This window comes from Phyllobates terribilis, unplaced genomic scaffold (genome assembly GCF_046119375.1).
Source record: "Phyllobates terribilis strain yellow unplaced genomic scaffold, ASM4611937v1 Scaffold_9__5_contigs__length_417890890, whole genome shotgun sequence".
In the NCBI taxonomy this organism is placed as follows: Eukaryota; Metazoa; Chordata; class Amphibia; order Anura; family Dendrobatidae; genus Phyllobates; species Phyllobates terribilis.
In genome coordinates, this window is record NW_027362769.1 from 387,952,813 (window position 1) to 388,013,760 (window position 60,948).

Genomic DNA, 60,948 nt, shown 5'->3' on the forward strand with positions numbered 1-60,948 from the left:
CAAAGGTGGCATCTGGATGATCCAGGGACCACCAATGCACAGTCCTGCTCTCCTCTTGGACAAACTGTTCTTTTAGCATTTTATCTTCATCAGTTATGCTGGTTGGACTAACCTGTTTCAGAGCCCGCAGGGCCCCTTGTAAACGGCAGGTGTGATGAACCTGTAGCCGCCATCTTGGTAATGATAAATCATATCCAGGGATGGCCACACTTCAGCAGCCCCCACCCTTGGGACCTTCTGTTAAAACGTCAACTAGATAGTTTCCCCCCATCCAGGCTCCTGTAAGATATGAAGCCTACTTAACACTTGAATGCTAGGAGCTTCAAAGACTTCGAGAGGAAACACAGCCAGCAGGGGGGGGTGCTTCGTCTATCTGTACCTGACCATTTGTCCCATAGGACTAGTTTCTTTGTCTGTCACAAGCATGGAGGCATAAGATATAGAAACATGAAAAGTACACGCATGTTGCGTGGGATGGGCCAATAAAAAAATATCACGGCGTCCCGGAGCCATTGCGCACACAAGCCTCCGCGGTAGACGTTTGTACGTGCTCTGGAAGCCAAGATATAGCGCTGAGCCATTCCTGAGGACCGTATGGTATCATAATTGATATCAAAAGGTCGGTTACGGCGGCCCGAATCCATGGGAACCCCTGGGGGTATCATGAGACCATCCCAGAAGAAGTTATTGGGTTCCATAGAATTTGGGCTTCTGATCGAAGTTAGACCTGAGGGTGGAGACTGAGCCAGCTGACCTCACCAGCAGTGGGCGGGACGGGGCAGGTAAGATAGCAGGACAGACAAGAGACAAGTCAGTCTTGACCCAAGAGTGGTGTGCTGAACATCTGAGCACCAGCTGAGGCCACCAAGGGGAGGAGCAGTTTGACCATGCGGTGGTAGGCCTCAGCCTGTAACAAAGAACCGTGCCTGCGATCGCAGAATCCTCTCCCTGCGTCACAAGAAAATCAAGAAACCGGTAACTGATATGCTGTGGTGATTCTGTGTGTTGTATTCCATTGTTGTATAGTTTAGCCTGACCTTATACCTGTGTATATTTAGTTGTATATCGTGTATCTAGTGTATTATTATAATCAATTACCTCAAGTAATTGTGGGCCTGCCTTTTATTCTGCATAACGAACGCACGTCCGTGTGAGCTCGGCTCAAGCCAAAAACGCTACCCAGGGTTGGTTCCTGACCCGATATAGGCCCATTCACGGACTGGGCGTATAACTAAAATAGGGACTGGTGGCAGCATACCAACTGGGGATTGGGGAAGGCTGGTAGTGACGGTCGGAGGTTCAGATATATATATTCCTGGCGCGGCCAAGGAAGATATATATACCGCCCTCACTACAGAGGGCCCCGATACCCAGTAGGTTACAGGACAGTCTCCCTGGCGACCGCTTATCCTAGGTGCAGTTCCTTGACTGACCTGAGGCTAAGAGGGCGCTAGCGAGTTGTGCTGTGTAGTGACGTTACGGTTTAGTGACGTTGAAGGGATAACACACTACCGTGTTCCCTGCGCTGGTTGCAGCTTCCTGGCACTACTTTCTCTAGGTGCAGTACCTTGACTGACCTGAGAGGTAAGGGGGCGCCAGAGAGCTGCACCCACCGGCCGGCTTTCATCACAGCAGGCATAGTCCCGAACACTGTCCTCTGGTTTCTGTGAGCAGTGATAGAACCTCATCCGAAGGTCTGTCTCAGTGCGGTCCTCAAAGACAGTCTGTAACTTTTTAAAGATTGCGGACACTGACTCCTGGTCTGCGGCCGACCACGTCTCTACTTCTCTCTCCGCAGCACCAGTCAATTGTCCCAAAACAACAGCGGCTCTTTGTTTGCCCGTCATAGAGTACATGTCCAGTATACTGCATAGTTTCCGCTTGAATCCAGACAGGGTATCTGGTTTGCCGCTGTACTGGGGGAGCCACTTTGCTCCAGGGATATAGAGTAGGGTCATGGGAGCGATGGGGGTTATAGGCCCTACTGATGGAGCGGCTGTTCCGGCCTGCGCAGCGGCGGCCGCGGCTGCATTATCAGGGCTGTCAGCCTGGGCCGCAGCGTCGGGCCGCGTTTCCGACATCCTGGCGCCCCCCTAGCGAACCGTGGCCTACCTTCTTTTCCTTTTCTCTAGTAGGCCGCAGCTCTGCAGGTGACGGTCTTTCGCTAGGACCTCATGTCGCTTTACGTCCTACGTCAGAGCGTGCATTGGGGCTCCTGCCAGAACCTGACACTGCGTCAGTGCATGGGGCGTGTCCGAAACTTCACGCGCTGCTCCCAGTTTTCCCGCGGTTACGCCCTTCTTCCCGCGCGGTGACATAACAATGGCGGCAATCTTCGCCACAGTACAATACACAGTTTTTTAGTAAAGTACCTGGTGGCAATGGGCACAACACTCTGTCGTTGCCTCGGGCACGCAATCCTGTTCGTGACGCCAGTTAAGAGATGACGCGCCCAGGGGATGGGGAACGTACTCGGCGCCCGGGCCTTGTTGCCTGGTCTTGGGGATGTCGCGGTGGTCGGCTCCCAAGCCCTTACCCTGGGGTCACTCTTCAAAGGGGGATAGTTATATGAAAGTTCGTGACGCCACCTGTGGTGTCTGGTGAGGATTACCAGCGCTGCAGCAGTCCTCTGAGGCCGGTGTTCAGGCAGCTTAGATGGTATAGCTCCCCACAGGTGGAGCAGGGCCTCAGGGCAGCGTAGGCGTAGGGATGCAGGACAGAGAAGACCCAGCCGGGTCAGATCAAGAATAGGCACGCACACAACAGTTCACTTCAGTACCTTTACTGGTGGTGTTTAAGGCACGATCCAGGGTGCTTTAGGGTGAAGGGTGCACTTCAGGACTCTCCCCAGTGAGCGGGTGTAGGGCCTCCTGTTTCTTGCCTTTCTTTAGTAAGTCTCTGACCTGCCTGGAGCTAGGCCTAACTTGCTTTCTGTCTTGCACTGGCTGATCTTGTGGTAGGGCCTTTGGTTGGAGATCACTCTCCCTGTTTGCGGGGCCTCCGTGACTCCTGGCTCTGGTGCGTATCAGCTTCTGGGGGACCTGGGACTTGAAGTCTTCCAGGGGTTCCGGTTGTCTCTACAGGGGAATATATGGCCCTGTAGACGCGGACCCGGTGTCCGGTATATGCTTTTGAGGTGAGCTGGTACAGCTCCTCTGCCCCCTATGTTGCTCACTCCACTAGCCTTCGGCCTCGCACGGGGCCCTCACTAGGCTACACACTAGCAGTTGGCACACTGCGCTTCACCGCTCTTATGGCGTCGGCACACCTTAAGCTCACTAACCTGAGCTCTTCTCTAGGCTCTCTCACTAGAGGAACTTAACTGAGAACTCTGTACTCTAGCAGACTAGCAAACTCTGTTCACTGAGATCTGCCAGAACTCTAAAACTCCCTCTGCAGACTGACTCGTGCAGGAAACTGTTCTGAGCTGCCTAACTCCACCATCCGTATTTATATCCCTATCCGGGCTCCCTCTGGTGGTCTGAGGTGGTAGGGTGGAGGTGTGTGTATGCTCTGAGGGCCTCTTGTGGAGAAGTCCATTCATGCACCCCTCGGATCTGTGGCACCAATGCGCAGCAGGGCGCCACAGCACAAAAACAGCAGGTGCTTCAACGGATATCAAGTGCTCCTTCAAGTGGGCTCTCCTCCACCTCAACTTCAACATCATAAATACTCCAGTCCTCAGAGGTGTCACCCCAATCGCACTTGCTTCCTCACAGCTCCCAAGTCTCCAGCTGCCCGTCTGAGTTTGGGGTAACACAGATGGTTGAGTCTGCAGAGCTGTTTACTCATACTATAGCCTGGGAATCAGAGGTCTGCTCCAGAGCTTCTGTGAATCCAGACGAGGAAATGATCTGCACTGATGCCCAGAATGTTTATGAGTCGGATCCAGGCCCAGATGAAGAAGGTTCTGAGCATAATGTAGACCCTCGTTCCCAAACTGTAACTCCTGTTGGTGGAGACAATGAGGAAGACGATGATGAGACTCAGATACCTAATTGGAGCGACAACTTGACTTTTCGGTCAGGGCAGGAAGAGGTTGGCTCTGAGGATGACGGGTGTGAGAACACACAGGGTGATGATGACGAGGTTGGAGATCCCACTTACTGTTGACGTGCGTCCGGGGCAATGGGGTTACTCGGCAGCCGGGCCTTGTAGATGCTGGGGAAGATGTCACAGTGGCTGGCCCGGTCCGTGGCACAGGGCGGTCAATCAAAAAGGGGGATTGTGATTATATAGGGTTTGTAATTTGATCGTGACGCCACCTGTGGTGTCTGGTAATTTGTTCCAGCGCTGCTTGCAGACCTCTGAGGCAGTTATTAGGGCAGCTGGGATGGAACGGCTCCCCACAGGTGGAGCGGGCCTCAGCGCAGTGTAGGATGGATGGGGATGCAGGTGAGAGGCGGCCAGGCCGAACTAGGGGGAATGACGGACACTCACAGAGGGGTTCGCTTCAGTACCTTTACTGGTGGATAACTGGTACGGTCCAGGGTACTTGATGGTAAGGGTGCACTTCCGGACTTTCCCCAGTGAGTGGGTATAAGGCCTCCTAGTCCGTTTCTTCTTCCTGAGCTTCTGACCTGCCTGAAGCTAGGCCTGGCTTCTATGCTAGTTCTCTCCTTCACCTGCTGACTTGGTGGTAGGGCTTTCTTCGGTCCGGTTGGTATTCAGGGGTGAGCCTATGACGCTCCTCTGCCTCCTTAACTCCTCTCCTTGCCTCCGGCCACACTCGGGGCCCTCACTTCAGGCTTCAGCTCGTGCTGTAGGCCTTGGCTCGCCTAAGCACAGCAGGATGTGTGCTGCTTCCTCACTGAGCCCACTCTAAACTCAAAACTAGACTGACTACCTAACGCCACCCTCCAGTTTATATATCCCTAACAGGCTCCCTCTGGTGGTCTGAGGTGGAAGGGTGGAGGTGTTTGTGTGTAGTGAGGGCCTCTTGGGGAGAAGTCCGTCCATGCACCCTTTTGGGTTCTGTGGCACCTGTGAACAGCAGGGCACCACATTCCCCCCTAGTACAACTCAGTACTCCTGGACTGAAGCATTTTAAAACAGGTTACAACAACAATAACAATAATAACAATAACATTTCCTTATATATATATAATACACTCTTCTTTAAAGTATCAGTGAGATCCATAAACTGGTGTCCATCTCACTGGTGAAGGTGCAAATGGAGCAGCATGAGGGACCCGTCCGAAAACCCTCAACGTAGGCCCTGGGCGTGGCTGCAGGGCATAGGTGATCCAGGTGTTGGACCACGTCAAACGGGTTTTTTTTCAGTGGTCATTTTATACAAATCCAATAAAGGGGCACTTCAGGGAGTGCAACTATTTACATGAAAGTTTTTGGGCTGCTCACAGTCCTCAGCCTACGAGTCTTTATACCCTTACGGGTAACTAAATGTTCATATATTGTTCAGTTCACATAAATAATAATGACAGTAGGCAATACCCAACTGGGTAGCTATTTACACTGCAGGCATTTTTAACTTATTCCCTATACCTGGCAGGGATTTGGCCTTGTGTGCTGCGTGTAGACCTACGTAGCACTGGGGTGTTACAGATAGCTGTGCGTGCTAACCTGTCAGATCTACGTGTGGGTAAATCATAGAACTGCCTTAATCTCTCTATGGGACTGGCAAGTACACTGTTTACTGGGCCTTCAGGCTCTGCTTCAACCAGTGCTTCTCCTCTTACCGGGGACTCTTCCTGTTCCTGAGTAGGCTCTTCTTGGGCTCTTACAGGTTTTACTTGCAGTGGAGGTTCTTCTGGTTGCTGGTAAAAGTGCATCACTGGTATGATAACTGCTCCATCAAGTTGAGGCCAATCTGCTGGGAAATCTCCCAGAACGGTATGAAGTACATCTTCTTTGGGTTCTATAAGAGGTACTTCTTCCTCCTGTGGCTTCAGTAGACCTGGGCACAATTCCAGGTGGTCTGTTGAGACTGTTGCAGTTGTCTTACCTTCATCTTTACTTATTAGACAGGTTTTGCTGTTATCAAATTGGGAATTTAACACAGTGTAGGGTTCTCTTTCCCACTGGTCATCAAGCTTGTGACCTCTTCTTTTTCGCTTTAGCACGATTTCTCCAGGTGCTAAGGGTTCTGCTGGTGCATGCTTGTTGTACTGTTCCTCTTGCTTTTCCCTTACTCTGTTTAGACTGTCTTCGACACAGGCCTGTACTCTCCTGTACTGCTCTTGCCGAGTTGTGTCCCAGTCTTCAGTGGACATATCTGCATCAGGTTCTACCACTTCGAGGTCCAGGTCCATGGGCAACTCTCCGGGTCTTGCTCTCATGAGGTACGCTGGAGTACAATTAGTAGAACTCACAGGTATGTGATTGTACAGATCTACCAGGTCAGGTAGTTTGTCTGGCCACTGGTTCCTTTCTTCCAGAGGTAAGGTCTTCAGCAGGTCTATGATGATGTTGTTCATTTTCTCGCACAGACCATTGGTTTGAGGGTGATACAGTGTAGTCCGGATTTTCTTGCACCAATACAGATGACAGAATTCTTTAAACAGCTCGGCTTCAAAGGCAGGGCCTTGATCCATCAGCACCTTGTCCGGGTATCCATGGGGCCTGCAGAAGTATGCTTGGAACGTTCTTGCTGCAGTTTCTGCTGTCAGATCTTTGACAGGGGCTACCACCAGGAACCGGGAATAGTGATCCACCATGGTCAGGGCATAGGAATAGCCTGACCTGCTGGGTGACAGCTTGACGTGATCCAGAGTGACAATCTCCAAGGGTCGAGTTGTTTTGATGGGCTGCAGGGGTGCTTTCTGGCTGCCGTAGTCTTTCCTTCTGAGGCTACAGGGCCCACAATTGCGGCAACACCTCTCTATGGAACTCCGCATTCCACAGTTGCTTAGCTTGTGGAGGAGCATCCTTCTCCAGGTGAGAACCTTCTTGGGTTATCAGTCCTTTGATGAGGCTGATGTGGCGCCCTGCTGCGCACCGGTGCCACAGATCCCAGAGAGCTGCATGGATAGACTTCTCCCCAGTGGCCTCAATACATGCAGACACCTCCACCCAAGTCCACTAGATGGAGCCCTGTCAGGTATATATATACTGGGGGGTGGAGTTCAGAAAGTCAGTCAGTGGGAAGCAGTGAGTTGACACGATGCTGCAGCACCAGACAAGCTGAAGTCTGTGTGGCTGAAGACAGGCTAGGCCCAAGCTGTGGGCTAGTCTGGCCAGTGAGAGCCTGGAGTGGGCTAGAAGGCAAGGAGAGAAGGAGAAACGCATAGGGGGCAGAGGAGCAGACCAGGCTCACCCCGAATTATATACTGGACACCGGGTCTGTGCCTACAGGGTCCCTTCATACCCAGTAGGAACAACCGGAACCCCTGGAGAACTACAGGTCCCAGGTCTAACCAACCGCTGACTACAGCAACAGGGTTAGGTACCGCACAGGCTCCAGTGACTAGGGAGCGTGGAAACCAGGAGAAAACCCTACCGCCAGGTCAGTAGGTACAGGAGGGAAGCAGTCAGTAAGCCAGGCCTAGCTCCAGGCAGGCCCGAAGCTCACCAAGTGGAAGAGACAGATCAGGGGGCCCTATACCCGCTCACTGGGGAGAGTCCAAAAGTGCACCCTTCGCCCTGAGTACCCTGGACCGTGCCTGCATCACCACCAGTAAAGGTATTGAAGTTTACCCCTGTGTGTGTGCCTGTACTTCCTCCGGGACCGTCCTGCCATCTCTCTCCTGCTTCCATCATCCATCTACACTACTACACTGCCCTGAGGCCTGCTCCACCTGCAGGGAGCCGTCCCATCGAAGCTGCCCCTAACATCTGCCTCAGCGGACTGTCAACCCATTACCAGATACCGCAGGTGGCGTCACGAACATTTTATAAAAACCTTTAATCCCAATACCAGTCCCCCTATATTTTTGGACTGACCACCCTGGGTCACGGCTCCGGGCTGCAGCCACTGTGACATCCCCCACCAGCAACTACCAGGCCCGGCTGCTGAGTGCCCCACGGCCCAGGGGGACGCGTCAGCTTAGGAGTTGTCGCGCCCCCGGGGCCGCGGGGTTTTCGGCAGCCGGGCCCTCAGATGCTTGGGGGGATATCACAGTGGCTGGCCCGGCCCGTGGCCCAGGGCGGTGAACTCAAAAATGGGGGGGGGGGAATGATTATAGGGGGATTTGTCGTGACGCCACCTGTGGTGTCTGGTGAGGATCACCAGCGCTGCGACAGTCCTCTGAGGCAGGTGTTAGGGCAGCTTGAGATGGAACGGCTCCCCACAGGTGGAGCAGGCCTCAGGGCAGTGTAAAAATGAATGGAGGTGCGCTGGGCTTTGTAGTGCGGGGAGGGAAATGGCACCGGTGAAAGAAAAGAACGGAGGCAACTCAGTGCAGTCATCCAAGATCTACTCGCAGTCCTTAGACAGTCCACAGGTGCCCTGTACCAGTGCAGGCCTCCCGCGTCGCACTGCGTTCACCGGGCAGGGGTCCAGTCCTTCCTCAGGCAGCTCGGGTGTAGCTGGCGGAACCCCAGTTTCTTATGTACCTCTCTAGACCGACTTCACGCTGGGTCTTACTCCCTCCTGCCCTGCGCTTCCCACTGTGAATCCTGTTCGGGTGCTGCGAGGTCCCCCTTGTCCGTCGGAGTTGCACAGACCTGCTTGACCTTACTAGGATTGGAGTGGGAGTTTGGCTTCTGGCTATAGAAGTCAGAAGCCTCCGGTTTTTCCAGCCGAGGCTTGAAGCTGCACGACTGGGCCAGGGGCCGGTCCCCTTCTTGCGGCCTAGATCCTCCTGACACTTGGCAGGTTCGGGGTGTACGGGTGCCGCCTGCACTCGCCGTACTCCCCTAGGATCCCTTCTGTAGAACGGAGCTTGCTCCCTGCTCCCCTCCTGGGCCTCAGTCCTGGACCCTTGTGGTGGAGCAGAGCTCCTTCAGAGACTTTGCTCCCGGACGGTTCCTCTGAACCACACTCCTCTACGAACTCTCTCCTTTCTCTTTGCCCTATGATGGCCTCCTTTTTATATATCTACTGTATGAGTGCTCCCATAAACTACTTCCTCCACCCACACCCACTACTGGTTCCCCCTACCTTTGGGTTCCCCCCACCCCATCCAGGGACAGGGCTCAGCAGAAACTACATTGCGTCTTACCCCTCCTGCTGGCCTGGGGTAGTGTAGTGTTGGATGTAGGTGTTGGGGTCCCGTGCAGCACTCCCTCCTTACCTGAGAGAAGAGAGACACCACACCTCTGGGTGAGGTGCAGTACCTCTGTGGCGACCGAACCCTCAGGGGTGCCACACTGACAACTGGGTCACTGTCCTGGGTCTCCTTCCAGCTGTGATGAGGTAAAGGGTTTAATGTCTTACCACGATACCTCCTGGAGGTGCGCTGCTCGTGGACCCTCCCATTTCTGTCGAAGGCAGGTAGTTCAATCTCTTCCAGGTCATCCACTTCATTCTCGGTGTCTGACTGGTGGGGCATTCTTGACAGGGCATCAGCGTTGGTGTTCTTGTGACCTGCCCAGTACTTAATCGTGAACTGATAATTTGACAGTCTGGCCACCCAACGCTGTTCCATGGCTCCCAACCTGGCTGTCTCCAGGTGTGTCAAGGGGTTGTTGTCAGTAAAAGCTGTGAATTTAGTGGAGGCTAGGTAATGCTTAAATCATTCAGTAATGGCCCAGACCAAGGCCAGGAACTCCAGCTTGAAGGAGCTGTAATTTTCTGGATTCCTCTCAGTAGGGCGAAGCTTCCTGCTGGCATAGGCAATCACCTTTTCTTTGCCGTTCTGCTTTTGGGATAACACTGCTCCCAGTCCCTCATTGCTGGCGTCGGTGTACAGCAGGAAAGGTTGGCTGTAGTCAGGGTAAGCCAGGATTTCTTCACCAGTCAGGATCTCCTTCATCACTGCAAAGGATTCAGCCTGTTCCTTACTCCACTGGAATGAGGGACTTTTGCCTCTCTTGGACTGTCCTACCTGGAGATCTTGCAAAGGTGCTGCCTTTTTGGTATAGTCCTTTATGAATCTCAGGTAGTACCCGACCAGTCCCAGGAATTGACGTACCTTCTTGATGTTCTTAGGCTCAGGCCACTTCTGGATGGCTGTGACCTTCTCCGGGTCTGGTGCTACTCCCTCTGGGCTGACTATGTGTCTCAGGTACTGAACCTTCTGTTTGAGCAGGTGGCACTTCAAAGGCTTTAGTTTCATTCCATACCGGGACAATGCTTCAAATACCTCCGCCAGGTGCTTCAAATGGTCCTCATACGTCCTTAAGTACACAATAACCTTGTCCAGGTATAGCAGCACTGTCTCGAAGTTACGGTGTCCTAAGCAGCACTCCATCAGCCTCTGGAACGTTCCGGGGGCGTTGCAGAGTCCAAACGGCATACTGTTGAACTCGCAGAGTTCCATCGGGGTAGTGAAGGCGGTCTTCTCCCGATCTTCCTCAGCAACAGAGACTTGCCAGTACCCACTAGTGAGATCCAGTGTAGAGAAGTAATTTGCAGACTTTAGTGCAGCCAGGGATTCCTCTATACGGGGCAGAGGGTATGCATCCTTATGTGTTATTCGATTAATCTGTCTATAATCTACACACATTCTCATGCTACCGTCCTTCTTTCTGACCAGGACCAGGGGAGCTGCCCAGGGGCAACAGTTATCCCTTATCACCCCTGCCCTCTTCATGTCATGCAACATTTCCTTCGCTTTCTGGTAGTGTGCTGGTGGTATGGGTCTGTAACGCTCCTTGATGGGTGGATGGTTACCTGTGGGTATGTGGTGTTGCACCCCTTTAACCCTTCCAATATCAAGTGGGTGCTTACTGAACACCTGTTCATATTCCTGAACCACTCTATGAACACCGTGCTTTTGATGGACAGGAGTAGCGTCAGTCCCAACATGGAGCTGTTGACATCAATCCTCCAGCTGAGCTTCTGAGTCATTGTCCTCCCCTGTATCTGGTGGGGTCAAGGACTCCCCTGTGTGTATAGCACTATTATCCACAGTATACAATCTGGCAACAGTGGCGTATCGTGGCAATTTAACTTCCTCCTCCCCATAGTTTAGGAGGTGTACGGGCACCCTTCCATTGCGCACATCGACTACCCCTCTAGCAGTTAGGAGTGTAGGTCGGTGCTCTGAATTAATGGGTTCTACTACCACCTGGTAGCTCTGTCCCCTGAGACCTATTGCTGCCCTACACCAAATCAGCATTTCACTCATTGGGGGAATCACAATGGGTATCGGGTCTGTCACCCGTACATTACCAATTTCACCACCTGTTAGTTTTACCTGTTGCTGGTACAGGAGGGCTCGAATTTTTTTCTGGAGCACCTTCCTCTGCCCTGGTTTGGCAGTGTCAGCCATCTGTTGGAGCAAGAACAACACTTCTCCCAAACAGTTACCAACAACATTTGTGCCAAGTATTATATATAAGTCTGAATCACCAGGGTTAGACTCCACTACAATCAGTCCTTGGTCCTTTAGTACCGCCCTTCCCACCTTCACTGTCACGTCCTTAACCCCGACTAGTTTAAGGGGAAGGCCATTGGAGGCATACACAGAGAGGTTCGGGTTTGGCGGGTGGAGTTCATCTATGGACCAGTACCTTTTGTAGAGGACATCAGGTATGATGGTTACCTGTGATCCAGTGTCCAGTAGGGCAGGTGTTGCGATGCCATCCAGCACGACGGACAGGAAAGGCCTTCCTCCCACGAACCGGTTGTACCAGCTTGATGGGCCTGGTCGGTCTACTCCTGGGTGTCGGCCCTCGGCCCCAGGGTTTGCCCGTTTAAAGGACAGGTCCACGCGGTGTGGCCTTTCTTGCGGCAACGGTAGCAGATGAATTCTCTTGGAGGGCGACGTTGGTCGTTGGTCCTCCCACGGGGTAGCGTTGTCCTCCTCCTTCTTCTCATCCAGGGGACATTCTCAGGTCTGTCGGCGAGTAGGATCCTTCCATCCAGCTCGGGCTCTGTCTGTAGCTGCAGGGCGCTCAGAACAGTGGTCAGGGTTTTTCTCAGCTGACGTACTTCTGAGGGCAGGCTGTCCAGCTCGCTAGGGGGCGCTGGTTGTGTGGCACCCCAGGGGTCTGGTTTCCACAGTAACAAGCAATGTTATGTCTGAGAGCAGGTGGGAGGTCTCTTGGTCAGGGATCCTGTGCATGCCACACCTCCTGCCCAGTCCTGGGAGGGGAAGAACTTCCCCTATATAAACCTAGGGCTGAGGCAGGGTTAGGAGTAGAGAAGAAGTAGAGACAGAGAAGCAGATATAGGAAAAGAACATCAGGAGCTCTGTGGGAGCAGTACTACAAGGAGTCAGGGGCTGGCAGCTGCAGAGCTCGCCCTGACTGGAAAGTTATCACCGGACCCGGAGTCCGAGGCTGTGGGGACTAACTCCTATCCAGCAGCAGAAACCGACCGGCAGGGGATTGCAGGTCCTCTGGCCCAGAAACCCGAAGGCACGGTCACACGCGTGGGACCAGCACCGCCGTCGTGGAGCGGAAGCTACTAGAAGGCCCCGAGTCACCGGCCATACGGGTGAGCACCACACGGTACACTCAGGGACGTGGGCTACTTATACCCGCCTCTAGCAAGGTAGCCGGAAGAGTATCGTTAGTTTGGGAGGCCTACAACTCCGCCTGGCCAGGGGAGATCCCATCTGCTCAAGGACTGACCAGGCCCCAATCGCTAGCCAGTACTCCGGGAGGGTCTATCTTTGTCACCAGTAAAGACCCTGAACTACACCGTACCATCTCCGAGTGGTTCCTGCTACCCCCATCATCCACGTCGGCTGCCCTGAGGCCATACCCCTCCCGTTGGGGGTTATACTATCACGCTGCACAATCCTACCACCGGCCTCAGCGGTCTGCCCTGCAGCGGCAGCTCCTTAGCTGTACTCAACGGGTGGCGTAGTCGTCCAACATCTACCGCTAATACAGCGCCACTTAGTCTGACTCCCTGGGCACGGACCGGATCACCGCCACGAGACTACAACCCTCAAGAGATCCGGCTCCGGGTAAGCTCCCGCGTGCGCAACGCAGCGCGACACAGGCCCAGGGGCGCGTCAACTTTTGGCGTAGTCGGCAGGATCCCGTGCCCGCAACCACCGGGTACTGCGTGCCTGGAAAAAAAAAAAAAGAGACTTTTAAACTTACCATCGGTGAAGATTCCCGCCATCCGGCGCCATCTTCAGCCTTCTTCCCGCCATCGGTGAAGATTCCCGCCATCCGTCGCCATTTTCAGCCTTCTTCCCGCCTTCCGTGGAGTTTTCCCGCCGTTGGACGCCATCTTGAAGACGCCGCGCGGGAAGAAGAGGGGCGTGGACTCCGAAAGCGCGCGAGAACTGAAGCCCCGCCTCACGTCCGGACGTTGCGTAAGGTCCTGGAAGGAGCCCAGCAGACGCCGACGTCACAGGAGCGCGACGGAAGGTCCTCAACCCTGACGATCCACTGCGGAGCCGCGGCCTACGGAAGAGGATCATCGCAAGGTAGGCCACGGTCCACTAGGGGGGAGAAGGATGTCGGATACGGAGGAGAGCTTCACCGCTTCAACCCCCGCCAGCGCCACCGCTGTTGCGGTCATGCCTTTCACCATGCCCTATATCCCGGGGGCAGCCTGGCTACCCCAGTACTCAGGGGAGTCACATACCCTGCATGATTTTAGAGAAAAGCTGGATAGCCTCTTCCAGGTGTACCCCCTCACAGAGGAGCAAAAAGTGAGCATCCTGGTGGCCCAATTAACCGGGGCAGCCCAAAGGGAGGTAAAGTCCTGGCCACCTGGGGGGAGGACTATCGCAGGGATACTAACCCGGCTGAGGGACACCTTTGATACCCGCACCTCAGCCGAGATCAAGCTTAGATTCTACGGGTGCAAACAGCGGGCACATGAGAGTATAAGGGACTATGCCCTGAACCTACAAGAGGCCCTGAGAGCCATTAAGCAGACCGACCCTGACGGCGTGGGAGACGAGGACAGGCTGTTGACTGAACAATTTATAGAGGGTTTATATTGCAATGCCCACCGAACCCAGTTGCGGGCAATGGCCTTACAGGACCCTCATCTGGGATTTGCACAGTTCAAGGACAGAGCCATCCGGGTGCTTCGAGAACCGGCACCAGGTGGCGTTGTGACCCCCAGACGCCCCACTGCCACTTACCACCAGGAGGCGGCGCCCTTGTCGGCAGGGCCTGTGGGGGCTGATGCGCAGGCTTTGAACAATGACCCGGCTCCAGACCTGCACCATCAGGTCCAAGAGCTAGCTAAAAGCGTTGCTGCGCTAACCCGAACTGTGCAGTCTTTACAGGTTTCCACTCCAGGGAAGATCCAGCTGGCATCCGGATCGGAGGACATCCCGTGGCGTCGACCAAGGAGGACCCCACCGGCCAGAGGAAGACCCAGCGACCGATACAACGAGGACGGACGACCCATCTGCCGCCGCTGCAATCAACCCGGACATATGGCAAGGTACTGTCCTTTAAACTGGCACAACCTGGGGTAGAGGGCCAACTCCCAGGAAAAAGATCACCAGGCCCATCGAACTGGCGCGACAAATATGTGGGAGGACGTCCAGTCTTACCCGTGGTACTGGATGGCATTCCTATGAGTGCCCTACTGGACACCGGGTCACAGGTCACCACCATCCCGTACGTGCTCTTCAAGCAGTACTGGAATGACTCGGATATCACCCGCTACCCTGACGACGACTTGAGTATCATCGCCAGCAATGGTCAGCCCGTGCCACAGATTGGATTTAAAGAGGTGACCATTAAAATCGGTAGAGTCGAACTGGCAGCACAGGGACTGATCATTGTAGACATTGACAAACACGAGAGTCACCCAAAGATAACTCTAGGAACTAATGTAATTGAAAATTGTCTTGCAGAGGTGATTTTCCTTTTACAGCAGGTTGCCAAGAACGCCAGCTCCGGCCAGCAGCGAGTGCTCCAGAAAGAGATCCGGGCACTGATGCGACGGCAACAGCTAGAACTCTCCGGTGGTGAGATTGGTAGCGTGCGAATGTGTGACCCTTTCCCTATTGCCATGCCCCCGAAAAGTGAAATGATGATTTGGTGCCGGGCAGCTATTGGTCTGAGAGGTAGAGATTACCAGGCAATGGTAGAACCAGTTTACTCAGACAGTAGGCCCACCATTTTGACAGCACGGGGGGTGGTCAATGTACGCCATGGGAGGGTGCCCGTTCGCATAATAAATATCGGGAAGAGGGAAGTGTACCTGCCCCGGTATGCCACGCTAGCCAAATTGTATACCATCAATCAAGATTCCATACAGTCCGTAGAACCCTTGCCTCCATCTTCCCCGGAGGAAGGTAACGGCTCTCAGAAAACAATGGAGGACTGGTGTCAGCAACTACATTTGGGTACTGACTCCACTCCCTCACACCAGAAACAGGGAGTCTATCGGGTGGTTCAAGAGTACGAGAGAGTGTTTAGTAAACACCCGTTAGACTTCGGGCGAGTCAAGGGGGTAGAACACCACATCCCCACGGGAGACCATCCTCCCATAAAAGAGAGGTATCGACCCGTACCCCCTGCACACTACCAACACGCCAAGGGGATGCTCAGAGACATGAAGGAGGCTGGGGTGATCAGGGATAGCTGTAGCCCCTGGGCAGCTCCACTAGTCTTAGTCAAAAAGAAAGACAACACCATGAGGATGTGTGTAGATTACCGGAGAATCAACCGTATCACACACAAGGATGCGTACCCCTTACCAAGGATAGAGGAGTCTTTGGCTGCTTTAAGATCTGCTAACTACGGCCTAAAGGTGAAACCCTCCAAGTGTCACCTCCTGAAACCAAAGGTGCAGTACCTGGGACACGTGGTGAGCGCTGATGGAGTGGCTCCCGACCCTGATAAGATCACCGCAATTAAGGAATGGCCAAGTCCCTCCAGTGTAAAGGAAGTGCGGCAGTTCCTCGGGTTGGTAGGCTATTACCGCAGATTCATCCCCGGTTTCACCAAAAAGGCAGCTCCTATGCAGGACCTCCTGATAGGCCAGTCCCGGAAGGCCAAGAACCAGAAGCCGCCCTTCAAATGGGAGAAGTTAGAAGAAGAGTCCTTCCGCCAGCTGAAGATGGCCCTCACAGGGGATGAAATCCTGGCGTACCCTGATTACAGCCAGCCCTTTATCCTCTACACCGACGCAAGTAACATCGGGCTAGGAGCCGTACTGTCCCAGATCCAGCAGGGGAAAGAACGAGTAATAGCTTACGCTAGCCGAAAACTGCGACCCACCGAAAGAAACCCTGAGAATTACAGCTCATTTAAGCTAGAGTTCCTGGCAGTGGTGTGGGCAGTCACCGAACGCTTTAAGCACTACCTCGCTTCTTCCCGGTTCACCGTGTACACGGATAACAACCCGTTGACACACCTGGACACGGCAAGACTCGGTGCCCTAGAGCAGAGATGGATGGCCCGTCTGTCCAACTACGAGTTCACAATCAAATACCGGGCAGGACGCTCCAATACCAACGCGGACGCCCTGTCCAGGATGCCAAACCTACCGGACGAAGGAGAAGATCCAGAGGGACTGGAAGAAGTCGAACTCCCCGCGTTCCACCGTCATGGGACTATCCAGTATTCCCATCGGGTAAGGAGTAAGCAAGCCGCTACGTTTAACCCCTTGCCTCACTACAACTGGGAGGAAACGCAAGACAGTGACCCTGCCGTCCGGCTGGTGAAGGAGATGCTGACTCGGCCAGAGGCTCGCCTTGACCCAGACGCTCCGGAGGAAGCCAAGCAACTGTGGGCTGAGAAGAGTCGACTGTTCCTTTACAAGGGGAAGTTGTGCCGCAGAATGGTTAACTCCCGGACGCATGAACTAATCTGGCAAGTAGTGGTGCCACGGAGAGACGCAGCCATGGTGATGGAAGCATACCACGACGGGGCTGGACACTTCGGATGGAAGAAGCTGGAGTTCCTGCTGCGTTGGCGGTTCCACTGGGTAGGCATGAGGGGAACCATCGAGAGGTGGTGCAGAGACTGTGGCCCGTGCAACCTAAGAAGGAAGGACCGTGCCAGCCAGAAGACTCCCCTGCAGTCCATCGTCACCCGGCAGCCGTTGGAACTGGTAGCCTTGGATCATGTAAAACTGACCCCAAGCAGAAGTGGCTACGTCTACGCATTAACCATTGTGGATCATTACTCCCGGTTCTTGGTTGTCGTCCCCGTTAAGGACTTAACGGCTCAAACAGCAGCTAGAGCCTTCCAGCAGCACTTCTGCCGTCCACACGGATACCCGGACCAAGTGCTGACGGACCAGGGACCTGCCTTTGAAGCGGAGATCTTCCAAGAATTCTGCAATCTGTATGGCTGCCGGAAGATAAGGACGACACCCTATCATCCGCAAACTAATGGACTTTGTGAGAAAATGAACCAGGTGGTAATGGATCTCCTGAAAACGTTGCCCCTGGAAGAACGCAGTCTGTGGCCTGAGAAGCTGCCCGATCTGGTGGACCTATACAACCACATCCCGGTAGGTTCCACCAACTGTACCCCGGCTTACCTAATGAGGGCGAGAACTGGTAAGTTACCTGTTGACCTGGAAATGGGAGTCCTGACACCCGAGGACACTTCACCGGAACCAGACTGGGACACAGAGAGGCAGCAGCAGTACCGGAAAGTACAAGAGAGCGTGGAGCGAAGTCTCTGTCTCGCTAGGGAAAGACAAGAGAAAAATTACAACCAGTATGCTCCCGCTGTTCCCCTGGTACCCGGAGAGCAGGTCTTGAAGAGGAAGAGACGGCTCCACAAGTTGGACGACCAGTGGGAGAAGGACCCGTACACCGTACTGCCCTCAAGCCACGACAACCCAAAGGTTTGTACCATCAGTAAAGACGGAGGGGAAACCACAGCCATTGTATCCCGGGATCACCTGAAGAAGTGTCCCGAACAGCTATGGAACCCAGAAGGAGAGCAAGAAGACCCTCGACCCGTAGAGGAAAGGGAAGATATGGTTAGTACTATGCTCGGAGACTTCCCTCGATCCTGGACTCAAGTCAATGGTGCAGTTGTGGTACCCGTCCTCACGTTCCTCCAACCAGCATCCCAAGTGCCTACGGAGCAACAGGTAGAGCTGGAAGAGCAGCCGGTCCAGGAGGCAGCAGACTCCACACAAGCAGAACAGGAGGATCAACCCTCTGCTCATAGTGAGCCTGCCATACCCCTAGTGAGCCAAAGAGCCCGTAGACAGCTGCCCAGTTTATCCTTGATAGCTCCTACACCCTGTAGTTCAGGGCCAGACAGTCAGCTCCGTAGGTCCACTAGGGCCACTAGAGGCCAGTTACCCGCACGTTGGAGGATTTGAAGTGTTTAAATTGTTTTATTTGTGGTCACCTGTCTGTTACTTGTAAATAATTATGTGTTTCTAGTTATTTTTAGGAGTCCTTGGTGGATTTACCGGGAATCCTTGTACAATTGGTTGGAGCGTAACCCAGGAATGGACTAAAAGACTGTTAAGGACTCGGGGCAGGACAGACCCCTACCTGGTTACGTCTCCCTGTTTTGGTGAAATGGACACCTTTGTTTTCTTCAAAGACTGCACCCGGTTGCGGACACGCCGTAACCATCTTTATGTGTTTTTCTTATTGTATTATTATTGTTTATACCTTGTTATGTTTTTCTAAAAATATGTTTAGTCCCGGAGTACTAAATTTCACTAGGGGGGAATGTGGCACCCCAGGGGTCTGGTTTCCACAGTAACAAGCAATGTTATGTCTGAGAGCAGGTGGGAGGTCTCTTGGTCAGGGATCCTGTGCATGCCACACCTCCTGCCCAGTCCTGGGAGGGGAAGAACTTCCCCTATATAAACCTAGGGCTGAGGCAGGGTTAGGAGTAGAGAAGAAGTAGAGACAGAGAAGCAGATATAGGAAAAGAACATCAGGAGCTCTGTGGGAGCAGTACTACAAGGAGTCAGGGGCTGGCAGCTGCAGAGCTCGCCCTGACTGGAAAGTTATCACCGGACCCGGAGTCCGAGGCTGTGGGGACTAACTCCTATCCAGCAGCAGAAACCGACCGGCAGGGGATTGCAGGTCCTCTGGCCCAGAAACCCGAAGGCACGGTCACACGCGTGGGACCAGCACCGCCGTCGTGGAGCGGAAGCTACTAGAAGGCCCCGAGTCACCGGCCATACGGGTGAGCACCACACGGTACACTCAGGGACGTGGGCTACTTATACCCGCCTCTAGCAAGGTAGCCGGAAGAGTATCGTTAGTTTGGGAGGCCTACAACTCCGCCTGGCCAGGGGAGATCCCATCTGCTCAAGGACTGACCAGGCCCCAATCGCTAGCCAGTACTCCGGGAGGGTCTATCTTTGTCACCAGTAAAGACCCTGAACTACACCGTACCGTCTCCGAGTGGTTCCTGCTACCCCCATCATCCACATCGGCTGCCCTGAGGCCATACCCCTCCCGTTGGGGGTTATACTATCACGCTGCACAATCCTACCACCGGCCTCAGCGGTCTGCCCTGCAGCGGCAGCTCCTTAGCTGTACTCAACGGGTGGCGTAGTCGTCCAACATCTACCGCTAATACAGCGCCACTTAGTCTGACTCCCTGGGCACGGACCGGATCACCGCCACGAGACTACAACCTTCAAGAGATCCGGCTCCGGGTAAGCTCCCGCGTGCGCAACGCAGCGTGACACAGGCCCAGGGGCGCGTCAGTTGCACTTTTGCCTCAGCCGTTGAGGAAGGAGTAGTGAGTGCTGCGGGCACTGGGGTGGCCCCACCCTGGTAACGTTGGATAGCAGTATCTGATGTTTCCAGGGGCTGCAGACCCTTAATAGCCATGTCCTTCAGGGCATCAAAGGTGGCATCTGGATGATCTCAGGCCCACCACTGTACAGTTCTGCTCTCCTCCTGGGACCTCAACCCCCGGACGAATTGCTCTGTCAGCATTTTGTTCTCATCATGTATGCTGGCTGGACTAACCTGTTTCAGGGCCCGCAGGGCCTCTTGTAAGCACCAGGCGTAGTCCCGGACACTGTCCTCAGGTTTCTGGGTACAGTGATAGAACCTCATCCGAAGATCTGTCTCAGTGCGGTTTTCAAACACAGTTTGCAGTTTCTTGAATATAACGGATACTGATTCCTGGTCTGCGGCTGGCCAAGTTTCAACTTCCCGCTCTGCAGCACCAGTCAATTGTCCCAGCACAACAGCGGCTCTCTGTTTACCAGTCATTGAGTACATGTCCAACACACCGCATATTCTCCTTTTGAACCCAGACAGGGTGTCTGGTTTACCATCATACTGGGGAAGCAATTTCGCTCTAGGGATGTACGGCAGGGCCATGGGTATGACTGGAATCACGGCCCCTGCTGGTGGGGCGGCTGCTTCAGCCTGAGCAGCGCCGGGCGCGAGTTGAGCATTGGGAGCATTAACCGATGCTCCGGCATTTTGCTGGTCGTCGGCCATCATTGCCCCCCTAGTAAACTGTAGCCTACCTTCTTTTCCTTTTAATCGGGTAGGCTGCAGCTCCGCGGATGACGGTCTCCTTCCAGGACCTTGCGTGTCCCTCGCGGCTGACGTCAGAGCGTGCGCTTGACGACGGTCTCCTTTCAGGACCTGACGCTTCCTGGTTCGGCGTCGAGGCGCGAGGCGGGGCCTGGGTTTCGCGCGCTTCCAACAGTCACGCATCTCTGTTTCCCGCGGTTACGCCCCTCTTCTTCCCGCGCAGCGGCGTGGTAATGGCAGCGATGTTCACCACAGTTTAAACACAGTTCAAACATGGCACACAGTACCCGGTGGCAACGGGCATGAAATCCTGTTCGTGACGCCAGAAGTTGACGCACCCCCAGGGCCGTGGGGTACTCAGCAACCGGGCCTTGTAAATGCTGGGGGAGATGTCACAGTGGTTGGCCCGGTCCGTGGCCCAGGGCGGTCAACTAAAAAGGGGGATTATGTACAAGGAATTTGTAGTTTGAGTTTGTGACGCCACCTGTGGTTTCCGGTAATCGGTACCGGCGCTGCTGCAGACCTCTGGGGCAGTTGATAGGGCAGCTTGGTTGGAACGGCTCCCCACAGGTGGAGCGGGCCCCAAGGCAGTGTAGAATGGATGGGGATGCAGGTGAGAGGTGGCCAGGTCAGATCAGGGGGAATGACGGACACGCACACAGGGGGTCGCTTCAGTACCTTTACTGGTGTGGATAACTGGTACGGTCCAGGGTACTCGGTAGGAAGGGTGCACTTCTGGACTATCCCCAGTGAGCAGGTATAAGGCCTCCTGGTCCGTTGCTTCCTCTTTCTAAGCTTCTGACCTGCCTGGAGCTAGGCCTGGCTTCTATGCTGTTTTTCTCTCTCTTTCTCTCTCTCTCTCACCTGCTGGCTTTGTAGTAGGACTTTCCTCCGGCAACCACTCTCCCTGGACGCTGGGGCCTTCGTGGTTCCTAGTCCTGTCGATGGGTTTAGCTTCAGGTTGACCGGGGACTTGTAGTCCTCCTGGTATGCCGTGATCCCTACTGGGTGTAGATACCCCCGTAGGCGCGGACCCGGTGTCCGGCTGGTAATCTGGGGTGAGCCTATGATGCTCCTCTGCCCCCTTATCACTTCTCTTCTTTGCTTGCCTCCGGCCACACTCGGGGCCCCTCAGGCTTCTACACATGCTGTAGGCCTTGGCTCGCCTAAGCACAGCAGCCAGCGTGCAGCGTCTTCACTGCTCTTCTAGCGTCAGCACACTCTGACTACCTAACTCCACCCTCCAGTATATATATCCCTAACAGGGCTCTTTCTGGTGGTACGAGGTGGAAGGGTGGAGGTGTCTGTATGTAGTGAGGGACTCTTGTGGAGAAGTCCATCCATGCACCCTTTTGGGTCCTGTGGTACCTGTGAAAAGCAGGGTACCACACTTATCTGCCTGCTTTCATATCCACTCCATACTGGAGGACTACAAGGACGCGTTTTCTCTGTTCTGGTATTAACAAGTGCAATTTAAGCAAAAGTTAGATACTCACACCTCTCTGTCTGGAAGACCCTTTGCCGGCTTGAGTCGACCAAAAGAGGTGTGGCCGCGTTTCCAGCATCTCTCGCAAACTTCTGAACAAGATGGCTGCTAGGTTTAACATGGCTGTCCAGAATATTAGGACTTTTCATTCTCTTACAGGCATCACCCACACATGGGGCACAATAGAGTGATATTACTGGGGACATCAACCACACATGGGACACAATGCTGCGATATCAGTAGGGGCATCAAACACACTGGGGCACAATGGAGCAGTATTAGTAGGGGCATCACACACACATGGGGCACAATGGAGCAGTACTAGTTGGGGCATCACCCACACATGAGGCACAGTGGAGTGGTATTAGTGGGGGCATCACCCATACTGGGGCACAATGGAGCGGTATTAGTGGGGGCATCACCCACACATGGGGCACAATGGAGCGGTATTAGTGGGGGCATCACCCACACATGGGGCACAATAGAGAGGTATTAGTGGGGGCATCACCCACACTGGGGCACAATGGAGCGGTATTAGTGGGGGCATCACTTGCCTTTGGGCATTAGGGAGCTGTACTGATGTGGCATGAGAAGAGGCATTACCTGGGCACTGGGTGGTCACCAGTCACAGAAGCATTCTCTAAGGACAATCACCAGGAATTCCCCATACACTTCACAGTCAGCTGCACTACGGGGGGCTACATACAACAACAGAGCCTGGCTGAGTATGAGGGGCAGCTCACTAATCCCCCCCGGTGGGGTAATAACACTATAATAAGCTAATATTATCATTATCATGAAAACTTCCAGCCAGGAACCCGCCCCGGCCACCATCCCCCTCTTACCGGCGGCTCCTGGGCTCCCTCTCTCCATCTCTGCGCCTCTCGGTAACCACCAGCCCATCACCTCACCGGGAACGCCCACAGACACTGGGCGGAGCCTTTCTGCCTTCTTGATTGGCCAGCTCAGTCTCTCCTCCGACCTCTATCTCCGTTGCACGCGCTGAGAAGGGCCACCGCGGGTAGCTCACACAAGCGCTGACAAAGGCCACCTTATCATCGCATGTAGTGAGGAGAGAGAGCGCAGCGCACACAGGGGCTTATGCAAAAGTTTTAAAGGGCCGATGGCCAAAGTTACGGCCCAGAGCCACCGGTCCACCGGGAAAATGCCCGGTTTGCCAGATTGCCAATCCAGGCCTGTGTGGAGGGACCCATGGGTTGAGTCCACAGACTAGCTGCTGGACGATGGAGCGACGTAGGGGAATACAATGTACAAGCTGCGTCAAAACCAGAATCAAAGGATAGCTGGGTCTAAGTCCAGGAGGATAAGCAGATGCAATAGGCAAATAGTTGTTTGGCAGCCCAAAAGTCAATTGCAGAAGGGCATCCGAGGGTTAAATAATGGAGTAATGTTGGATCTATCCAATATAAAGAGCACCTGAGCCGTATACAAACAATATAACTGGCAATGACAAATTCACTAAGTGACATTTAACTAGAGTGTTTTTTTTGCTCATTTGCCCCTAAACTCGTCTGCATTTTGGTTCGCTGTTCGTCCCCAGTGATTGGCAGGAGAGGACCATGGGTGAAAACATTAATAAAATGTAGCTTTTTGGCCAAAATGAAGATGTAAACTCTCCCTCCAGAGGCACTGTGCCCAGCATGGGAGTAGTCACTGTCCCCAAAACTGTCAGTACATCCAAAAGGAACAGCGCTGCCTAGATAACATTAGTTATTCCTCTGTAAGCAAGGGAACTGGCAGACATCACTTTCCTCCTCCCAAAACACCCTGCTACGGTACCCCTGAGTGTGCGTGATCTTCATGGAGACTTGTTGCTTACCCCTTCCCAGGCCACACGTGTAAGGAGGATGTAATGGGGACCTTGGGTTCACGCGATGAATCAGGGAGGCCAACAATCATTTTAAAAAGTTAAAAAACATCTTTATTGAATTTCTTGATAATGTTCTCCAACATCTGGTAAATGGCATGCATTTCTTTAACGGTTTCCTCCACTTAATGCAGAGGCTCATAACTTTCTTAGCAAGCGGCATAATGATGGTGTTAAGTACAGATAGCAGAGTAACAGATTATTAGCACTAAATAAAAAAATCCATATCTCTGTAATCAAGTGGCAGGGGAGCAGTGTTAATAAAAAAAAAGCTAAATCTGGACACTTTTCACCTAGTGAAAGGTCCTCTTAAAGTCCAGGGACACTCACTGATGTGTAGGGGTCCAGTGCTCCGCTCTATGGGACGCTCCTCGCTGGGATGCTCCACTCTGCAGATGATTTCTGATCCTTGGTCTGAACTTATTAATGGGGTAAAAGTCACTGACGCTTGACAGGAATAAGTGTTATCTGTCTGTTTCTTCTCCTTATTTGAGATTGTATAAGTTTTGTCCATATTTGATGATTTCATGGACAGAGCGGTCTCATTTCCATCCTGTTTTGTAAACCAGTTAACAGATAGAAGATTAGGGAAATATCCAGATATATTACAGGTCATGGTGGCTTTTATCTTATCCTCCAGCTTGGGAAAGCGAATAGGTCCGACACGTGGATGCCAGAGAAGATCTGTAACATAGATGCACTATGATGAGTTATTTACAATGGACAATGGTATAAACGTCACGTGAACTTACATAGTGTAAGGAAAAGAATAAGTGAACCTCATTGTTCAGGATTTGTCAAAGAACCGATTGGCAAAAGATATTTCTATTAAGGAGATGAACTTGGAAGAGGGTTTTTCACCGGAGCTTTGCACATTTAATAAAAGCTCACAAAGCCTGGTTACTGACAGATCTGTTCTTCTCGAGAAACATTGGTTGATGTGACCATGCTGTGAAGCAATCTACTTTCACGAGACCTAGAAAGAAGTGTTTTTGAGCTGCATAAAACCGGAAAAGACTACTAAATAATTGCTGAATACTTGGGTGTATATCAGTCCATGGTTACAAAAATTGTCTAGTTGATGGCTCCGATAATGTGTCCACTGATCATGGAAGGACATCATGTAGGATGCTGCTGCTATCTCCAATCAATGTTGCAGGAGGCATTTTGTTTACTCAGGGCCTGGATGTCTTGTGATTGTCGAGGGAACAATGAATTCAAAGAGTAAGAAGAAAGGAAAATGCGAGGGCAGCGTCTATATGCTCAAACCGATCATATGTTAAGTGATGTAACAAACAATGACCCAAAGAATGGTTGAAAAATGTTTGTGTTTTGAAATGACCTTCACCCCTGAGATGCTGTGACACGACCTGAATAGACCAGTGCATATAAAGGTCTCAGAAAAAGTGAAAGTTTTTTGCAGATTGAACAAAAATGTCCAACAGTAAAACTTATTTCAAAAAGCACGTGGACCAGACCAAAAGGCCCTGATAGGGTAAGTATGGCAAAATTCTTTTCACAATATACTAATGTAAAGGGCTCACCTTGGGAGGTTGTGCTGGGGGCACATATCCAACAAAGGAATGAAAAGTGCAGATAGCCAGAGGGAATCAGTGCCCGTGTCCTGTTTCCTCCGTCAGGACCTCACTGGGAGATCACTAGAACTTCAATGTGGTAGGAGGGGTATAGCTGGCTTCCCCTTCAAAGAGAAGCTCAACACTGTAATTCTATAGGTATATCTGTCACTTGAGAAAGATACCCAGGAGTCTCAAAATGCTTTGTTGCCTCAATAAAGGAATCTTCATTCTAATCTTGCATCGTCAGCTGATTGTCTTAGGCATTTTGAGGGTCCCTTTGGAGAGATAGCCAGCTACACCCCTCCTACCCAACTGAAACCCAACAGTAACTGACTTTGTTGCCTAAAGCCACCACAGTGCGACTTTCATTTCTTAAACTGCTGTGAAAAAAAAAGAAAGCTGCACTGTGTTTGCTATGGGCAACAATAGCAATTTTACTGTTGCCTATTTTTTTTATAAATCTGACCAATATGATTAACAAGACACAAATGCTACAACTGTTAGTCATTAGTTTAGTTACAGTGTGGTTGTCTATCATCACGAAGTAGATAGCAATCAGATCACATATTAGTAATCAGTGTAGACATAAAGGCAACCACAAAGAGTTCACTTACTTTTTCTTGAAAAAATAGATATATAGATAGATAGATAGTAGAGATGAGAAAATCTGATGAAATTTGATTTGAAATTAATTTATTTGATTTGAAATTAATTTGCCATTTAAAAGACATCTGTCAGCAGGATCAACTCTCCTAAGCCGCCTGTAGGTCAGAGGAAGCTGAATAAAATGATACCTTCATATCTGTGATCTGATGTCTTATTCCCAAGAAAATCCACACTATGAGACGAGAGCTACAACCCCTGGCAAAAATTATGGAATCACCGGGCTCGGAGGATGTTCATTCAGTTGTTTAATGTTGTTGAAAAAAAGCAGATCACAGACATGGTACAAAACTAATGTAATTTCAAATGGCAACTTTATGGCTTTAAGAAACACTAAAAGAAATCAAGATAAAAAATGTGGTACTCAGTAAGAGTAATTTTTTTCAGACCAAGCAGAGGGAAAAAATTATGGAATCACTCAATTCTGAGGAAAAAATTATGGAATCACTCTGTAAATTTTCATTTCCAAATCTAACACCTGCATCAAATTAGACCTGCTCGTTAGTCTGCATCTAAAAAGTAGTGATCACACCTTGGAGAGCTGTTGCACCAAGTGGACTGACATGAATCATGGCTCCAACACGAGAGATGTCAATTGAAACAAAGGAGAGGATTATCAAACTCTTAAAAGAAGGTAAATCATCACGCAATGTTGCAAAAGATGTTAGTTGTTCACAGTCAGCTGTGTCTAAAATCTGGACCAAATACAAACAACATGGGAAGGTTGTTAAAAGCAAACATACTGGTAGACCAAGGAAGACATCAAAGCGTCAAGACCGGAAACTTAAAGCAATATGTCTCCAAAGCAGGAAATGCACAACAAAACAAATTAGGAACGAATGGGAGGAAACTGGAGTCAATGTCTGTGACCGAACTGTAAGAAACCGCCTAAAGGAAATGGGATTTACATACAGAAAAGCTAAACAAAAGCCATCATTAACACCTAAACTGAAAAAAACAAGGTTACAATGGGCTAAGAAAAAGAATCGTGGACTGTGGATGACTGGATGAAAGTCATATTCAGTGATGAATCGCGAATCTGCATTGGGCAAGGTGATGATGCTGGAACTTTTGTTTGGTGCCATTCCAATGAGATTTATAAAGATGACTGCATGAAGAGAACATGCAAATTTCCACAGTCATTGATGATATGGGGCTGCATGTCAGGTAAAGGCACTGGGGAGATGGCTGTCATTACATCTTCAATAAATGCCCAAGTTTACACTGATATTTTGGACAGTTTTCTCATCGCATCAATTGAAAGGATGTTTGGGGATGATGACATCATTTTTCAAGACGATAATGCATCCTGCCATAGAGCAAAAACTATGAAAACATTCCTTGAAAGAAGACACATAAGGTCAATGTCATGGCCTGCAAATAATCTGGATCTCAATCCAATTGAAAATCTCTGGTGGAAGTTGAAGAAAATGGTCCATGACAAGGCTCCAACCTACAAAGCTGATCTGGCAACAGCAATCAGAGAAAGTTGGAGCCAGATTAATGAAGAGTACTGTTTGTCACTCATATTAGGTCCATGCCTCAGAGACTGCAGGCTGTTATTAAAGCCAGAGGTGGTGCAACAAAATACTAGTGATGTATTGGAGTGTTCTTCTTTGTGTTTGTTTTTCATGATTCCATAATTTTTTCTCTCTGCTTGGTCTGAAAAAAATTACCCTTACTGAGCACTACATTTTTTATCTTGATTTCTTTTAGTGTTTCTTAAAGCCATAAAGTTGCCATTTGAAATGACTTTAGTTTTGTGCCATGTCTGTGATCTGCTTTTTCTCAACAACATTAAACAACTGAATGAACATCCTCCAAGCCCGGTGATCCCATAACTTTTGCCAGGGGTTGTACAACTGCAGATGTGTTTGCAACAGGAAAGCGCAGCTCTGCTGTACTTTATTAGTTATAATCACACACAGCTCTGCAGTGAGATCAGGAGAGCAAAGTGTCAGTCATTACATTTCACACTGGTAACTCCCCCTTTCATTTAAAATAATCCCTAGAGGAGGTTTCTAGAGGAAATCTATGTCTGGCCCATAGATCTTAAGAGCTCATTTAAACATTAAGTAAAAATATGGATCGATTTCTCTGGAATAAGACATCGGATCACAGATATTAAGGCATCATTTCATTGAACTTTCTATGATCAGCATGCCCAAATAGACAACTGACAGATTCCCTTTAAAGACATTTATTATGCCCTGAGATATAGTACTCACATTTTCCCAGCCTTCACCTATCACGCAGCCCCCTCTGGCTCCAGTCACTGGCTCTTCTGTACTGACTAGGCCTCACAACATCACGATGTTGCGTAAGACCTAATCAGCCCATTAGAGCTGAAGAAGATGAGAGCAGGGGGGCAGGAAAGGCGAGGCACGGTGAGAGGGGCGTATAACAAATATATAGTTTAAGATCTTCCTATCCTGGCCTTAAAATGAATCAGGCAAAATGTTGGCCAGACAACGTTTACTAGACTTGAGAGGAGTAAGTGGAATATTTGAACGATTTGTGAAATTTGAAGTAAATTTGATTCCACTTTGAATTGGTTCTCTCATCTCTAATAGATAGATATCATCTTTACCTCTGACACTCAGTGATCTCGTCTGTGACGTCTCCATACTCTCGTGTTCCCACTCCACAGTGATTTTCATCTCTGGATGAACTCTGAATGTATAATCAGGAATCTGGATGACGCTGGTGGCCTCATATGTGAGATGATCGTCCCTCGTACTGATTGTCTCCGCAGTTGGTGATAATCCATATTTACCACACTTATTTTCCCAGCTCCAGGAGATGTTTATATCTTTAGGGTAAAACTTCTGTAGATTCAGAGAGAACTGAACACGAGATGAATCGGCCATAGTGATCTCTATAGGGGACGACATCTGGGGTTTACCTGGAAGACAAGAAGCAGAAGTTTTGTCCAATATCTCTACTCGGAGTCAAGTAATGTTTTATACACAGTAAGCCTCATTCACACACCAGTATTTTTCACGAATGCAAAAACATGGTACCGGTGTCATCAGTGTTTTGGATCTGTGTGTCATCAGTATTTGGTCCATGTGTCCGTTTTTATCAGTGTTTTTTACAGATGGATGAAGAAATAAAGAAATTACAAAGCTTCTCTTACACTTTACAATGTTAAATACGAACAACACTGTACACATTGAGGCCATCTGTGTACTATGAGCTGTTTTTCACAGACCCATAGACTTGTATTGACTTTGTCATCCGGAAAAAACAAATATCAGTCTGTGAGTTTTGCATGGGCACACGGTCTGTGAAAAACAGCGACATGTGAACAGCTCTATTGACTATAATGGGTACTTGTTCCATCCGTGAAAAAAGCGAATACAACACATACGTGCAACATGGAATTCTGAATGAGGCCTCACAATTCTGTCCTAAAGCTAAAAATTATCCTCTAGTCATTACATCCCTCCAGTATGCAGGAGAACGTTCACCTTGTACAGGAAATTTAATAAATACAAAGAAATAACAACCATTATTATTATTATTCTGCCTCCAATAGCCATGAGTGGAGCAGAGCTCCTGTCACTGCTGCTCCACTTAAATGCCGCTGTCAATTTCTCTCGGCATTACAGATAATGGCTGTTAGATATTTCAGCATTTAGAAAGTTGTGAGAGTGAGGAGACTCCTTCTCTCACCCCATTGGCACCCAAGTGAGGCGGTCGCAGGGAGCCGATGGTGAACAGAGTCATGTAATTTTTAATTTCTTTCTTCCACTTTGCTTTAATTCCTATGAAGCATCTGAAGGGTTAACAAACTTTCTGAATTTTTCTGGCTTTGAATATGTTGAGGGGTGCAGATTTTAAAATAGGGTATAATTTGGGGAATTTCTGATATATGGGCCCATGAATGTCACTTCAAAAGTGAAGTTGTCCCTAAAAATATAGGTTTTGTAAATGTCTTACCCTTCTAATATTCTAATAAAAAAAAGTTCTTTCAAAAATGGCGCAGATGTAAATTGTTACATGTGGTAATTGTTATTTTTGTAACCAATTTGTGTGACATGACTATTTGTTTTATAGGCATAAAAATTCACAGTTCAAAAATTATAATACTTTCAACAATTGTCAAATTTTAGATACTTTTCATTAAAAAAAAAACATAACTAATTTGGACATAAATTTTCTACTATCCTGAAGTTTAATGTGTTACGATAAAATAATCCCCGAATAATCACTGGGAAATTAAAAACTCCACTGTTACTACCACATAAAGTGACACATGTCAGATTTTAAAACTTTCGCCTCATCTGGAAGGTGAAAAATAACTTGTGTTAAGGGCTTAAAATATGAAATATAAAAAATATTAAAATTCAAATCATCAAAATGTAAAAAATACGCATATTTATTATTATTACTGCGTTCATAAAAAGTCTGGTCTATGAAAATACAAATTAACCCGATCAGTAAATTCTGGAAAGAGAAAAATAATCGAAATGCCAGAATTGTAGTTTTCCTTTCACAACAACAACGCAAAAAATCGAATATAAAACAATCAAAATGAAGCAACAACCCCAAATTGTATCAATAAAAATGTCAGCTCGCAAAAAACAAAACACACAGCTCCATCGACCAAAGAATGAAAACGTTACAAGTCTTGGAAAATCTGAACACAAGCCAATGATAATATTATGTAATAGGTCATATAAAGTGCTCAGCATAAATGAGAACATCACAACATATTTGTCTGAAAAGTGAAAACCTTAAATTTCCTTTCGGATTCAACATTTTCTTAGGGATACCATACTACAAACCACTCCCACAAATTTGGGCCATTGATTGCAAACAAGAAGTGGTGCTCAGGAAATGTATATAAAGAGTCCAAAAAATGTACAAACAAAAGACCAAGAAATTGCGGCACTCACCACATGCTATCGCGCTGTACTTTCACACTTTTGGAATAAATTTGGCTGATTTTTTTTTTTGCATGAGTGAGAGTCGCAATTCACTCTTCTTTTGTTTGTAGAAGATTTTTTATTTTTCACACCCAAAAAAAAAATACTTTTCCAAACAAATTAATTTGAAACCATGTTTGCAAAAATGAATACACCTGAATGAAAGCCTTAGAAGCAAAGCTAAAGTTTAGACTACAGAATTATAATTAACAAGAATTCAACCAAAGATAAGTCTAATTATTCATTACACAGGTGTCCAGCAGACAGGTGACTATAAAAGGGCGATACTTAACCAAGAAAATCCCTTCCCATTTCATGCTGTCACCAATGGCACCACATGGAAGAGAAATGTCACAAGACCTGGGAAAGAAAATAATTTGTTTACCCCAGAAAGTTAAAGGCTAGAAGAAGCAAAGCTTTGCTGACCTTATCAGTCAGATACTGGAGCAAACGTAATAAAAAATGAAATAAATATGGAACTGCAACCATCTCACAGGCCAACCACAGAATTTAAAGAGGCTGTTTCACAAATAAAGTATGTTTTAATCAATAGATCTTAGAATAAAAATAAGTTACACAATTGGATGTGTTAAAAAATGTTCCTGTGCTGGTATCATGAATTCACAGATGTACTGCTGTATAGTGACAAAGAAGATGCCACCATCACTCCGTGCCCTTGGTAGATGTGTACTTTTCCAACAATGTTCTAAAACACAGACCTAAGGCCACTGTTATATGTAAGAACGGGGTGAAAGTGATCAGTAGCCAAGTGTCTCTTGATCTGAACCGAACCGAATCGAACACCTATGAGGGAGTGTTATGCACACGCCCGGGCTGAGCGGCGTGTGCGTGTGATTGTAGTGATTCCACTGGACCGTACCGGAGAGTGAATGCCTGGAGGGGCTTAACTAGGTATTCACCCGATCCGACCAGGGTCGCACGACGGCATACGACGCCAGTGCACCAAGGAGGAACCGAGCAAAGGGACCAGGTGCTACTCCAGGACAGACCCCGGACACGGCTGTTGACCCACACAGGGGAATACAGGAACAGACTGGTAGGCTGGCACACAGACTGGTGGGTATAGGCAGGCACGACTGGTATGCAGGCAGGCGGGTAAGCAGGCAGGGGGGTACAGGCAAGCACAGCTAGAGTGCAGACAGGGAGGCACTAGCAGGTAGGAACACAGGCGGGATAGGACCCAGTACACACTGGGACTCAGGAACAATACAGGCAGAGGGGTACAGGCAAGCACAGCTAGAGTGCAGACAGGGAGGCACTAGCAGGTAGGGACACTGGCGGGATAGGACCCAGTACACACTGGGACTCAGGAACAGAGCCACAGATGTGGCGGACAAACACAGCAGAGTGAGGCCGCCCAGAGAGGTGAGCGAGAACAGGGCAGGACAAGGCCGCCTGGAGCGGTGAACAAAGGATCAAAGCTGAGCGAGACTGCAGGAGCAGTGAGCAAGAGTAAAGCAGGACGAGGCCGGCTGGAGCGGTGAGCAAGAGTGGAGCGAGACTGCCGGAGCAGCGAGCAAAAGGGTCAGAGCGGAGCAAGGCTGCCGGAGCAGCGAGCAAAGGAGTCAGAGCAGGCTAGAACCGCCGGAGCGGTAAGCAAAGGAGTCAGAGCAGACTAGAACCGCCGGAGCGGTGAGCAAAGGAGTCAGAGCAGGCTAGAACCGCCGGAGCGGTGAGCAAAGGAGTCAGAGCAGGCTAGAACCGCCGGAGCAGTGAGCAAAGGAGTCAGAGCAGGCAAGGCTGAGTAGGGGGGACAGGGCTCTGTTCACACGGAACAGACAGGAAGGGAAAGGCAGAGCCAGACACCCACAGGGTACTTGCAGTGAAGTAGAGAGTGGACCACAAACTCACAAACGGGAGTACAGAGACAACGGGCAGGAGTTAGGTACGAGTTCAGACTCTGCAGAAAAAGGAAAGGAATGGACATAGAGAAAAGACAGATGAAAGATAGGAGAGAGTACAGACTGGAACTGAGTGTACGGACGAGACCGACACAGGAGCGGGACACAGGAGCGGGACACAGGAGCGGGACACAGGAGCGGGACACAGGAGCGGGACACAGGAGCGGGTCTGGGAATACGGCCCCCAGAGAGGCGGGAGGAACAGGCAAGGAGCGTGTTCAGACAGAACAGACAAGATACAGGAACGGATCTAGGTAATCGGCCCCTAGAAGGCGGGAGGAACAGGCTAGGAGCGTGTTCAGACAGAACAGACAAGATACAGGAGCAGGTCTGGGTAATCGGCCCCCAGAGAGGCGGGACGAACAGGCAAGGAGCGTGTTCAGACAGGACAGACAAGATACAGGAACGGATCTAGGTAATCGGCCCCTAGAAGGCGGGAGGAACAGGCTAGGAGCGTGTTCAGACAGGCCTGGAAATACAGCCTCCAGGAAAGGCAGCAGGCAAGAGTACACAGACAGGACTCAGTTCAGACACGGGAACTGATACCACAAGACAGGAGACAAAGAACGGGACCTGGCATCTTCAGAGTGAAAGCACACACTGAATGAAACACTATGCTCAGGCAGGGATAGATGGGAGCAGCTGAGCTATATACCAGGTGACAGACAGCAATAGGCTGAGGACGCACAAGGCGTGTGACCCACAGCAGGTACAAAAAGCAGGAAGTGATCGGGCGCCGCCCTTAAGCAGCAGAAACAGACACAAACAGACAGCATGGAGGGAAGCCAGAGAGACATTCTGGACTGGAGATCAAGTGCGCGCTCTTGCACAGTGGGAGATGGACCACCATGCAAGGATGCCGCCAGGTATGTTACAGTACCCCCCCCTTACGCCCCCTCTTCTTCAGGCCTGCCAGAATCTTCCGCATGGAATTCGAGGACCAGTCGTTCACTTCAAGGAGATCACTTCCACTGTCCACAGGAAAAACTGATCTCATCTGGTTAGCTAGGATGCTACCTCCTATCCAGCCATCCTCAGCAACAGACGAAACGGGTGGAGTACCAGGAACAGCACACAAGGAAGTCTCTCTCCACATATTTTCAGGTGGCACCCCAGAGGGTACAGGAGACAACTGGAAGTCCTTCACCGGGTTGGAGGGGGACAGAGACTTGGGGGTAATCTCTGCTTCGAGGTACATCTTGTCAAGCTCACAGGAAGAAATAGACGGGTTATCAGGTACATAATGAGGAAAAGTCACTGTCTCTTTGTTATCTGGTGGTACCCCGGAGGATTCAGGAAACAACTGGAGGTCCTCCGCCGGGTCAGAAGAGTGCAGAGGCTCAGAGAAAACATCTGCTTCAGAGTACACTAGGTCGGACTCACTGGACGAAGCAGGCGAGGTATCGGGTACCGAGTATAGGAAAGTCTCTGTCCATTCACCACCAGGTGGCACCCCGAAGGGTTCTGGAGACAACTGGCGGTCCTCCGCCTGGTCAGAGGGGTGTAGAGACTCACGGGTAACCTCTGCTTCAGAGTACACTAGGTCGGACTCACTGGACGAAGCAAGCGAGGTATCAGATCTAGGATATAGGAAAGTCTCTGTCCATTCACCACCAGGTGGCACCCAGAAGGGTTCTGGAGACAACTGGAGGTCCTCCGCCTGGTCGGAGGGGTGTAGAGACTCGGGAGTAACCACTGCTTCGGAGTACACTAGGTTGGACTCAGTGGACGAAGCGAGCGAGGTATCAGGTACAGAGTATAGGAGAGTCTCTGTCCTTTCGCTACCAGGTAGCACCCCGAAGGGTTCAGGAGACAACTGGAGGTCCTCCGCCTGGTCGGAGGGGTGTAGAGACTCGGGGGTAACTACCACTTTGGGGTACCCATTGTCAGGCTCACAGGACGAAGCGGACAAAGTATCGAGTACCGGGTGTAGAGAAGTCTCTCTCCATTTGTCATCGAGTGGTATCCCGGAGGATTCAGGAGGCAACAGGGGGTCCTCCACCAGGTAGTAGAGGTGCACAGACTCTGAGGTAACCACAGCTTTGGAGCATCCTTGGACATGCACACCGATTAAAGAGGGTGAAGCATCTGATGCCGGGTGCAGGAAGTTCTCCTGTGTGGAGTCTGGATGGGCAGAAGTCTCTTCGGGCAGGAGAACTGGTGCACTACCCACGCACATTACCCGTTGGGGCTTCTCCGGGATACAGGGAGATGAAGCTTCAGTAGGGACTTCAAGGTTGGGGTCAGGAGGTCTCAGGGAGGACAGACCCTGGCGTGACGGCTTGCCTCTACGTCTAGCACGTCTGGACTGCCTCTTGAGGTTGGGAGAAGTATTCCGGAAAGCGTAGTCACCCTGTGAGGATTCTGGGTGGGCAGTAGTCTCATTGGGCTGGAGGACTATTGCGCTACCCACACACATTACCCGTCGGGGCTGCTCCGGGATATTGGGAAGTGAAGCTTCAGCAGGGGTTTCAGGGTTAGGGTCCTCGAAGACCATACGAAAGGCCACCAGGAAGGCCTGCAGGTCAAGGACGACAGGATCCCATGCTTCCCATAGGGGGGTGACCCATTTCAAGGCATCACCCGCTAGGTAGTCAATCATAAAGGACACTTTAGCCCAATTGGAAGGAAAATAGAGAGGGTAGGCCTTAAAGTGTAGCATGCATTGCTCCACAAATGCACGACACTGTCTTGGATCCCCATAGTAACGTGGCGGATCCGAAGGAACGAAAGCTGATAGATCCATCTGGACGGTGCGTAATTCGCCTGGAACTCAGCTAAGGAAAAAAAATTTATTTATTTATTTTAATGCATGTATTCGCTGGAAAACTTCTCAGAGAGAGAAGGCCGTGGGGCTCAACGGGAACCATGGCCTGAGCATGCTGTTATGCACACGCCCGGGCTGAGCGGCGTGTGCGTGTGATTGTAGTGATTCCACTGGACCGTGCCGGAGAGTGAATGCCTGGAGGGGCTTAACTAGGTATTCACCCGATCCGACCAGGGTCGCACGACGGCATACGACGCCAGTGCACCAAGGAGGAACCGAGCAAAGGGACCAGGTGCTACTCCAGGACAGACCCCGGACACGGCTGTTGACCCACACAGGGGAATACAGGAACAGACTGGTAGGCTGGCACACAGACTGGTGGGTATAGGCAGGCACGACTGGTATGCAGGCAGGCGGGTAAGCAGGCAGGGGGGTACAGGCAAGCACAGCTAGAGTGCAGACAGGGAGGCACTAGCAGGTAGGAACACAGGCGGGATAGGACCCAGTACACACTGGGACTCAGGAACAATACAGGCAGAGGGGTACAGGCAAGCACAGCTAGAGTGCAGACAGGGAGGCACTAGCAGGTAGGGACACTGGCGGGATAGGACCCAGTACACACTGGGACTCAGGAACAGAGCCACAGATGTGGCGGACAAACACAGCAGAGTGAGGCCGCCCAGAGAGGTGAGCGAGAACAGGGCAGGACAAGGCCGCCTGGAGCGATGAACAAAGGATCAAAGCTGAGCGAGACTGCAGGAGCAGTGAGCAAGAGTAAAGCAGGACGAGGCCGGCTGGAGCGGTGAGCAAGAGTGGAGCGAGACTGCCGGAGCAGCGAGCAAAAGGGTCAGAGCGGAGCAAGGCTGCCGGAGCAGCGAGCAAAGGAGTCAGAGCAGGCTAGAACCGCCGGAGCGGTAAGCAAAGGAGTCAGAGCAGACTAGAACCGCCGGAGCGGTGAGCAAAGGAGTCAGAGCAGGCTAGAACCGCCGGAGCGGTGAGCAAAGGAGTCAGAGCAGGCTAGAACCGCCGGAGCAGTGAGCAAAGGAGTCAGAGCAGGCAAGGCTGAGTAGGGGGGACAGGGCTCTGTTCACACGGAACAGACAGGAAGGGAAAGGCAGAGCCAGACACCCACAGGGTACTTGCAGTGAAGTAGAGAGTGGACCACAAACTCACAAACGGGAGTACAGAGACAACGGGCAGGAGTTAGGTACGAGTTCAGACTCTGCAGAAAAAGGAAAGGAACGGACATAGAGAAAAGACAGATGAAAGATAGGAGAGAGTACAGACTGGAACTGAGTGTACGGACGAGACCGACACAGGAGCGGGACACAGGAGCGGGACACAGGAGCGGGACACAGGAGCGGGACACAGGAGCGGGACACAGGAGCGGGTCTGGGAATACGGCCCCTAGAGAGGCGGGACGAACAGGCAAGGAGCGTGTTCAGACAGAACAGACAAGATACAGGAGCAGGTCTGGGTAATCGGCCCCCAGAGAGGCGGGACGAACAGGCAAGGAGCGTGTTCAGACAGGACAGACAAGATACAGGAACGGATCTAGGTAATCGGCCCCTAGAAGGCGGGAGGAACAGGCTAGGAGCGTGTTCAGACAGGCCTGGAAATACAGCCTCCAGGAAAGGCAGCAGGCAAGAGTACACAGACAGGACTCAGTTCAGACACGGGAACTGATACCGCAAGGCAGGAGAAATAGACAGGACTCAGTTCAGACACGGGAACTGATACCACAAGACAGGAGACAAAGAACGGGACCTGGCATCTTCAGAGTGAAAGCACACACTGAATGAAACACTATGCTCAGGCAGGGATAGATGGGAGCAGCTGAGCTATATACCAGGTGACAGACAGCAATAGGCTGAGGACGCACAAGGGGTGTGACCCACAGCAGGTACAAAAAGCAGGAAGTGATCGGGCGCCGCCCTTAAGCAGCAGAAACAGACACAAACAGACAGCATGGAGGGAAGCCAGAGAGACATTCTGGACTGGAGATCAAGTGCGCGCTCTTGCACAGTGGGAGATGGACCACCATGCAAGGACGCCGCCAGGTATGTTACAGGGAGTTTTGAAGAGACAAGTGGTCATGACTCTCCATCCAGCATCGAGACTGTCAGGATTCCTGTTGTCCTTCTACAGTTTGACCGCTAGTGACTGCTATTTTTCACATTGATAATTTTATGATCTAGTGTAGATGAAAAATAACATTAATTCTATACACCATAGATCCAAGTGCCTTATAAATGAACTCCACACCACAAAAGATCGGACAAAGGATAAGGTGCTAATTACCCATGGTCATGATATTTTTCATGTACTCTAGTCTGATGGGTGTCTGTGCCTGTGGCCATGTGCCATGTGAGACAGCCTTAGATTTCTGTGGTCCCCTTTTTTGGACTATTATATCACCAGATTGATATATCCATTCACTGATCCTAGTGATGCCGATAAGATCCACTTGGATTATATGTGTTTGTTAGCAGCCACCACTTTGAATACTTTCTTTTACGTTGGCCTTGTGTATGTGGGGTGATACTTTTACCCTTAACACTGGGTTTCCGCACGAGTACTTTATCACTGTTCTGTATATCTATTTATACTGTAAATGTGGCACCCCAGGGGTCTGGTTTCCACAGTAATAGCCATATTACGTCTGTGAGCAGGTGGGAGGTCTCCTGGTCAGGAATCCTAAGCATACCACACCTCCTGCCCAGTCCTGGGAGGGGAAGAACTTCCCCTATATAAAGCTGGGGCTGAGGCAGGGTTAGTGAGTAGAGTAGAGTGAGAGAACACAGACAGAGACACAGTCTGGTCTGTAGTGGAGCAGCTTTAGGGAAAGAAAGATCAGGAGCTCTGTGGGAGCTGTGCTAAAAGAGATCAGGGGCTGGAAGCTGTAGAGCTCGCCCTGATTGAAGAGTTCTGACCGGACCCGGAGTCCGAGGCTGTGGGGACGAATCCTTACCCAGCAGCAGAAACCGACCGGCAGGGGATTTCAGGTCCTCTGGCCAAGAAACCCGAAGGCACGGTCACACGCAAGGGACCAGCACCGCCGTCGTGGAGCGGAAGCTACCAGAAGGCCCCGAGTCACCGGCCATACGGGTGAGCACCACACGGTACACTCAGGGACGTGGGCTACTTTTACCCGCCTCTAGCAAGGTAGCCAGAAGAGTACGATTAGTTGGGGAGGCCTACAACTCCGCCTGGCCAGGGGAGATTCCATCTGCTCACGGACTGACCAGGCCCCGATCGCTAGCCAGTACTCCGGGAGGGTCTACCTTTGCCACCAGTAAAGACCCTGAACGACACCGCACCGTCTCTGAGTGTTTCATCATCCACGTCCGCTGCCCTGAGGCCATACCCCTTCCGTTGGGGGTTATACCATCCACGCTGCACAACCGTACCACCGGCCTCAGCGGTCTGCCCTGCAGCGGCGGTCTCATAACCGCATTCAACGGGTGGCGTAGTCGAGCAATATAACATCTTCTGACAAGCACTGCCACTTAGTTTGACTCCCTGGGCACGGACCGGGTCACCGCCACGAAACTACTACCCCTATCAGATCCGGCTCCGGGTAGGCCCCCGCGTGCGCAACGCTACTTGGCACAGGTCCAGGGGCGCGTCATATACATCGCAACTTATTTTAAATGAACTTAATAAAGATATATGTTGTATTAGCTTTAACTCTACATCCTCTGTTTTTTTCTAGAAGACTTAGTGCTGTTTTTTTTTAAAAAAAAATTATGGAGGTCATACAAAATACTAGATGTTGTAGTTTTTGATGTGGGGAGTACTAATTTTTGCATCATCTAATTTGAGTAAAACTGAAGATCTTGTAAAGAAAGTTATATTAATAATAATAATCTTTTTATTTATATAGCGCCAACATATTCCTCAGCGCTTTACAATTCAGACAATTTACAGACAATAATATTATTAACCTTACTTTCATGTTATGGGTTAAAAAAAAAATGTTGGGAAAATGACTGAAGAATAAATCCAGCTTCATAAAAAATTCCAAATTTTATTTCCAAAGCAGCTTAAAAATTGTTAAAACCCATAATAGATACAGGAATACGCGTTTCGAATGCTCATGGCGTTCTTTATCAGAGTTTTTTTTATGAAGCTGGATTTTTTCTTCAGTCATTTTCCCTACTTGCCAAGTGGTCCCTTGGAATCCTTGCCTCAGGCGCAATTAGCCGGGTAAGCTGGTACTACCTCTTTTTCTTAAAAAAATGTTCTATGAAACTCAGTCTTTTATAAATGTTGGAAATTGTTCTAGTGCTCAGTGAGATATTAATTAAAATTTTACTTTTTAAAGGGAGGTGTACTCTATTATGCTGAGCACTGAGTAATATCTTACCATAAATCCTCTTGCAGCAAAACGTCTTCTCATTATTTTGTTGACCGGAGACCACTCTACAGATGAAGGTCAGGTCTTTATGTCTCTCCATATGGGGTATGAAGCTAAGGGATGACAAATACTGACGTCCCATTAGTTGTGATTTTATTACATAGGATCTGTCCAGTAAACTCTCCTCTTCTTCTGAATCTTCTCTTATCTGAGACGTCTGGATCTCCTTGTCCTGTCCATCTCTTCTCATCAACCAAGTCACACACAGATCCTCGAGGGCGTTATCTACTGTGCAGTACAAGACAACCTTCTCTCCATCAATCAGCTTAGGAGGACCCGCAATGACTCCAAGTGTAAGTGGTCCAATATCTGTCAAGAAAGTAAAATATGAAATAACATAAATCATCAGTATGGATTTCTGTTTTATATGGTTTATATTGACTCATCTGATTGTCCTTCCAGTGTCACTTCATTACCTTTCCTTCTTGATTTTAGTTTCCACCACAGATCAAAAGCGATGATAATTATCAGTATGACCACCACAAGGACAGAACAGGCAACAACGATCCTGACCGATCTTCTGCCTGTAGAAATGGAAGAAGGACAAATCTGTAGAGCAGAGACTTCTGACCATCACCTGATCCTGACTTGTGGCATCTCTCACATCTTTGTTTTTATATTTTTCGGTTTAAGAGGTGAAATTACTGACATCTATGAAGGAATTTATTCTGAAGTAATTATTTTTTTGCTGTAGATCTTTTTCACATGTTGATCTTACATGCCAGATTTATTACAGTAATGCCTGCACCTTTAGAGGCTACAAAATGTAAAGAAACTTGCCTAGCAAACATGGAAGGTTACTTGTTAGAGAACCGCGGCACCTTCATACAGCTGATTGGTGGTGGTGGACGTGGTACCAGGAGTCAGGTCATCAATTGTAAAGTACCAAGTGACCCCTTTAATAATAAGTTTACCTTCATACAACAGATGAAAGTCTTCCTTGAGCGGTACCCATAGATACTTATGTTGGACTCTACATGAGAAGTTTCGCCCTCTGTCCTCCTCAGTGGGTGTGATGGTCACGGTGCTGTTCACACTGTAGGTTCTGTCCTGGTTTCTCCAGGGATCACCAAGAAAAATGTTATCCACCAGTTTTTCTCCATCTCTGAACCACTTAACACCAATGTCTGGAGGGAAGAATCCAGTGGCGGAGCAGCGCAGGACACTCTCTACATTCAGTACAACTGTCTTATCTGTGATTGTCACCTGCGGAGGAGCTGATAAACACGTGATTACAATCACCAGGTCTATAAATATGTGATGTGACATATAACGTGTGACTGGGTTATTAATCATTATAGTGTTTGTGCTTTTAAAATAACATAGACTATAAGGAGCCGACATAATCCCTTCCAAGGAAAACAAAGAGAGGCCACCGATGAGGGGAAGCCGTCTCATCCCTAACCCCATGATCTCATCTCAAACCCTATTTACTAATTTCATAATTTCATACAGAGGATGGGGAGGTTTATTTCTTTTAGATTCTTTACTTATCTTACAAAAAAATGCTCTATTTTATCAGGCTCTGTAAAAGGGTATTCTTTTGAAAAACATTATGCAATGGTACATTGTACATGAAAACCTGGCAGCTCTTAATCGTGCCTCTTGTGACCAACTTTTCTCAAGCCACACCACTTACCAGGACCTAGGGAAACCCTGTCTTCTGCCCTTTAAACCCTGTACAGAGATTTGGTCTTACAACAGGGACCACTAGCTTACATGCTCAGAGTGAAAGGGGGGATCGAACCGAGTCTAAATCTGAGAGGGCAGATGAAGGACAAAGTCAGAAATCAGGGATGAGGTCAGGAGATAGTTGAGGTCAGAGCCTGGAGGATGGAGTAAGAAGCAAGATCGTCAGACAAAGGGAGGTTAAAAGGGAACCTGTCACCTTGAGAAACGCTATTTACCTGTAGATATAGGGTTTAACGTGCAAGTAAATAGCACTTAAATCACGTCTGGCCAGCTTACTGGAGCAGCGGCTACAGGGTAAAATAGAAGTTATATTCTCCCTGCAGCCACTGGATTCCAGTCATTAGGATGGTGCAGGAAGCTGTAACAGTCACCACTCAGTATGTAGTGACTATGCTGAAAGTATGCCCTGAATTTTGACAGCCTCAAAGTGCTCATAGTATAGTGAGCAGAGATTGTAATATGATCCTATACTACTCCAATGGCTGCAAGGAGAATAAAACTTAATTTTCTCCCTGCAGCTGTGGCTCAAGTATGCCGGATGTTAATGCTATTTCCCTGCAGAGTAATGGTATATCTTTAGGTAAATAGCATTTTTGGTGGTGACAGGTTCTTTTTAAGACCTTCCAGGGTCGGTAATGGTTATCAAGTAAACTAGGTCAGTTTGGAAGGCATCATAGGGACACAGATCAGAGTCAGTTAATACCTATGACTGTCAACTCCCAGCAAACTGCTGTGAGTTTACATAGTGTGCCGCCCTTACGAAAGCTCACAGCAGGGAGCTCATAATCTGCAGTTTAACAAAATAATCCATAAATTGGAAGTTTAAATGTAGATAAAATAGCCACGCATGCTTCCTCAGCTAATTTTGTAACTCCTATAGAATTTAATAAATTGAATAGAGAGAGAATGGCCACCTCTTCATTCCTGGTGGTCTTGTTCTTGAGAGAGATACATGTATGATATATTCCATATGTATGCCACAAAAGTTAAAAATGGGAATATCCCATTAATTGCTACATTTGCATAAATACTGAGCAAAATTGAGCAATGGTGTCTGTCCACTCTAAGAAGTATATCCTCTAAGGTGCACGAAGATCGCTGTGCTTTACCTGCCTTTTCTGTGGCCTCAACTTGCAAGAGCACATGTGACAGAGGTGACAGAGTCTGGAGACACCATGGAGAGCGATCTGCTGCCTGCAACATCCTTCAGCATGACCGGTTTGGCAGTGGGTCAGTAATGGTGTGGGGTGGCATTTCTTTGGAGGGCCGCACAGACCTCCATGTGCTCGCCAGAGGTAGCCTGACTGCCATTAGGTACCGAGATGAGATCCTCAGACCCCCTGTGAGACCATATACTGGTGCGGTTGGCCCTGGGTTCCACCTAATGCAGGACAATGCCAGACCTCATGTGGCTGGAGTGTGTCAGCAGTTCCTGCAAGATGAAGGCATTGAAGCTATGGACTGGCCCGCCCGTTCCCCAGACCTGAATCCGATTGAGCACATCTGGGACATCATGTCTCGCTCCATCCACCAACGTCACGTTGCACCTCAGACTGTCCAGGAGTTGGCGGATGCTTTAGTCCAGGTCTGGGAGGAGATACCACAGGAGACCATCCGCAACCTCATCAGGAGCATGCCCAGGCGTTGTAGGGAGGTCATACAGGCACATGGAGGCCACACACAATACTCAGCCTCATCAGGAGCATGCCCAGGCGTTGTAGGGAGGTCATACAGGCACGTGGAGGCCACACACAATACTCAGCCTCATCAGGAGCATGCCTAGGCATTGTAGGGAGGTCATACAGGCACGTGGAGGCCACACACAATACTAAGCCTCATCAGGAGCATGCCCAGGCGTTGTAGGGAGGTCATACAGGCGCGTGGAGGCCACACACAATACTGAGCCTCATCAGGAGCATGCCCAGGCGTTGTAGGGAGGTCATACAGGCACGTGGAGGCCACACACAATACTCAGCCTCATCAGGAGCATGCCCAGGCATTGTAGGGAGGTCATACAGGCACGTGGAGGCCACACACAATACTCAGCCTCATCAGGAGCATGCCCAGTCGTTGTAGGGAGGTCATACAGGCACGTGGAGGCCACACACAATACTGAGCCTCATTTTGACTTGTTTTAAGGACATTACATCAAAGTTGGATCAGCCTGTAGTGTGTTTTTCCACTTTAATTTTGAGGGTGACTCCAAATCCAGGCCTCCATTGGTTAATAAATGTGATTTCCATTGATGATTTTTGTGTGATTTTGTTGTCAGCACATTCACCTTTCTACAGAACAAAGTATTCAATGAGAATATTTCATTCATTCAGATCTAGGATGGATTATTTGAGTGTTCCTTTTATTTTTTTGAGCAGTGTATATAACTGCAATAGCAACTAAATCTGAAATAGAACTCAATAGTCAATACCAACAATCAGAAAAGACACATTAAAAAATCACACTAAATTTTTTAATATCTACATGTTTTATATCATCTACAGCTTTTATTAATATGACCTCCAGACATTCTCTTTCCCTAAATCGTTCTCCAGGTAAAGGAAAAGGCGATCTCTCATTACCACCACTTATAATGAGGTAATAAATTGCAATGCTGCAGAGCTTTTAATTGCCTGGAAAATACATGTATAACACTCTGAGGACTTCTTGTTATGTATATTGAACAAGTTTTGAGCTCTGTAATGTGAACACAGCCTTATTAACAGCCAAGTGACCTCAACCTATCTGGTTCGGTGTTAACAGATGGTAAGCGGTAGTAACCACACACTACAATTTCAGATATTTTAGCCTACTTAAATTATATAATCGGTCCAAAAATTATCCCTTTTTGGGAGCAGATGCCTGCCTTGCTGTTATAAAGGAAGAAGCTGTGGCTTTTTCACACACAGAATGCAAAAATTACCCCTGCTTAAGTGGTATTAAGAGATATTTTGCTTGCTAAACAATGTAGCTACAGCTTTTTCAAAAGTCATCCAAAAATATAGATTCTCAAAATGATTAAGCAATAACAAAGACTTTTTATCAAGTCATCCAAAAATGATCCCTATTTTTCAGGAGCAAGAATAGACTAACTGTTTTCAAAGTGAAGAAGGAATGACTTGTCACCAAGCCTTTCCAAAAAATTAGCCCTATTTTGGAAGCGATTTAATGTTTTTAACCCTTAAGAGAGTACATTTGCCTACTAGAAAGCATTGTGGGCACATCGGAAATATGTGGCTGGCATGGCTCAGCAGTGGCAGCAGCAGGAGTTGTATGGTAGAGAATTAAGACGGGGCAGGCAAGCAAGTGTGGCAATTTAGTGCCAGCCAAAGCAGTCCCAACAGCAGCAGTACTACAATAAAGAAGATATGATGGATAAAGAGTAGATGCCCAGCCAAGCATGGGCCATTGGCTCTGGCAGCAGGTCAAAGGTGTAGAAGACAGACAATGGATAGTCAGGAAGGCAGGCAGATGGTTTGTAAGTTTCCAAAAACCGGTCAGGATAACAAAACAAAACAGTTTTTTCTGGCACAAAGTGAAAATTAAAGTAAATAGTCCATACAGTTGTGCGGGTTAGCATGCTCGAGTTAGTGTCTAGCTCTTTAGTCCTCAGCAAAGATAGACAACACTGGAGGTCTGCACACCTCCACTCACAGACCCTGATTAGGACAATTGTTCTCCTTTTTATCTGTTGTACCATGGTCCAGAGTTTGGATATGTGAGCAGCCAGTCCCATCTCTCTGACTGCTTGTAAGCCTGGCCCTTGATACGCCCTATTAACTCTCTCAGCACTATACTTGCTGGAGCCTTCTTTTCTGGGCTTACATCACTGAGGTTACCAACCTCGATGATACATATCTCCCCTTGAGGACCTGTCCGGTGGCCATTTTACAATACATACAGTACAGACCAAAAGTTTGGACGCACCTTCTCATTTAAAGATTTTTCTGTATTTTCATTACTTTGAAAATTGTACATTCCCACTGAAGGCATCAAAACTATGAATTAACACATGTGTAATTATATACTTAACAAAAAAGTGTGAAACAACTGAAAATATGTCTTATATTCTAGGTTCTTCAAAGTAGCCACCTTTTGCTTTGATGACTGCTTTGCACGCTCTTGGCATTCTCTTGATGAGCTTCAAGAGGTAGTCACCGGAAATGGTTTTCACTTCACAGGTGTGCCCTGTCAGGTTTAATAAGTGGGATTTCTTGCCTTATAAATGGGGTTTGGACCATCAGTTGTGTTGTGCAGAAATCTGGTGGATACACAGCTGATAGTTCTACTGAATAGACTGTTAGAATTTGTATTATGGCAAGAAAAAAGCAGCTAAGTAAAGAAAAACGAGTGGCCATCATTACTTTAAGAAATGAAGGTCGGCCAGTCCGAAAAATTGGCCAAACTTTGAAAGTGTCCCCAAGTGCAGTTGCAAAAACCATCAAGCGCTACAAAGAAACAGGCTCACATGAGGACCGCCCCAGGAAAGGAAGACCAAGAGTCACCTCTGCTTCTGAGGATAAGTTTATCCTAGTCACCAGCCTCAGAAATCACAGGTTAACAGCAGCTCAGATTAGAGACCAGGTCAATGCCACACAGAGTTCTAGCAGCAGACACATCTCTTCAACAACTGTTAAGAGGAGACTTTGTGCAGCAGGCCTTCATGGTAAAATAGCTGCTAGGAAACCACTGCTAAGGACAGGCAACAAGCAGAAGAGACTTGTTTGGGCTAAAGAACACAAGGAATGGACATTAGACCAGTGGAAACCTGTGCTTTGGTCTGATGAGTCCAAATTTGAGATCTTTGGTTCCAACCACCGTGTCTTTGTGCCACGCAGAAAAGGTGAACAGATGGACTCTATATGCCTGGTTCCCACCGTGAAGCATGGAGGAGGAGGTGTGATGGTGTGGGGGGGGCTTTTCTGGTGACACTGTTGGGGATTTATTTAAAATTAAAGGCATACTGAACCAGCATGGTTACCACAGCATCTTGCAGCGGCATGCTATTCCATCTGGTTTGCGTTTAGGTGGACCATCATTTATTTTTCAACAGGACAATGACCCCAAACATACTTCCAGGCAATGTAAGGGCTATTTGACCAAGAAGGAGAGTGATGGGGGGCTACGCCAGATGAGCTGGCCTCCACAGTCACCAGACCTGAACCCAATCGAGATGGTTTGGGGTGAGCTGGACCGCAGAGTGAAGGCAAAAGGGCCAACAAGTACTAAGCATCTCTGGGAACTCCTTCAAGATTGTTGGAAGACCATTTCCGGTGACTACCTCTTGAAGCTCATCAAGAGAATGCCAAGAGTGTGCAAAGCAGTCATCAAAGCAAAAGGTGGCTACTGTGAAGAACCTAGAATATAAGACATATTTTCAGTTGTTTCACACTTTTTTGTTAAGTATATAATTCCACATGTGTTAATTCATAGTTTTGATGCCTTCAGTGTGAATGTACAATTTTCATAGTCATGAAAATACAGAAAAATCTTTAAATGAGAAGGTGTGTCCAAACTTTTGGTCTGTACTGTATATATACAGTAGATGTATACACCCAATACTGAGCACTACGTATGGTGAAATAGAGATGGAGAGCAATTCTAAAATCTTTCCTCCAGATTAAGTATAGATTGAAAAAGATAGATATTGTATTTCTTCAACTGCAGCAACAATATAACTGTAGCAAACATTAGTATAAATAAATAAAATACATTAATGGACATACCTCCAATGTCCAACCAGACCTCTTTCTTCTTCCCCTCTGAGCCGTAGATCACTGAGCACTTGTATCTTCCACCATCAGGTATTTGAATACTAGAAATAGTCAAATTGGCAATCCCGGTTGCTAATACTTCTGTGTTCAGGGAATTTCTAGAAGAATTTGTCCTCACATTTGTATCGTAGCTCAGGATTTCCTTATCTAGGAAGTGCCAGAATATTGTGAGATCATTGAGATCTACAGGAGGTTTGTTCACTGTGAACCAGCAAGGAACCTGAGCATTAGATCCCAGCCTGGCGTCATGTACAGATGGTCCAGTCAGCTCTAGTGTTGACACTGTGGACAATAGCAGCCTATAAGTCTCCTTACACTGGCATGTCAGGCATGTCACTCTCCACAAGGAGAAACAATACCCCTTAGATTACAAATAAAACATGTACCCATTATAGTTTATGGGCATGCTCACATTCCTATTTTTTTGGGTATCCATTGACCGCAAAGGAAAAAGAAAGCAGAGACTTTTTTTTAAATCAAATTGATTGACCAAAATCGCCCATTCCAGTATGTGGGTCCTTGAAAAGCACAACACACGGATACCATTCACGTGCTATCCGTTTTTCTACTTTTTAATAGGTAGGTGAGAACATATTCATTTTTTTTCACACGTTAAAAACAGTTGCCATGCTGATGAGAATAATGAACCCATTGACCAAAAATAGAAGAAAATTGGATCCAGCACACTAATAACAGGCGGTTATTTTTTACTTGTTCGTGCAAAAAAGAATGTCTGAATGAAGCGCTATAGTGAAAAACTAGGTAAAAGTAAAAAAATATCTATGCTTGGAATTGCTGAATTTATAACGACCAGTTTAACACAGTGAATATTTTATTTATATCACACAGTAACCAACCTAAAAAAGAACCACACTAAATAAATAAATTAAAGCTTATCTATGACTTTTATGTACCCTAAAATAATCATTTAAAATAAAACCTTTTTTTGTTCCAAAAATTACTAAACAAGACTGTAGATTGTCTTTTAGGACTTAGATATGGAGCGCATGAGGCTGGGTTCACAAGTTAAGAATTTAGTGGATATTTTAAGCTGCATCTAAATTTCACTCATATTGTCAACAATTTTTCACACATTTTTATGTGCATTTTTGTTGCAGAAACGCAACAACAAAAAAAGCAAGAGAACAGTGCTGAGCCAAGCGGTTTATCCTGCAGATTTATGGTCCCCTCTCAGACAAATGGGTAAAATCCACAACAAAAAAAGTTGATTTTCTCCAGCAAATCTGCTGATTTAAAAAAACTTAACAAAAGTCGATTTACAATTGGATTCCACAAAAGGAAAAGAAAAAAAAACCTCAGCATGAGGTACTGTAAAATTCTGATACAGGAAAAATATATATCTTTGTACTGCGTTAGCCAGTTGATAGAAAAATATTAAAATTTGAGAGTCCTCAGTGGTTGATACCTTTTAATGGCTAACTGAAAAGATAGTAACAAATTGCAAGCTTTCGAGGCTAATCAGGTCTTCTATGCCTGATGAAGAGACCTGAGTAGTCTCGAAAGCTTGCAATTCGTTATTATCTTTTCAGTTAGCCATTAAAAAGTATCAACCACTGAGGACTCTCAAATTTTAATATTTTTGTAAAATTCAGAGGATTTACACGTAGAAAATCCACGTTTGTGTCCCGGCTCAGAATCTGCCATAAACCAGAGTATGAAGGTGATTTCCGGCAAATTCTTTTACTTATGGAGAGCACACGGCAGAGACACCATTCACACCCTACGATATCCATTACACTTTAAGTAAATGTCATAACAAAATACTTTTTCCGCTGCTCCCCCTTCTAAACATTTATCAAATTGGACCCTCGGACTAATGATTAATAACTACATCACCAGTTTTGCCCGTTCTCCATGACACCAGCGTATTCTCTTACTCGGTGGACGACCCCTGTAATATCGCACTGACCTGAGGGACCCAGAGCCAAGAAGAATGTAGCGCCCCGAGGGTTCGGTCGCTACAGGGGTATTGCACCTCAGACCAGAGGTGTGATATTCCACTCCCAGGTAAGGATGGAGTATGGACCAGGGCTCAGTTAGCTGCATGCAGCACACACACCCCATTTCCCAGGGACAGCTCAACGGTGCTCCCACTAGACAGAAGTGCAGGCACGACCGACCATGTCCCTGCTGGCGTGGGGAGGGAGGGGTGGAACACCCAGTGCTGTAGGGGCAGATAGGGGGCGGTTTCTGAGCGTAGGTAGGAGCCCATTGGTTGCTGGTCACCTGGGCTCATGGCTAGAAGGAGGTATAAAAGGTGGGCACCATCTTAGATCTAGGTTCAGTCTGTGAGGAGAGGAGAGCTGACAGGGAGCAGCAGCTCAGGCTGAGTGCTGCTCCAGAGGCAGGCCTAGGGAAGAGGCCGGGGCCTGAGAGGAGAAGGAGAAGTGGGCCTAGAGAAGAGGCCGAGGAGGAGGTGAAGGGGAGCTGAGATTCTAGCTCATCTCAGCTCCAAGAGAAAGGAACAGGAGCAGAAAGGAACTGCAAAGAAGGAGAGACAGAGAAACAGAAGGGCTCAGGAACAAGAAGGTGGAAGGGACCCTAAGAACCCACGAGAATCCAGGGTGCAGGGTCAGGCAGATTAAGGGTACCGGATCCCAAGTTGGTGGAGGAGAAACAACCCTCAGCCAAAGACCGGTCGTCGTGATCATATATTGGTGCGACACCTCATCAAACCTGCTAGGAAGGCACCATATAGGACAGCGGAGGACGGGGCCCACATTTAACCGCACAGGTCCGCGGCAGCTGGACAAAAGTGGGTCACTGGTGAGGCAGGCCAGAGAAAGGATAAAAGGGGGTCCTGTGCCATGCTCCTGAACTGCCTGGGAGTTGACCGAGCCCCGCACCTGGTGGACGCAGCACGGCTCGGGCAGTCATTGCCAGCTGAAGTGACTTGGAAACTAACTGTGAGTAAAGACCCTGGACTGTAACTTGTTGTCTGTGTGCTCCTTCGCGCCTCCAGCACTATCGGTACCGGGACTCTCGCTACCATCACTCCCACCATCCGCTACACTGCCCTGGGGCCGCACTCTTCCCGTGGGGAGTCACACCATCTCAGCTGCACACGTCATCAGCCCCAGCGGACTGCCTTGCAGCGGCGGTTCCTAATAACCGCAATCCACGGGTGGCGTAGTCGGACATTATCTAAAGCACGTAGCAGACTACCATTGGCCTGACCACCCTGAGCCACGGAACCGGGTTGCCACTACTACTCCCATCGTTCCCCCTATTGCCCGGATCCGAGTGCCCCACGGCCCAGGGGGCGAGTCAGCTTTGGCGCAGTCGGCAGGATCGTGACCAACCTGCCACAAACGGGTATTGCGTGCCTGAAGAGAATTACACATGTACCTTAAAAAGAAGTTTCCCGCCGTCCGGAGTCGTTTCCCGCCATCCGGAGCCGATTCCCGCCATCAGACGCCATCTTGGACCGTTTCCCGCCATCTTCATCCGTCTTTCCCGCCCTGGCAGAGCGGACGCCATTATGGGCGCACCAAAAGACAGCAGGAAGCCACCTCCCATCGTGGGCCAGGTCCCAGAATGGCGCCAAAGAAGGAGCCCGCCACCACCAGTTATGAATGCAGCAGTGGAGATGTCCATCAACGTGGGGGGGCTGCCCCTGAGAGTGATTGTCAGCAGAATGCCCCGGGACCACCCCCTCTGGGGGCGGAAAGAGAAGAAAACTGTGGGGCAGGGCGCGGTCTGGATCAGTCTGGCCAGGCCGCACCCGAAGATAGAGACAGGAACCAGCTCCAGCGCCCTGGCGCGTGGCCTGCTGCAGGCCGAATCCCCATGCAGCTTCACGGAGCTGCTAGCACACCTCCCCAAGGAAGACCCCGAGTATGTGCGGGCTGCGCTGGAGGAGCTGGACCGGAGGATGGTCCGGGCGCAGCGGGACGTGATTGCCGGGTGGAAAGAAGAAGTGGCCCGGCGGGCTGTGATCCTGCAGCCGAAGGCGCCAGCCACAAGCAGCGCACCAGCCAGTGAGGGCCGAGCGGAGGCCGAGGACGACGCCGCGGAGGAGGCCGCGACAGCAGAGGCAGGTAACGGAGACGCCCCTGCACCGAATCCTAGGGCCGCCGACCTGCCCCTGCACCCCGTCGCGGAGCCCCACGCACCGGGACCCACTGTTGACACCGTGCCCTCACCGCCATCAACCAGCCCCCAGGCCGTCGACGCTGCCAGCGAGCCCCGCCCCACGCCGTGCCCTCTGACCCCGGGCGTGCTCAGCCAACCACCACCGCAGGCCCGGTCGCAAGGCCTAGCGCCCCCGTACGCCGCCTGTCGACGGGAGTACTGCCGCCAACAGCTGGAGGTGTTCGAAAGGGAGCAGCGGGAGCGGCGCATGAAACAGGAGAAGCTGCAGGCCCAAAGTGCGGAGCAGAAGATGAAAGCCCGACGAGATCCCCGAGCTGCCCGCGGTCCCCGAGTCACCGGGACTGTCGTGAAATTTCACATGGAACATGGCTGCGGTTTCATCCGAGACCCCGAGACCATCAGCGACGTGTTTGTGACAAGGAGAGATGTGGAGAGTCACCTACCGGAAGGCCATCGTGGGCGGGATCTCTTCCCAGGCGATGTGGTGTCTTACACCCGACACCAAGGCGTGAAGGGATGGTACGCCCTACACGTCCGCCGAGTAGTAGAGGAGGAGGAACAACACTACTCGGACGCCGAGTACCAGGAGGGCCCGGACGGGCCTGAAGAGCCATATGAGGAGGAAGAAGGAGCGTCGCAAAGACACCGTTACCAGTGAACGGTCAAGTGGCATTGTAAGTAGTTACCCGTAAGGGTGCAAAGGAACTGTGTGGGACTGTTCCCGTCTTGAAAGTGTGGTCCCCGTTGGGACAAGTATCGAACTGTTACCTGTGTGCCCCTATCCCCTAAGTAATCTGGCTGAGGACTGAGAGCAGCCGTCCCTCTTCCCCTAACAGGCTGAGGACTGTGAGCAGCCATTCCCCTATCCCCACCGGCCGAGGACTGGGAACGGCCAATCCCTTGTAAATAGTTGCGCTTCTTAAAGCGCCCCCTACTGGTTTTATAAAAAGATTGCAACGTCAACCTCTAGTCTACAAATTTGCTGGACTGTTGCACTTAGAAGAAGAAAGAACACCTGGTCGCAAGTTGCACCGCGACCATGAACCAAGAATACAAGAATGTGCTTTAATTAAAAATGTTTTAGATTTTATATGCTGCTAAATAGTAATGTGAAAGTTTTCTTTAATGTTTTATACAAAAGAGTTCCAGAAGTATTAGTACGTGTTTTATAATAGTGTGACAAGAAAAGAAAAGTGTGTCCCATAAAGGGAGTTGAACAATGTCGTCCGTTTCTAAATGTGAAAAGTTTAAAAAAAAAAAAAAAAGTTTGCATGTCCTGTAATTAACTGTTTTTGCTCTTTTCCAGCCCGAGGACGTGCTGTGCTTTACCAGGGGGGAATGTAGCGCCCCGAGGGTTCGGTCGCTACAGGGGTATTGCACCTCAGACCAGAGGTGTGATATTCCACTCCCAGGTAAGGATGGAGTATGGACCAGGGCTCAGTTAGCTGCATGCAGCACACACACCCCATTTCCCAGGGACAGCTCAACGGTGCTCCCACTAGACAGAAGTGCAGGCACGACCGACCATGTCCCTGCTGGAGTGGGGAGGGAGGGGTGGAACACCCAGTGCTGTAGGGGCAGATAGGGGGCGGTTTCTGAGCGTAGGTAGGAGCCCATTGGTTGCTGGTCACCTGGGCTCATGGCTAGAAGGAGGTATAAAAGGTGGGCACCATCTTAGATCTAGGTTCAGTCTGTGAGGAGAGGAGAGCTGACAGGGAGCAGCAGCTCAGGCTGAGTGCTGCTCCAGAGGCAGGCCTAGGGAAGAGGCCGGGGCCTGAGAGGAGAAGGAGAAGTGGGCCTAGAGAAGAGGCCGAGGAGGAGGTGAAGGGGAGCTGAGATTCTAGCTCATCTCAGCTCCAAGAGAAAGGAACAGGAGCAGAAAGGAACTGCAAAGAAGGAGAGACAGAGAAACAGAAGGGCTCAGGAACAAGAAGGTGGAAGGGACCCTAAGAACCCACGAGAATCCAGGGTGCAGGGTCAGGCAGATTAAGGGTACCGGATCCCAAGTTGGTGGAGGAGAAACAACCCTCAGCCAAAGACCGGTCGTCGTGATCATACAGTACAGACCAAAAGTTTGGACACACCTTCTCATTTAAAGATTTTTCTGTATTTTCATAACTATGAAAATTGTACATTCACACTGAAGGCATCAAAACTATGAATTAACACATGTGGAATTATATACTTAACAAAAAAGTGTGAAACAACTGAAAATATGTCTTATATTCTAGGTTCTTCAAAGTAGCCACCTTTTGCTTTGATGACTGCTTTGCACACTCTTGGCATTCTCTTGATGAGCTTCAAGAGGTAGTCACCGGAAATGGTCTTCCAACAATCTTGAAGGAGTTCCCAGAGATGCTTAGCACTTGTTGGCCCTTTTATCTTCACTCTGCGGTCCAGCTCACCCCAAACCATCTCGATTGGGTTCAGGTCTGGTGACTGTGGAGGCCAGGTCATCTGGCGTAGCACCCCATCACTCTCCTTCTTGGTCAAAGAGCCCTTACACAGTCTGGAGGTGTGTTTGGGGTCATTGTCCTGTTGAAAAATAAATGATGGTCCAACTAAACGCAAACCGGATGGAACCTAATGCCAGATGTTGTGGTAGCCATGCTGGTTCAGCATGCCTTCAATTTTGAATAAATCCCCAACAGTGTCACCAGCAAAGCACCCCCACACCATCACACCTCCTCCTCCATGCTTCACGGTGGGAACCAGGCATGTAGAGTCCATCCGTTTACCTTTTCTGCGTCGCACAAAGACACGGTGGTTGGAACCAAAGATCTCAAATTTGGACTCATCAGACCAAAGCACAAATTTCCACTGATCTAATGTCCATTCCTTGTGTTCTTTAGCCCAAACAAGTCTCTTCTGCTTGTTGCCTGTCCTTAGCAGTGGTTTCCTAGCAGCTATTTTACCATGAAGGCCTGCTGAACAAAGTCTCCTCTTAACAGTTGTTGTAGAGATGTGTCTGCTGCTAGAACTGTGTGTGGCATTGACCTGGTCTCTAATCTGAGCTGCTGTTAACCTGCGATTTCTGAGGCTGATGATTCGGATAAACTTATCCTCAGAAGCAGAGGTGACTCTTGGTCTTCCTTTCCTGGGGCGGTCCTCATGTTTTTGCAACTGCACTTGGGGACACTTTCAAAGTTTTCCCAATTTTTCGAACTGACTGAGCTTCATTTCTTAAAGTAATGATGGCCACTCGTTTTTCTTTACTTAGCTGCTTTTTTCTTGCCATAGTACAAATTCTAACAGTCTATTCAGTAGAACTATCAGCTGTGTATCCACCAGACTTCTGCACAACACAACTGATGGTCCCAACCGCATTTATAAGGCAAGAAATCCCACTTATTTAACCTGATAGGGCACACCTGTGAAGTGAAAACCATTTCCGGTGACTACCTCTTGAAGCTCTTCAAGAGAATGCCAAGAGTGTGCAAAGCAGTCATCAAAGCAAAAGGTGGCTACTTTGAAGAACCTAGAATATAAGACATATTTTCAGTTGTTTCACACTTTTTTGTTAAGTATATAATTCCACATGTGTTAATTCATAGTTTTGATGCCTTGAGTGTGAATGTACAATTTTCATAGTCATGAAAATACAGAAAAATCTTTAAATGAGAAGGTGTGTCCAAACTTTTGGTCTGTACTGTAAATTGGTGCGACACCACATCAAACCTGCTAGGAAGGCACCATATAGGACAGCGGAGGACGGGGCCCACGTTTAACCGCACAGGTCCGCGGCAGCAGGACAAAAGTGGGTCACTGGTGAGGCAGGCCAGAGAAAGGATAAAAGGGGGTCCTGTGCCATGCTCCTGAACTGCCTGGGAGTTGACCGAGCCCCGCACCTGGTGGACGCAGCACGGCTCGGGCAGTCATTGCCAGCTGAAGTGACTTGGAAACTAACTGTGAGTAAAGACCCTGGACTGTAACTTGTTGTCTGTGTGCTCCTTCGCGCCTCCAGCACTATCGGTACCGGGACTCTCGCTACCATCACTCCCACCATCCGCTACACTGCCCTGGGGCCGCACTCTTCCCGTGGGGAGTCACACCATCTCAGCTGCACACGTCATCAGCCCCAGCGGACTGCCTTGCAGCGGCGGTTCCTAATAACCGCAATCCACGGGTGGCGTAGTCGGACATTATCTAAAGCACGTAGCAGACTACCATTGGCCTGACCACCCTGAGCCACGGAACCGGGTTGCCACTACTACTCCCATCGTTCCCCCTATTGCCCAGATCCGAGTGCCCCACGGCCCAGGGGGCGAGTCAAGAGGAACATCCTGATGACGTCCATTAGAGTCTGATATTTTTGCATTATCTTCACTCCAAAATTAGCAGAATAGTGCAGAGAACACGAACGTTTCCTAGAATGCCAGTATCAGACACTCCTCTCTGGGGAATTTTATTTCTGAGTCCAAAGGGCAAAATCATTTCTTCATAGGTTGCAGATCTTTTCCTGTTCTGCAGGATTGCCGATCTTTCTGTTTACAAAAAACGTGAGGAGGAGGATATAAAGGATACGGCAAGAGAGTTAACTGTTTCAGATACAGCAAATTCATTATTGCTGTTAAAGGACGGGGTTTCCCTCCACAAATATCAGTAATTAATGGGGGAACTCTCCCACACCTCTATTGAGGTCCGATATTAACTATTAACATCAAACTTGACTATTAATAATTAATATCCACTAACGTTATCTGTGCCTTATACTATATACCAACTGAGACAAAATTGTCTACTAATAAAAGGTATTTATTACACAAAAGTCTACAGTTAATATACTACTATTTATCACACTAACACAGTACACAATAATAATAACAATATACAATTCCCAATTACCTATTTTCCACCCACGTTTCTTAATCACTCATGCAATATCGGCCCACCCAACTATACTAACTTTCCCTATATAGTACAGGGTATGTAGGGCTAGTAAGTAAAGAAGTTACAAGCAAAGAAAGATACTCAGCCATGTGTTGTTATGTCCATCTCTTCAAGAGTCAAAAAGGGGCTAGCACATGAGTGCTCTGGGGTTTTAAGTCCAGCACAGGAAATTATGTATTATTCCCCGCCCACTGGCTAAGGTCTTTGTTCATGTCCAACCATACTCGCAAAACCTGTTTTAGTACATAGCTGGACATTCTGTTGATCCTCCCCCCAACAGCAACAAACAGACTGAAACACATAAGGAGATGGGGGCCAATATATACATGTATATGACGCGCACCCTGGGCTGTGGGGTACTCGGCAGCCGGGCCTATGGATGCTGGTGGGGGATATGTCACAGTGGCTGGCCCGGTCCGTGACCCAGGGCGGTCAGTCAAAAAAGGGGATTTGTTAAATGTTTGTTAAAATAAATAAACAGTTCGTGACGCCACCTGTGATACCTGGTAATGATTACCAGCGCTGCTTCACACCTCCGGGGGTGTTGGGATGGCAGCTGAGGTGTTTCTGCTCCCCACAGGTGGAGCAGGCCCCCGGGGCAGGAATGGTGTGAAGGGATGCAGGAGAGAGGGGTCCCAGCCGGGTCAGAGGAAGAACAGACACGCACACGGGAGTTCACTTCAGTACCTTTACTGATGATGGTAGTCAGGTACGGTCCGGGGTACTTGTAGGTGGTGCGCAATTCTGGACTTGCTCCCCAGTGAGCGGGTGTAAGGCCTCCTTATCTGAACCTTCCTGTCTCTCTCCCTGGAGCTTCTGACCTGCCTGGAACAGGGTCTAGCTTCCTTGATGCTTCTCTCACCCGTTTTGCTTGGCGGCGAGGGCTTTCCACTGATTACCACTATTCCTGGACGCTGGAGCCTTCGTGGTACCTAGTCCTCTGAATGTGCTGTATTCACGGGTGGACCGAGGGATATAAAATCCTCCTCGGTATGCCGGATTCCCTACTGGTCATAAAGATCCCAATAGGCACGGGCCCGGTGCCTGGGTTGCGGCAGGGACGAACCTTCTATGGTCCCTCTGTCCCAGATGGCTCTACTCCTCTCTTCATCCTTCTGGCCCACTCTAGGCCCTCACTGGCCAGGCTAGCCCGCAGCCTGGGGCCTAGCCTGGCCTTCAGCCACACAGTCTGCAGCCTGCTCTCTCTCTCTGGGTCTCTGCACAACTGAACTCAATTCACTGCACTGAGAGCTCCATGGCTAAAACTCCACCCCCCAGTATCTGCATACTTGTCAGGGCTCCATCTAGTCGACTTGGGTGGAGATGTCTGCATATAGTGAGGCCACTGGGGAGAATCCATCTGTGCAACACCTGGGAGTTCTGTGACAGCCTGCAGCTGCAGGGCGTCACATATACTTATCTGCAAGCATGGCTAGCATGCAGATACATATATACATGTACAACCTAGGACACTTCCCTTTACAATCCCCCTGTTGTCGAGAACACGACAATGAAATTTGCGGGAAGTGTTGTACTAAGATTTATTTGCCTACTCAAGCCCCATTTATAAGTTGTGACAGTTCAGGATGGAATGAAGTATAATACTGCACTTAGGTACCTAGACATCACCCATTACGGCCATCAGCTCTTCCCTGCCTTTCACCGTAATACAACATATCCCTCCACAGAATACACTCTGCTTCTTTCTTGGATCTTTAATCAAAGTCTTTTTGTTGTTAGGCTGAGTTCACACGATGCGTTTTTCATGCGTTTCCGCGGCGTTTTTGCAGTTGCGTAAACGCCACAGAAATGCATGAAAAACGCATGGTAGAAGGGCAGCAATGTTCCCCAATTGAAATCCGCATGTGCTGTGCCCATGATGCGGATTTTTCCGCAGCGTAAACGCAGCATGTCAATTAATTTTGCGGAAATGCTGCTCTTTTGCCGCCATTGACTTGCATTAGACCGCATGGAATCCGCATCACTGTATATGTTGATGCGCTTTTCATGCGGTCTAATGTGCGGATGGTACCCGGGTGTGGATGAGAGGACTCTCATCCAGACCCAGGTACCATTAAAAAAAAAAGAATAAAATAAAAAATACATATATTCTCACCTTCTGACGGCCCGCGCAGCGCTCCTGCTGGCTTCCCGGGCACTTAAAAGTTGAATGAAGGACCTTCGCTGACGTCAGAGTCATATGACGGGTCACGTGACGCTGACGTCGGCAGGTCTTTCAATTCAAAGTTGCCGGCAGCCGGGAGAACGGAGTGAGCAGGACAGCGCGGGCCATCGGAGGTAAGTATATACACTCTCTCGGGTCACACTGTATAAATCCATGCTGTTTGCTGTTTGCTGGTTGCATGGATTTATATAGTGTGACCTAGTTGTCAAGCACTTTCCAAGTGATGCTAAAATCGCCTGGAAAGCGCTTGTCAATCTGCATGCGGAAACGCATGTGAATCTGCATGTGGATCCGCATGTATTCTGCAGGAAAAACGCATGCACAATCTGCATGCGTTTTTTCTGCCAGGGAGATGAAGAAATGATGCAGAAATTTTCTGCTTCATTTCTGCATCGTGTGCACATACCCTTAAAGTCTTTTTGCTGTGGTCTTGTCGATGCCAGTCTTCAGGTATCTGCCTATCCCTAAGTTGTCTTGCTGGTCAGACTCTGGAATGGCTTTACCCTCAGTCTATAGGGTGGCCCACGTCTCTATCCTGTCTACACCCCTCACCTTGCCAGTCTTTCTATTCCTCTCCCGCAGCTTGCTTCTGCAGGTTTATGAGTAGGTCTGGCATGATGAGACTGCTGGGTGTCACCACGTGGTTTCTTTGAGCACCTCCTTCTTTTTGGAGTATGGTCAATCGTGGTCTTTCAGTAGAGGCACAACATCCCTCAGGCACGACTTTCATTCTTGATTGAAGATCGTTGATGAGTTTCTTCCATGGATAGATACGCAGATGTTTACTAGACAGGTCAGAATATCTCGAGTAGGGTGTGATGTCACAATACCTAAGTTGACTGTGGGAAGAAACACCGTCTGATTCTAACAGACATTCAATCCATCCCTTATGAACTTCACAATAGCTAGGGGTGAAGTGGCAAATACCTTATAAAGTGAGGGGACCTGTCCCTACAGAACCTAACTCTATTCCCCCATTCACACAGAACAAACATTACAATTCCATTCCAAAATAAGCTTTTGGATTGAATGCATATAGAGACTTGAGCTAAAATAACATGCATTCCAACAGATCCATAAAGCACATGCAGATCATTGACCCATGTGCAATTGGAGTTAACTACCGGCTGCAAATGCATGAACACCGTCACATGAACACACTTACTGTGGACTGAGTATGTCCATGCACAGGTAGTTCTGCACTTACACCTAAAGTGTCTATATGCACATGTGGCGCCCCTGAGGGTTCGGTCGCCACAGAGGTATTGCATCTTACCCAGAGGTGTGGTATCTCACTCTCAGGTAAGGAAGGAGTATGGCTCAGGACCCTAACACCTGCATTCACTACACCACATTTCCGGGGGACAGGGCGAGATTGCTCCTACGGGAGAGCACAGTCCCTAGTCCCTGGCTGGAGTGGGGGGAACCACCTAGAGAGGGGGGACTATGTAGTGGATGGGGTGGAGCACATGTGTAGGAGGTATAAAAGTAAGGAACCATCTTGGTTCAAAGAGAGAGGTGGAGTTCCAGTCAGACAGACTGAGGAGAAGTCAGGGAGCAGAGGCTCTGTATGAGCTCTGCTCCACAGGCGGACCAAGTCAGGAGGCCTGAGCCTGAGAGAGAGGAGAGGGAGCAGGACAGCTCCATGAATGACGAGTGAAGGGACCCTAGGGGTACGGGCCGTGCAGAAGGCCACCCGTACGCCCGTTGCTACCAGGAGGTAGAGGGGTCAGGCCAGATAAGGGGAACCGGGTCCCTCATCTAGTAGAGAAACAGCAAATGCTTAACTAGGAACCGGAGGCTGCAGTGTTTCAAGTGCTGTAGCCACAAGTCCACACCAGTCCCACTAAGAAGGTAGCCACATAGGGCCCAGGGGACGGAACATACGTCGCCCGCCAAGGCCCGAGGGTACCGGATAGAAGTGGCGCTGGGTGTGAGGTGCAGGAAGAGGCCAGAGGAAGGTACACAGAACGGGGTCCTGATAAGTGCTCTGGAAATACCTGAGGGTGGACTGAACCCCTCACTGAGTCCGCACAGCACGACGGGGGAAGATTGCTTGGTACCTGTAATCTGAACTACAACAACAGTGAGTAAAGACCCTGGGACTGCACTATCTTGTCTCTGTGTTCCTTGCGGCACCAGCATTCACAGCACTAGAACGCCCTGCACAATCACCACCATCATCCAGTCACGCTGTCCTGA

General features: G+C 49.3%; 1 protein-coding gene across 3 annotated transcripts; it reads right to left on the reverse strand.

Moving 5' to 3' along the window:
• Positions 1-23,843: 23,843 nt before the first annotated feature.
• LOC141162493 (uncharacterized) lies at positions 23,844-57,827 on the reverse strand. 3 transcript variants are annotated; one of them, XM_073648661.1, is made up of 7 exons: positions 56,648-57,827; positions 47,508-47,837; positions 41,010-41,312; positions 40,512-40,619; positions 40,045-40,404; positions 28,643-28,957; positions 23,844-24,496 (listed from the first exon to the last, which is right to left on the reverse strand). In XM_073648661.1, the coding sequence occupies exons 1-7, from the start codon at positions 56,664-56,666 to the stop codon at positions 24,102-24,104; spliced, it is 1,830 nt and encodes a 609-aa protein (XP_073504762.1). In that variant the 5' UTR covers positions 56,667-57,827; the 3' UTR covers positions 23,844-24,101. The 3 variants fall into 3 exon arrangements, with proteins under 3 accessions (XP_073504762.1, XP_073504763.1, XP_073504764.1); XM_073648662.1 differs by having other exon boundaries at positions 56,643-57,827; XM_073648663.1 differs by lacking the exon at positions 41,010-41,312 and having other exon boundaries at positions 56,648-57,826.
• Between the last annotated feature and the right edge of the window lie 3,121 nt (positions 57,828-60,948).

Excerpts from the sequence above, each read along its gene's own strand:
- LOC141162493 (XM_073648661.1), bottom strand. Across the intron at positions 41,313-47,507 it reads GGTCTGGTTGGACATTGGAG|CTCCTCCGCAGGTGACAATC; the intron begins GTATGTCCATTA and ends CGTGTTTATCAG. Across the intron at positions 24,497-28,642 it reads GAGATCACTGAGTGTCAGAG|ATCTTCTCTGGCATCCACGT; the intron begins GTAAAGATGATA and ends TCTATGTTACAG.